The 72,089-nt window shown below is 37.6% G+C and overlaps 2 protein-coding genes across 2 annotated transcripts; one reads left to right on the top strand and one right to left on the bottom strand.

The window, feature by feature from the left end:
- Positions 1–9,417: 9,417 nt before the first annotated feature.
- LOC129280080 (uncharacterized) lies at positions 9,418–23,717 on the top strand. The gene is made up of 12 exons (XM_064111830.1): positions 9,418–9,790; positions 10,797–11,012; positions 11,564–11,737; positions 12,623–12,886; positions 13,800–13,967; positions 15,471–15,764; positions 16,744–16,890; positions 17,314–17,511; positions 17,893–18,069; positions 18,619–19,689; positions 20,392–20,479; positions 20,986–23,717. The coding sequence occupies exons 1-12, from the start codon at positions 9,715–9,717 to the stop codon at positions 21,431–21,433; spliced, it is 3,321 nt and encodes a 1,106-aa protein (XP_063967900.1). The 5' UTR covers positions 9,418–9,714; the 3' UTR covers positions 21,434–23,717.
- Positions 23,718–24,012: 295 nt separating this feature from the next.
- On the bottom strand, positions 24,013–41,767 carry LOC129280078 (uncharacterized). The gene is made up of 10 exons (XM_064111831.1): positions 41,209–41,767; positions 37,906–38,133; positions 37,252–37,329; positions 32,152–32,306; positions 31,296–31,440; positions 30,311–30,511; positions 29,228–29,677; positions 28,497–28,547; positions 27,173–27,287; positions 24,013–26,371 (listed from the first exon to the last, which is right to left on the bottom strand). The coding sequence occupies exons 1-10, from the start codon at positions 41,288–41,290 to the stop codon at positions 26,182–26,184; spliced, it is 1,695 nt and encodes a 564-aa protein (XP_063967901.1). The 5' UTR covers positions 41,291–41,767; the 3' UTR covers positions 24,013–26,181.
- Between the last annotated feature and the right edge of the window lie 30,322 nt (positions 41,768–72,089).

The following is a 72,089-nucleotide window of genomic DNA, read 5'->3' on the forward strand; positions in this document are numbered from 1 at the left end:
ACCTGAACACTTTTCAGAAACGAGGAAGAAAAAGCCCCGGGGAAAAAGCAAAGTTTGGCTAGTCTTAGAAAAAAAAGGCTTTGGAAAAAAAACATACCCTAAACACGTTTAGCTAGTCTTAGAAAAAAATACGCTAAATAGTTTGACCCCGCGATTGACCATCTTTCAAAACCACATGTTTGAAAATCGGTGTTTTTGATACCCTTAACGAGAGCGCGCGCGACTCGCGTCCAAAACTGAAAAACACCCCTTTTAACGCGTTTTTTTTTTTTTTTGGTCAGGCATGTGTACAGCAATATATTTCACTAGCCCCCCCCCCCCCCGAATGCTTCCAGTATAAGATTACAAAATGTTCTTCATTTGCCGGATTTCTGTATGCCTATTATTTCCAAAATTGAATTTCACGCTCTGCACTCGTAGTTATAATAATTGCCTTGTTAAAGAAATCCTTATCATGAATTTTATTTTCAAAATAGCCTTTTAGGTCAGTATTTATATATATATATATATATAAATATATACAATGTCACTTCTTGGTTCCCTAATCCCTAACATTGCATATTTTGTTTAAAGAGCTATAGTAATTTCGTATCATTGTTAAGTTCCTTCTGATGGACAAATTCATTTAAATGTCAAAGTGAACTTTCGTTTTAAAACCTGCATAATTCGATAATTTGTTTTCCTATTTTAGGTTTGAAAATAGGCGCTGCTATCTTAATCCTGATTCTGGTAGTATATTCCATCTCGATAACAGTTGCTTTCATCAGGTAATTACAAATATATTATGATTTTTATAGTGATGGTTAATATATTAAAGTGACACACAAAGTATCAAAAACAAAACCTATCACGATAAATCCCAAATCCCCCCGATTATATATTTATTTATCATCAACAAATAAATGAAGAATATTCCTCTTTTACTACATTATTATAATCTTCAGAAAGATTAAAGGAAACTGGTAGAACAAACTAAAAGAGGAATATTCTTCGTTTATTTTCTTAACTATTTCTATCCTTGACGGTGAACATATTTTTTTTTGTGTATATACAAATACAAATTGGACTCAACACTGGATTGGCCATCATGGTTGCCAGAGTCTGATCCAATTCCTTTCAGGAACTTGGTCACTATTGAACGAAATCTGCATATTGTTAACCCAACAGAAGGAAACCCATCAAACAGAAGTGCGAAGTAGAGGAGGGGACTATCAATCATGATTACCTCCAACCAGAGACCTGGGTAATTCCGGAAATGAGAAACGAGGCCTACCAGGAGCTCCAGACGAGAAACTTTGAAACCTTCGCATCAAACTCCCCGGTGTCGTCCAATCCACCGAACCCATCGCATTCACAAACTTTGCCCCGCGGAGCAGACGACTCATTCCAACATTCTAACAGTACAGCGCCCTCTGCGGTCGCCTATACAAATCAAAGGGTGGTGGACAAGGTCGTCCGAATGGAAGCATCCCGCAAAGATGCCGAGGACGACTATGCCGTCGTGCCAGAATAGTTACGAAAAATGTAGAAAGATGGGTGATTTTAAAATAAAGGCAAATTCTAGGCCTATAAAGAAGTACAGTCACGTTCCTTTTATTTTCATTGAGCACCTGCTTCTATCTACGCTGGCTCCATTACCGTATTGCTGTTTTATTTTTCTATGAAATTATAAAAAGACCCATCCCAATCTACGACTAATACGTCATATAGTTCCTGCTTCGGGTACCGGTTTCACTGTCCGGGTGGTGGTATAATAGACATGAAGTACTGTGTACCTTGGTCATATGCACTTCTTGCATCTATTTTTTTTTAATCTAAAGTTTCCCGCGACGATTACGACAAAAATCATTGCACTATTTTATGTTAACAGTACTAAAACGTTAACCGGCAATATCTAACTTAGCTTGGTCACTGTAGTTGACAGAATTTCATTCACAAAGTCAATACAATATGTATTTTCAGCTCAAATTAATAAATGGGTGACTATGTTCCTTTTTCGTTATAAAAGTCATTTAATTTGATGCTATTTATGGCTGGTATAATGACGGCGACGAATTTGTCTTCTTCTTCTTCTTCTCGGGTCACTACACAAGACATGTCCAGTGGAGGGTACAAGATCTGACTTCGGGGTTAAGGGAATTTGTCTGAAAATATAAAAATAAAAAGAACATAAAAATGAGAAATACAGTGCGTATAATAAAGGAAATTACACTTAGAAATAATGCTGTAAAATTATTAGAAATATCCCGAACCTTTTTTTCCAAATTTTAAACATTGGTACATATCCCTTTAAGCAAAGTTGATGATAAAACTTTCAAAAAAAAGTCCTCTTGAGTGAGAACAACTTACGTGAAAATGATTTGCGCAGAACTTGGAAATAGTTATTCGAATAATAGTAGACGTTAACCATGAAGAACACATGGACCTTAGTTGGGAAGATATCTTGTACCTTTCTAGTTTGTTTCCTTACCTAAAACATTTCATAGAGCGCAATTGCGCCCCCCCCCCCTCCCCTCTCACCGAGGCCATCGTGAAGATATTTGCTTTGCACGAAGCTGTGATTCACATGAAATGACTTAAACTTGATTTTAGGTTTGTCGATCATTGCCAAGCTTGGGAAAAGTGTGGCTCGAGGAACAAATATTGAATGAAACATGATACATGGTCCCAATTAAAATGATAAAAACATAATAGAAGAATACTGGAGATGTCAGAAATAAACTTTTTTTTACATTCAGTTGTGTCCTCAGATCCACCTGGCACAGAAAAGGTAAAGGTTCTGCTTACCAAGGGTTAAAATGTTAATGTGGGTGGCAAAGTTGTTACAAAAATATTTAAATATACCCTCTAAAAATATTGGGTAAACATGCTCCATGAGGGTAATGTGTCCAAGTCCAACCAACTTTGGGCATTTCTTTTGGGCAATGTTATTCATCCAGTGTGATGAAAATTTGCCCATTCTAAAGCCATTGCTGCTTATTTTACTGGACAATATGATATTGGGTAAAATACTGCCCAAAATTGGTTGGACACATAATTACCCTCGATGTGGTTAAAATTGTACCAAATACCTTTTTTACAGTGTATCTGTTTTATTCAAATCCGCTAAATAAATTATATGAGAAATGTACCACACGGTCAGAATGTTTTCGCCTTTTTCCTTGACACAGCGTGAAAATGAGCATTTCTGCGCAAACCGATTTCTGGGAGCTTTACTAAAATGGACAGTGCTCACTCAAGGGTATAAACATTCTGTCAAAATTGTTACTTTCTTTTGATAAATGAGACCCAAGCCCAAGAATATATGTAAAAAAATATCCCCATATTGTACATTTTTCAATTCCCAGGACTTTATATTGATACGCACTGTAGAATTCATACTATCTCAGACTTGTGTTAACCAATATACTGGTATGGTAAACATAAAAACCTATCAACTGTTGGTTAACAAAAACAAAGTCCATTATTTTTTTAATACAAGTTTAATTGTAAACCAACCTAATATTCCTTTCTGAGTGCAAAGATCGCCAATAAAGACAGTCTTCTGGATCTAAACTACCCCCCCCCCCGCCCCTTCTTAATCATTGTACAGAATCCTCCCAGTTTCAAGCCCAAAAGTTTAATTGATATTAACATTATATCTCAATATTTCTCACGTCCAACACCCCCCCCCCCCCTTTGCCATCTTTTTTCTCGATTATGTTACAATAAATAAAAGTTGAACTTTAGGTTCGTTAACGCAGAATAAGCTAATTATATTTATATGAACAATCACGTTAAAGGCTTGTGGTTTTGGTGATTTCTTATCAACATTCAATTTGCAGTACACCAATAAACAAGGTCGAACAACTTGTCATCAGAGATGGCGATTTGTAAACAGATAGGGTACACGTATCTGTATAATCCTGTTATATATGAGTTTATCTGGCCAGGCGCATATTCCGCGGGGGCACAGGGGGAGGTGTCCCCTCCCTTTGCAGAAAGTTGCCTCTCTTGTGGACGGAAATTTCAACGGTTTTGGGAATGATACGGTTCCCCTTTTATATTATTTATTTATTTTTGTTATTTTTACGATTTTCATTTTTCCGTTTGTTAAAGGCGATACAGCATACATGGCATAACCAATAGGTTTTTAGTGCCCTCGCCCGATTTCAGATTTCACTCTTGTATCTAATCTGTTAACGACATGAACTCTCCGTTATACAGTGCGTATCAAAAAAAAAAGTTTACACTTTGAAAAAGCCCTGGGAATTAAAAAATATACAACATGAGGGTAATTTGTTCACATATAATCTTGGGTTTGGGTCTCATCCATCCAATGAAAGTAAATTTTTTGACAGAATGTTACACTTGAGTGAGCACTGTCCATTATTGTAAAGCTCGCAGAAATCTGTTTGCGCAGAAATGCTCGTTTTCACGCTGTGTAAAGGGGAAAGGGCGAAATTAAACTTACCCTGCGAAACATTTCTCATACATTTCCCTTGCACTTTTGGTCAATTGAAATAAAACGGATACATTCAAGCATTTTGTTACAATTTTGCCACCCAAATTGAAATTTCAACACTTAGTAAGCACAACCTTTGCCCTTTTTGTGCCAGCTGGATCTGAGGACATAACTGAATGTGAACAAAAGTTTATATCAGACATCTCCAGCATTTTTTTCACTAAGTTTGGGTTTACATTTCATATTTCATTAATACTTGTTTCTCCACACTTTTCCCAAGCTTTACAATGATTAACAAAATGAAAGTGAAGACTAAGCCATTTTATGTAAATCACAGCTCAGTGTAAAGCAAAATCGTCACGATGGCCTCGGTGTGTGGGGGAGTGGGGTGGGGCGCAATGCACTCTTCGAAGTGTTTTGGGCAAAGTAACAAGTTAAAAAAGGTAAAAGATGTCTTCAAATCAATTTTACAAGCTAAATCCAACACGTTTTTCATGATTAAGGTCTACTTTTGTTCGCATAACTATTTCAAAGTTTTGCGCAAATCATTTTTTCACTAACTTTTCAAAAGTAAGTGGTGCTCACTCAAGTGGAAATATTTTTCGACAGTTATATCGTCATTTGCTTAAATGGATCTGTACCAATGTAAAAATGTGGAAAAATCTTTAGGATATTAGAAATGTATAATTTTACAGGATTTTTTCTAGGTGTAAACTTTTTTTTGATACGCACTGTATATAGGTAGTACAGTAAGTGGGCGTTCCGTATTAAACGTCGCCTTTACGAACAAGTTTGTTTAAGTACCCCCCCCCCTCCATATCGTATCGTTCTACAATGACCTTACGGGAAAATTCTGGTTTAACAGGGTTTAGGAGTAATTAAGGTCGTTCATACAACAAGAATTGTTAATTTTTTTCGTAAATTGAAAATGCATTAGTCCTGATGTTAATTAATTATATTGTGCTATTGTTCCAAATCGTGTAATACAATTCTCCTTATCACTGTGTGAATTAATATACTTTTAGTCCAAGGTATAAGAACAAACGTAAAAGTATCTTTAAAAGCAACATATCTGAAATGATTTTTTTTTTAATGAAGTCTAACCTTGGCTTATGAAATATCACTTCATCGTGCTAATTAGGAGTTCCCGTTGTAAAATGAATAAATAAATTAATTAATTAATAAATAAGTTAATAGATAAACATGTAAGTAAATTAATGAATAAATGAAGAGATAAATGAATAAATAAATAAATAAAGGAATAAATAGGTTAATGAATAAACAAGGAAATAAATGAATAAATAAATAAATGAAAGTAACTAAAAGGGTATTAATAAGGATAATGATGTCATTGCTAATATTAAAAATGATAATAATAGTAATAATGATTAAATATTAATAGCAATAATAATAATGATAACAATAAATAATGATAAGAATAATAATGATGATAATAATAATAATAATGACTGATAATCGCAACATCATTTCTTATCGGGTATTCATTTCTTCTGATTTTATTCGTACCACTTTGATTAAAAGGTATAGATGGCATCATGCATCTATTTTAGAATTACAGCTCCATGTAGTACTTAAAAATCCCTTGATGGTCCTCCCTGCAGCAACCCCTGTTATCAGTCCTTAAAGGGGACGTTCACCCTGACAAAAAGTTTATTTTAAAAATAGCAGAAAAATTAATAGCCCATCAAAGAAAAAAAAAGTTAATAAAATTTTAATTATTTGATTTGTAACGTCATATACGAGCAGCTTTTTTCCAAAAATCAATGAAATGTCATGTTCTCACACACAAAAAAGTAACAATCGTTAGTAAATATGGCTAATATGTCCATATTATATGAGCAAATAAAGTATGAAGAGAGTTGACTGGAAAATGAAAATAAGTAATTGATCTTTGGTGTCCCTTTTCAGCATTTCTCCCAATCTTAAATAGTCAAAATTGTCATAAAGCGCTGCACAAGCACAACTCCATGTTTGGGCTACTAAAATAATTATTCAACAGAATCATCAACATAGTCCATGCATGTATAGGTCCATGGTAGTCTGCAGGTTGACCTGATTGAAAATTAGGTCAACAGATGTGTCTCCAAGCAAAGACTAGCACATACAAAACTTGCCTGAGCGAGGGGGCCTTCAGTACACAAGGCATGGGTAAGCTGCAAATTTAGACCCTTAACTCGAGTGAAGGGTTTGCAGAAAAGACTAGGTCCATGGTCAATGCAATCCACTGTCCTTGAAATCGAGACATGTAATCTGTATATCATGTAAATAATAAGGTGACCGTGTCCAGAAAGCTATGAAATACATATAGGCCCTATGTTAAAAGGCGCATGACTAGACACGTGATCGTCCCGGTTCAATCCCAGGGGTGGTATGTACGCCTTTGACCTTGTTGCCCGGCGTGCATTTATAGTGGTCTGCAATGTCATTTTACTAATTTTAATACGAGTGAAAATGATAGATGCATCATTTGTGCTATTTATTTGATGTAACGTTTTATCATGCATTTATAACATTCTTATATTACATTTTTTGTCATAAGAAAACATAATATATTGGTTACTATAATTGCATGAATCATAGATACAAGAAATGGACTATGATTCCAAACAAATGTGGGAAATCAAGTTTGTGTGCTAAAAGACTATGAATAGACAAATTCACCTTAATCTAACGAAACCTTTTTTTTTCTTGTCGTTTTTTTTTCTTGCCATCATTTCAAATTTTCCGAGTAACAAGCGTTAATTTCTCTTTTTTTATTTATCTATTTATTCTTTGATTGTCGATTTATTTCCAGACTAATATCATCTCAATTTTATGTTGCAACCCATCCTATACCCTTTATTTCTTCCTTGCCATTTCTGTTTCGAACCAGAACCCTCTCTTCAAAAATTGCTCCTAGGCCCAGGTGGTCCGGTTTCCGTTTGTCGAAATATTAATTTTCATTTCGTGAAATTAAAATTTGTTTCCTAAACAGATCATGCAATAATTTATATTGAGAAGTGAAGGCCAAGCGAATACAATATATATAGGCCCTTCATAATAATAGATGGATGAGGAAATGACAGGTCGAAGAAATTATTTTGGCAGACGAACTAGGATCAGTACACGAAGAAGGTGAAGGCCGAGTCGCACTTTACCGGAGGCTCTTTTTCGGGAGGGGGGGGGTCACGTTGTCACGAATGAATCAGTACCCTAAAATTACCAGGGGCCGATTGCACGAAAGGGTCTTTCCAAGGACCGTCTTTCGTGTCGCCCATCTTTTATGATACGCCATGTGAAACGCATTTCAAATAAATTATCTGCAAATATATTTTATTTGTCCGTTAAAATAAACAAAATATTTGTTTATAAAATGATGTGATATCTCATAAAATTGTATAAAATTTGATTTAAAAGCACGCTTACGAATTTTATTTGTTTATCATAAATTTCAGAAACACCCCGCTTATAGCGCATCATAAAAGATGGGCGACACGAAAGACGGTCCTTGGAAAGACCCTTTCGTGCAATTGGCCCCAGTACTCTTACATCGGCCTTAGATCTATATCTAGTTCAAATTCTTAAACACTTATCAAGTTGTCATTAATGACAAGACAAAATGCTACACTGTTAGAAAAGTTATCCTTCAAATAAAAGAAGTTCCTGCAGCAGAGTCTCGAGAACACATGTAATCTTAATTTGTTAACAAATTTTCGGCATTACTCCTATTTGTTTAAGATCAGTATGCTCGATCTGTAAATGAAAATCATAAGATCAGTATGCTCGATCTGTAATGAAAATCATATGATCATAAGTCAGAAAAAATTGGAACCAGTGGGATTCGAACCTGCCATCTACTGCTTTCCGGGCAGCGACTCAACCAAAATTATAATTTCCTCCTATAAAAAGCCTCTTAATTTACTATCTATTGTCCACGGCGGACGGTATTTGAATATTAATGAGTCAGAAAGAAGAGGATCGAGGGTATTTGAATTCCAGTTCATCGTGGCTTAGCCGTGAACCAGAATAGCCTGGTGGTTGAGTCGCTGCCCGGAAAGCAGTAGATGGCAGGTTCGAATCCCACTGGTTCCAATTTTTTCTGACTTATGATCATATGATTTTCATTACAGATCGAGCATACTGATCTTATGATTTTCATTTACAGATCGAGCATACTGATCTTAAACAAATAGGAGTAATGCCGAAAATTTGTTAACAAATTATAATTTCCTCCTATAAAAAAGCCTCTTAATTTACTACATGTAATCTTACAAGATTGCGTAATCTTACATTATATCATGTAAAATTACAGGAAATTGGTATTTGGTGTATGGAACATTACAAATTTCCTTAAATAAAACATTCTTTTCCCCTTTTTAAACAGACCTGTTCTGTTAAATTGCAGAAATATTCCTGTTTTATGAATTTACAGAATGATTCCATTATTGCTTTCTGCAAAATCTTGTTTTTTTCTGTAAAATCAGGTTTTTTTTAACAGTGTAGGCTAGGAAAAGTTTAGCCTAGGCTAGCGCATTGATTTTATCTGAAAATTCTATTTATTGTGTGTTTAAAAAGATTGACGAAGCGTGATACCCCTTTTGCCTCTTGGAATATGGCGAATTGACCTTTTAACTGTTATTCATGACAAAACAAGACAAAGTCTAATTCTAATTGACTCTAATTAACACACCTCCCATATGTAAACACAATTAACAAGAAAAATGCATCATCTAGTTGGCGTTCTATTACTTAATTGGTCAACGCACACACATACTCACACACACCCACATACACACCCACACACCCTCACGCAGATATTCCAGTCACACCTTCAACTCAAACCGTGATATCGATCACCTCATTGCTATTTCACATTAATGCATATTGCATCGATCACTGTTTTGCCAGTGGGTCAGTCTCACCTCAGTGAGACTGTGGTATCCCAGGTATACATCTGACTGTTTCGTAATTCTGATTGTTGTTTTTACTGACAGAGTAAAGCCAACCTCAAATCATATGTCATTTGAAACAACATCGGACATTACTTTGATTGTTTGATGAGTCAATTTTAATGGGCTTTGGTGGATATTTTCGTTTGTCTTCACAATAAAAATTAGATTGCAAGGTTATTAACAGTCCTACATTTCTCAGAGTGTATAGGGGTTCTTTAAAATCCAGTTTGAGACTTTTCGCGCACGTCCAGGAGCAGAGATCGGGAAATACATTTCACAGATTTGTCGATAATTTTCTTCATTGGCACGATTAGAGCAATGAAGGCCCTATCATGGATACCCATTATGTACATTCTTTGCTTTTTCCCGATGGATGCATCTACAAATGAAAACGGTTCGTACATATATAAATCATATCTTTGACATTGTTTAACATATCTGCCACACCGTTAAAAAAAACATGATTTTACAGAAAAAAGAGAAGATTTTGCAGAAAGCAATAACAGAATCATTCTGAAAATTCATAAAACAGGAATTTTCTAGAATTTAACAGAACAGGTCTGTTTAAAAGGGGGAAAGGGTGTCTTATTTAAAAAAAGTTGTTAGATTCCATACACCAAATACCAATTTCCTGTAAGATTACGCAATCTGGTAAGATTACAGGTGTTCTCGAGATTCTGTTGCAGGAACTTCTTTTATATTAAGAATAAATTTTCTAACAGTGCACTCTCTTTTTATTCACCATATTCAATGAGAATGTTTATTAATTTGGCTATAATAGGTATTGTGTGTAGTTTAACTCTAAGAGGTTACTGATTATTCAAGGAAGGTCGGACAAGATAACCCTGATATACCACAGACTGAATCCAGTGAAAGTATGCCGAGGTGGATTCATACGTAAACGCGTATGTATACGCGTATATAAATCGTTCAACGATTTATAAGGGTTAGAGCAACGTCTACCTGGCGGCGCTGCTCAGTGGCCGTCGGGCCCACGACCAATTGGGCAAATTGATTTTCGGATGATATAAATCTCTGATTTCTGTTTCGAACGATAAAACATGGATTTTCTTTCTTTTCTTTTCTTCATATAACATAAATATAATGAATTACGTGGGAATAGAGAATATATTTTTTTAACATTAAAAACGAGTTGCATTATGAAATTTAAAAAAGGGATAAGTAAGGACATAATGACGCCAATTTGTATGCAAAACTTGTCCAGCAAATTAACATTATTGTAATATTAGTTGTTATAACAAATTGCAGTGATTCCTGATTGCGTTTACCTTTCATTCAAATTGTATTATTCCTAGACTAGGGTACCCTTTTCATGATCTATAATAATGAATTTGATGAATGAATATAATCGACACATTCGATTTGATCCATACATTTAGGATCAAGTCGTATATTATCAAACAGCGGCTGTAATGAGACGACAGCGGTCTACCCCAACACTCTCATCAACGAAACGGTGGTTGAAGGGTACGCTATATTCACATGCGACATCGGGTTCGAAATGGACCTGCCTGACCACGGCGACGCGGTTTTAGCTGTGTGCAACGGAACGTCTGGAGAATGGGATTTCATAGATCAAAGCCCGAAATGCGAAAGTAAGTCGCCCCCCCCCCCCCTTCCTGCAGAGTGAAGTAATGTGGGGAGAAAAAGTAATTTACTTTAAGAGCTGAAGATGTAGTCATTCATGAAGATCATAATGATAGAAACGTCATGAAATGGTATTGCCAAATGTATACCGTAATGTTATAAGTCATACGTATTATAGGATAAAGGATAGGAGTATATTTTCTTAGTCAATTAAGATGCATGCAAAGTCCTAAACATGATAACGGAAGGGACGTATTATCATGAAACTGCGAATCCAACCTGAGATATGTAGAATAACACGGACATTATTCAATAATCGAATCTTGAACCGTTTGAATCAATTTTTTTATGTATTATTCAAAACAACATTATTTCACACACTAATGTGAGCAAAGTGTTTCAAGTACACCTAATTTTCAGTAAAACAAATACTCCTTTTTTCAATCCTTGTACCAATATTGGTCAATTCGTCTCGGCAAAAACAAATTACAAATTAAAAAAAGGAGAAAAATATTATTTGATATATATTGTATCCATGTTTTCTTACATCTCGAAATAGTGATATCCTGTCAGTTTCCTCCGTTACCCGCCTATGGGTACTTTGAAGAGGTCAGTCTGGGTTTCGGGGAATCGGGCAACTACACGTGCGAACAGGAGTTCATCGTCGACGGCGAAGCTACCGCCACCTGCCAAGCCGATGGGACGTGGAGCTCGGAACCACCGCTGTGCCGAGGTATTAAAGTAAACGATGCCCTTACGGGGTGGGGGAGGGGAAGGGGGAGGGGGGAGGGGGTTCTGCAGGCATAGACCCTGATTGAAACTCTGATCGACAGGTGCTGTGGGTCTTCACATAAGACTTCAACATATAAAACTTGCTGTTTCAAGGTTTCATCCATATGACAGTTTCAAATTACATGATCATTAACAACTATTTAACTGCTCTCACGAATGTATTGTATTGTTATATTTAATGAAATTTAAATAATATGTTTTTCCATAATACTTTGCTGTTATTGTTGGGGGGGTTACCATGATGTTTCAGTATTAAGAAAAGGAAACACAGGATGGTGCCAGAGGCGGGGAAAGTGGAGGACCCCCCCCCCCCCCCATCACCACCACCTTCCCCTCATGGTCTTTCAAGTTTTATACCGGGAATGACAAAGGGGGGGGGTGGATAAAGGATTAAGGAAAAACAGAAAGATAGTTTGCGGATGTTCAACTATAAATACCTTATAAATTATAAAACTATAAATAATTAAACTATATATATATATATATATCATATAATGTACGTATAAACAACTATATAATTATGCATCAATAACTGGAACAATATAAATAACTATAAATAATAAATATAATAATTTTAATTCATTTCAATTAATAATAATGATTTTATAAATGGCGTCACACTCGGATCGCCTTGACTATACCTTATAAAAGATAGCATGGGGAAAGTTGAGAATTGGATAAAACGAGGGAGAAAAAGGGAATTAGATGAAAAGCTAGACCCTTTCAAGAAGCCATGATGTTTATTTCAGACAACATAAGTAGAATAGTCGTCCTTGTTAATGTAATATTGATTTTCAAATACTTTTCATTTTTTTCTTGTTCAAAGTAAGCTGCCCAACTTCGGAGGATTCTCTAGCCAACGCCTACTTGAGTGACGCGGAGTGTGTTGATGTGAGATCAGACTCAAAGACTTGGAACGAGGCTAATGAGACCTGCGTCGTTCAAGGTGGATCTCTGGTCGTTATTCCAACAAATAGAACCCTAGAAATTATACAGGGCGCCCTCAGAAATGTGAGCGATGGTTACACGGCTGGATACTGGATTGGAGGGTACGAGGCACCAAAGAATTCCTCCTGGAAGTGGGATAAAAGTAAGTGATCTAATGGTGTACAAAGCCATGCAGACCATCTGATGCTTGTCTACTGTTACCGCGGTCATTTTCGCGATAACCTTGCAAAATGTATGAAGTGCACTACCTTGGCCATTTTTAGGTCTACCTAAAAATTCAGCACTGATCTTAACGATTGACTCATTGGCTACCGGAAATCGACAAAGATTACATTTTGAAATCAATTCCCGGCTTAGTGATAGGTATCATACAAAATTTTAAAATGTGCACATAAATCTCATTATGTAATTCTATAACTTGATTCCATAACCTGCTTTAGGGCTTACATATTCATCTAATTATTAGAATAGTAATTCACTCTTTGGGGATAACAGCATATTTTAAGGCTTTAATCGCTGGTTATTTCGTTTTGTTAATTCGTACGATACACGGCATTTACTGGAAATCGGGGAATCGTTTCATAAAGAGATGACTAGGATATTATATCCGGCAAAGACTGTTTTATCTTATACCTCGTTCTCACTGGTGTACGATCCTTTACGAGAGCCACGATTGGCCTTTCGTACTGATCTCGAAAAATTGTGAACCATTCAATTTCTCTCTACGATCAATACGAATGCCACGACTGAAGTGATATGATCTTATATCTGATAAGTTCACTACGATTACACCACGATTAAGGTCGCCGTTTGAATGGTGTCGCAAATCATGACAGTGAGAACTGGGTATGAAACTAACCAAAGTAACATAGGCCATGTGTGCGGTCGGACAGTTGTGTCAGTTTTCATGGTTCTGACAACTTGTTGGTTAAAATATTGAAGAAAAGCTCCCAGAGCAAGTAATGACCTGAGCGGTAAAAGGGACTTTTTACCTTTGATGCTCCTCAGTTTGTAATTTTATCCATCTTATTCATGATCACGTGTCATGGCTCCAGGTGGTGACGTCATCACTGACTTCTTTTGGGCCAATGGAGAGCCAACAAACGGAGAGAAAGACACTCGCATAATCTTAAGTAAGATGTCGAATTGGCAATGGGCGGCGCACCGGTTTGATGATAATCAAGATGAAAATAATGAAGCAATTGGCTACCTGTGTCAGTTTGGTGAGTCTTTGTTCCTTTTTTTTTGGGGGGGGGGTGTTTTCCCCTTGATTTTACTCCTTTAAAGTTTGCTAATCACAGTAGATATTTCTATTGGAAAGAACAGTGTCCATCAGTGTATGCCAGAGCGTTCAAAGTGTCGAACACAATGCAATATGAAATCAGCTACACACTGTCAAATTTAGATTAGATTGATTTTTTTTTTTTTCCGTTCAACAAAGTAAACAAAATACAATCGAAGAAAAAATACATATTTAACATAACACAGAAAATTTGAGCATTTCATTATTGAAAGATTAAACAAAAATTGAGCATCTCAACAGTGTGAATTATACATTCACATCGTCGACCATATGAACACGCTATGAACAGTCACACTTTCGAGGTGTCCACAGTGTGAAAATATCTTCACACAGTCCAATTTGTGAATACACTGTGTGACTCGTTGTTCTTTCCAGCTGGGATTAGTGTGTGTGCGTGTGTGTGTGTGTGTGTGTGAGTTTTGTCGGACGTGTAACAATCAGATATGATTATTTACGTCTGGGACCAACCTTTAACGTCACCATCCGAAAGACGTGACCAGGGCTCGAACCTCTGCATTTCATTTTCAAAAATCTATTTCACTAATTTGATTAGTTTAGAAGGGTTTATCGGACAAAGGCCGTGTCACACCGTTGATCCGTTCAAGGCTAGCGTGTGACTTGCGGGTAACCATTTTTGCTGCCCGCAGGTTTATACCCCAATGACAGTATCTCGCACGAATCTCACACGAAGTTGCCCACAGAAGCGCACGCAAGTCTGGTTTGCACGCAGAAAAGTTTTGAAACATGCTCAAATCTTTGTTGCGCGTGAGTTTCTGGGAATCATGGAACGATGTGACAGGGCCTTTCCAATAAACGAATAATGATTTAAAGCTTATTGACACGGCTTTATAAGACATCAACATGTTTTGGGTTTATTTTTACACCATAGATTACATTGAAGGGTTTCCTATGAATTAAAGGATGCGTTGCTTTATTATCTAGTGAGTAAAGTAAAATAAAAATCGCCTTAAAAATGCCAATTTTTAATAAAAAATAACAATAACATGAATAATCCTATGTTCAAACATTTTTGTCGTATTTCTTTCAAACTGTCTCCGTTCTGTTCATCTGCTCTGTTTCTCCTCCAAAACGCTTGCGTAGGGATCGGGGCCTTTGGGCCAGGGACTCCGCCCTCCCCACCCCCCCCCCCCCAAAAAAAAATATATATGATCATTTTTAAAGGATCAACATTTTTGGTTGCTCGTCCCTTTTTTTTTCTTACAAAGGCATTTCCCACCTCCCATGATTTTTGTTTTTGCATTTCTTTTTTTTCTTCTTTTTTTTTGCTCATTACATCACTGATTCCAATACAGCAAGATTGGATACCCCTTTTATTGACCTGAATAAAATGTTGATCTATTTGTTTGTCTGAGACACAGAACGAGACTCTAGTATTCTGTTTAATTTTCCATGAATTCAACAGATTCAATATGCGCCTCCGCAGGTTTAAGTATATCGGACGACGGGGTATTCCCATACGATGGCAAGTGCTACTTCTTTCAGAATGTTGGTTTCTTCAAATGGGATGACGCGAATAGCGTTGATGGTGATGCAGGAATACCCGGATGCCTTGGCATTGGAGACACGAGTGGTTTCCTGGCCGAAATACGAGATGAGGACACCCAGAATTTATTGATACAACTCGGGGTAAGGAGTTACTGGATAGGAGCGGTTCTTGAAGAATCAAGTTCTGGCAGATCATGGCTTTGGGTTGACGGTAAGTACATGTGAGGATCAAGATTGTAACTATATATATATATATATATATATATATATATATATATATATATATATATATATATATATATATATATATATATATATATATAATATATTCATACCTTGATCAGTTCCGTCCACTACCGTCGGTTTCACGCTTTCGGCGATCTTCAGGCAGACTGATGGTTTGACGACTTGGTTGTGTCTGCATGCTGCGATGGGTCATCACACCTGATTGGTTTTCTGGGGGGTCTTGGCCGGTGTCTGTGACGGCACTTTGATATTCATTTTGATACTCTCTAAGTATGTGTGGAAACTAAAGGAAGCAATCTCCACATTTGATTTAACGTGGGGGATAGAAAAGAAGTCTAACACTGATCTAAGAAAGAGTGGGCTCTGCAATCTCTGCCTAGAAGAGAAGTACGTCATTATCACTAATAGCAAAAAGCGCCTTAACAAAAGATCAGATATTATATCAAAGTGCCGCCACAGACACCGGCCAAGACTCCCCCCCCCCCCAGAAAACCAATCAGGTGTGACGACCCATCGCAGCATGAAGACACAACCAAGTCGTCAAACCATCAGTTTGCCTGAAGATCGCCAAAAGCGTGAAACCGATGGTAGTGGACAGAACTGACCAAGGTATGAATATATAATTGCTCTGCCCCGGCATTGAGCACTTTTTGGAAACCTCAACCAATCAAAGGGGCTTTACGAACGCCATGATAACTGATCGTAACTGATATCGAAAATCGTTGAACCATTCAAAAAATTGTATACGCTAAATATGATTGCCACGTCGGAGCTGATACGATCCGATACGATGTGATACGATCATTATGATTACTCCACGATTAAGACCACGTTCTCAATCGTGACATGGGTCGTAATAATATGAACTAGGTCTATAGCAAGTTTTTTACCTTTTGAACGACGGAGATTGCCAAATCCATTCCTGTTTGCTACTGTCACTAAAGGTTCTTCGATAGCTTCACCGTGTTGGGGTCCAGAGGAGCCCAGTGATAGCAACGAGAACTGCATTGACCTTTACCCGTTCCAAAATGGAGGTTACTTGATGAACGACGAGGCTTGCTCAAGCACTCTTCGCTATGTTTGCGAATTCAGTAAGAACTTTGTGTTGTCATTATATCACTTTCAGATTTCTGTTTCTTTATTTTTCGTTTACTTTAAATCATTATTACATTACTGATGTCGAAGTAGCGCAATCTTTCTCCGTCTTGCCACTATGAAAAAGAGTATTGTTTTCATTATTAAATTGAGCTCAACTGGAAAAATGTTTTACCCCCCCCCATTCAATCCCACAACACACAAATTGGCACTTAGCAACTAATAGCAGCCCAACTGTTGCAAATCACGCCAACCCTACATTTTTATTGGCTATTCTCATTTTGTTTTGTTCTTGTCCATAAATCTGTAGCTCCAGCTAAATAAGGGGTTGTTATATATATTTGAACCTTGTTTCCTCTGTTCAAAAGCATTGTGAATCCAGCTGTTCTTCTCTATGAGATCTAAAATTTCAATTTCAGGTGTCACCAATTCTACAACGGTATGTGGCGACCCGGGCACACCTTACCGCGGGTACCGTGCTGACGAAATATCGGCCTCTTTCCTCCCTGGAGAGAGCATCGAATTTTCGTGCAACGAAGGATACGAAATAGCGGGAGCATCAAAAGTCGTATGCCAGCCGGATGGGACGTGGAATGAAACGATCCCAACCTGTAATGGTACGAATGCTTATTTTATTATATTAGCATGATTAGAGCTTACCCGGGAGCTGACACTGGCTATCGAATAAACAACCTTTCGTGCTATTTTCATTCAAGTATATATATGATTTCGCATGGTTTCTACATAAATGTTACATGCTCCAATTCCGCGACAAAAAATAACTTCTAATCAAACGGAGTTTTAAAAAGAGCTTAGTCGAGGATCCTTGTAATTGAAATATCGATGTAATTATTACGAAAATTGGATTCGGCTTTTCTACAGGCTACATATCCTCCACTTTCATTACTGTTTTTATTTCATCTCAGTCTGCCCCTGTTTTCCTTTATATTTCCTGGCCACCTAATAACTACTTTCCTGCATTTCACCTTTACTTACAGCCATCGAATGTGGCCCTACCCCATCCGTCCACAACGCCAGTCTTTCGCACCTGACCTCTAGCACGTACCGTGGTACCGCAGTGTATAGCTGCAACGAAGGATATGAGTTGGTGGGTAACCCATCCGTCTACTGCATGTCCAATGGTGACTGGAGCGCTGCCGATTTTACCTGTCAAGGTTCGTCTAACCAGAGAGTTCTCCCTGGTCTAACGTTGCTGATGTTAAAGGGATCCCATACTGTGATATTTGTCGGCATTCAGCGTATCTCATAAAAAAATTGTCGACATCCCTTCCCATACGATAATTTCAATAAAAGGCGAATTAACGATACGTACATGTATATGCAGTTCGTCGTGTTCGGTTTGTTCTTAAGTACAAAATGTGGAATAGTGAGGAGGGAAAAAATACTAGGAAACGACAAAGAAAGGAAGATGGGAGAAACAAAGGAAAGATTCAGCAGGGAAGGGCATTGAATGTACAATATTGACAGAGTGACTTCGAGAACTTAGAGAACAATTGTGCACAAGAGTTGACAGTTCTTACGTGAGTGTGTGAGGCAATCCTTCATTTTTGTTTTACTAAGTTACTGTTTTTTATTGAACTGTATAGCAATCAATGACTATACAGCTAACGTGCTCACAACCTGTTGCATTAGTAGATCCCTACATGGTCGAGAGATATTGCCTTCATAAAATGCTTTCGAATGTTTCCTTTTTTATCTTTCAGAGATACAGAGCACGACTGTACTGGAAGAAACTACCTTGATAATCACCACTGCATTTGATGAGGACACCACCATTGTTGATTTCACCACCGTGCAGGATTTTACTACTATTGCACAGACAACGACATTACTAGATACCACAGTACAGGAACTAACTACAGCAGTTGGCCAGACTACACTGAAGAAGACAACAGTAGAAGATGGTACGACATACCATCTAGGTACCACAACTGCCCCTGCAGTTTCCACGATACCCACCGATGCGCCATCTACAAATGCAATGTTTACAACCTACTTGTATTCAACTGAAAAGATATCCACTCCTGATGACTCAACAACCGAAGTTGATAGTACGACAATTTCCCAAACCACTGGTTTTGAAACGACATATGTTGATGCTTCCACGAAAGATTTTCCATCTACATTAGCTGGTAATACCATGCCAATTGTTTCTACTGTTGGCACAACCTTTCCAACGGATTCAGATGTGACTGACATGCCAACGGTGTCGACTGGAACATTTGGGGCAGAAACGTCAATGATGATGTCAGAAATAACATCTGTGCCGACATCCAGCGACATAACATCTGGTCATACGTCACCTAGTCCTACAACATTCGATCATTCCACTGTCGGCTTTACAACATCACTTCCCACAACAGTTGAACCTCCAACCACGGAGCGTCTTTCAACCTCAGATCCAACACCAACTGAGCATCCAACATCGATTCCTACATCAGTTATCCCCACAACAACTGGTTCCATTTCAACTGTTGCTCTTACCTCGGGTCAACCCTCATCATTGCTTACAACCTCCAAACCGACGACACCAACAAGCAATCCCACAGTTTTACCGCCTACAACAAACAAGCGTACAAGAACTCCGACATCACAAATACCTACAACATCGAATTCAGGTAAAATATCCTCAACCAGCAGTAGAATTACAGCTTCCCAAACCAGTTCAACAGAAAGTATTGCATCTACTTCTTCAGAGGCACTCCGGACCATGTCAACCCAGACCACAGAAGCGTCTGGGAAGAATGAAAACCCTTTTCCTGTTGCTCTTATTGGTAGGTGCAATTCAGTTTATTAATTCCAATTTCAAATGTCTGCTGCTTACGAAGTTTCGTTTAGTACTGGATTAGGAAATGGTTCACCAGACACACTTCTTATTCTGTCGATGCCACATTCATAATGTGTTCGTGTAGAAATTTATCGGAAGACCGGGACGGGGAGGATTGCTTTGAAAGGCCTTGGTTTGTGAAAAGAATTAGTGTACTTTTGTTCAGAATTATTTGAGAAAAGGGGCCAATTCGATTTTAGCCAAGTATTAAAGTTTGGATTGATGAGTGACTTGGTTTGATGGTGCAAACTTTGCAATATCTAATTTCCAATGGTGGGCTAAAACCTTTAATCAAACTTTTGTGCTGGATTCACGCCGCAGTACAATGGCCTGGCAAAATAAAAGCTCGTTTGAATCACCCTGTGCATGCTCTACGTGATTAAGGGAATTCATTTTGTTCTGCGAGATTATCTGGATCGAAATGGATTTGTAATTCTAAATGTATTCTTATGTTAATTGAATCGTTGGCGGATAAACGCAATTTTTACTCATTACAAAATCTAGAAACTAATAAATTTGAAATTAAAAGGGGGATATTTGAAGCTTTCAGTTTCTACAAGGTTTCATTACTGTGAATAACTTTTAGCGTCGTAATGTATACAATATTTTTAAAGCCTTGTAATTACGTAATTTATCTTTTTTTCTTTAGCTACGATATCAGCAATATTCGGACTTCTCCTCATCGTCATCGTACTCATCTTTATTATAGCATTGATGACGTCGTCCAAGAAAAGAAAGTAAGCAGACGAGTGATAATCATGTTTGTATTATCTCGAATAGGAATAGTGTGTTGAACTATAAACTTTATTTTATTAGTGCGGTTAATAATAACAAGTACGCATGCTATAAAATATTATGACAGAAAAGGCAAAGCGGAAGTCGAAGCAAAGAGGGTGCTAAAGAAGAAGTAGAAAGGGAAGACGAGAAGGAAGGAGAAACAAATTAAATAGAAAATGAAAAACGAAGAATATGGATCTAATAAGGTAGGGAAAATGAGAAAAAAGTATGAATTGTATGCACACTGTAAAAGGATGATAAACAAAAAGTTACAATGCTATTTTAACATTTTCTGAAGCATGACGTGGAACCAGTTGTGACTGTTACCTACTTCATAACCATGGTAACGTCATATATTCCTATCAAATTTGAAGGTGGAAAGCATGTGGATTAATATATGTATATTGTTGCATACATATTCCGCCCAATATTGCCATTTGTCTCATGTATACGTGTTCTCTTGCAGAAGCACTTCGCACAATCTTCTCATGACCGATTTCGGCCCGACGCCAACTTCCGAGGACAAACCTTCAAATGACTACGTCTCTGCGAGTGAGATGATGGTCAACAGCGTCTTTGCCGACGAGGAATATAGAAAAAGCATCTTAAACTATAGACCCTTAATGCCCCGAATATCATCTACATCTAGCAGTAACCACAGTCAAAATGGGTGGGGGTTCTCGAGGACGAACTCAGAGGGCGTTCCCGGTGCTGCTGCAGGGAATGGCCAAAGACAACCGATTTACGAAAACGTTTCCAGGAGCAATCCGTCGAGCGTTGTCAGGTTTCCGTCAACGTTTGATGATAAACTGGCAGAGAAGGGACTGGTTTCCTTTGACCCAACAAAGAGAAAGGACCTTATACCATCCGATATGATGGTCAATGGAGACATTGTCTTTGAGGGCACCGAATAGCATTAAGCCCATTCTTATGACCATGTCTTGTCCAGTTTGGGGTTCTAATACTTACACTATCCACTCAACATTTTCGCAAAGGTGAATGGCTATTTTCATTCGAGTGTTATTTATGTTTGGCAAGTTTGAGATCGAATAAGTAACGGATGACTTCGAAGTTTGAAGGGTAATGCATAATTTCTGTACATTATGTCAGACCGAAATTGCTCAATGCTTTGGTCTCCGTTCACTCAAACTCAGTTCACAAATAAGCAAATTTCATGTATCCCTTAGTGGAATATACATGTACTTTACATTAAAAACGAATGTTGAAACTGCATTTTTTGTACATATTTTTTAAAGAATAAGCGAATAAAAGTCAGCAGGTTAGAATGCCTTTTGAGTAAGCATGATCATGAGAATGATACTAACATCATCAACATGCATCCAAAGACAGTATATTTTTCCGGGATTCAAAATGACAACATGATAATAAAAATCAAATGCTAGTTTTATCATGATTGTTATCCGTTAGGTCCCCAAGTAATGAAGGGTCAGAGTGGAGGAGCCGTGGTGTAGTGGTTCTGACTATCGCCTTGTAAACAGAGGGTTGTGTGTTCGAATCCCAACACGGTCTGTCATTCTTTGGCAAGGCGTCAATCAACACTTTGCCACTCTCCACCCAGATGATAAATGGGTACCCGGTAGGATGTGAAAGCCATTGTAGCGTGTCCAGTACTGTGTGCGCCTCACCGGCGACTGACTGGAATACTACCCAGGGAGTGGAAGATGTGCACACATTATGTGCGGGAACGACTGATTGAATCCGATGACCGGGATAATAATATATCTGTAAAGCGCTTAGACACGTCGTTCCGATGTATTAAGTGCTATATAAAAGCGGATTATTATTATTATTATTTGTAAACCAAGGGGTCAGTTACTCTTATCAAGATATTATGTAAGATTTCCTACCGTGTCTTTAGGAAATTGTTCTGTAACAACTTTCCGCGTGCCGCGTAGGACTGTGATGGGTCACTAACGCTGACTACCTACTTGGTGCTCTAAGCATGTGTCACTTTTTAGGTAATTAATGTATCATATATATTAGTTTTGATGTGATCACGTATATCGATAACCTATACCCTATAGGAAGGGGCGTGCCATACCTCTCAATTATTTCGTCAGAATCATATTTTTGTTACTTTGGACAAAGTTACAAACTTGCTCCATTTAAAGTACAGGCTATACTAACTACAAGCAGACAAGTGTAAAATTAACCACGCTGATATTCACAAGAAATTTCCAGCTGTAGTCTCGCATGAGTGTCTTTTTACTCAACATTTATTTGAAGGACAAGTTAACTGCCAACAAAAAGTTGATACGAATAAAAGAGAAAAATTTAAAAAGCATAACACTGAAAATTTTATCAAAATCGGATATAATATAAGAAAGTTATGACATTCCAAATGTTTGCTTAATTTCACAAAACAGTTATATGCACATCCTGGTCGGTATGCAAATGAGGAGACTGATGACGTCACCCATTCACTATTTCATTTGTACTTTTATATACGATATATGAAATATTCTAATTTTCTCCTCAATGTCAAATGAAACAACGATTAATTCCTTCCTAAACATGTGGAAGTAGCATTGTTTAATAATATTTGGTTCAGTCAAGCTGCTCCTTAATGTCACATCTGTAAAAGTGAAATATTGTATGATTCAAACAATAAAAAACAAAAGAAATAGTGAGTAAATGACATCATCATTGCATGCCACTAGATTGGAATATCTTTCAGTGTTTTGTGAAAATAAGCGAAACTTTAAACTTTCTTATCTTTCTTATTTTACATCCGATTAGATGAAATTTTCAGCGTTATGCCAGTTTGATTTTTCGCTATTTATTCAACTCAACACTTTTCTGGGGTGGACTTGACCTTTAAAAACAAAGTGCTGCAGTTACGGAAATAATGAAAATGGTAAAGCATTATCTACACCTAATTCATTTGCTCTGGCATAAACATACGATCAGTGAGTCGAGTGTGGTATATTTATGTTTTTTTATAGTATATACTCGATAATTTAATTCTTAGTCTCCTTCTATAAAATCATTTTCTAAGCAAAGTATAAATACAGATAATCAAATGAGAAAAAAATCAATAACTGATAGGGAAATACTCACAAAATAAATACAAAGTTATCAAAAATATACAGTTAGATAAAGGACAAAACAACCCGTCCTAAAAATATCCACCCTTCCCCACCCCACCCCCCCCCCCCCCCAGAAAAAGAGAAGGGGAAAAAAAAAAAAAAAAAAAAAAAAGTCGGCGAGTAGAGATGATGAGTAGTAGAGAGTCTCTCTACTACTCATCATCTCTACTCGCCGACTCAAGCCAGCATCTCCTCACTAGCTCTACTACTCAAGCTGTTCTCAACTCATCAATCTTTCCTGGTTTACAGTCCTTTTCAGGACTACTTTCAAGAAAGAATACTCTACTCTCAAATCTCCACTTTCTCGCCTATCCATTTCTTCTCTTCTCCTATCCACTGTTTCTACAACACTTCACATGGTGTACCGTAAACCACATCAGCGATTGGAATTTCATCTTGTTTATTTAATATAGCTGGACCCCTCGGCCGAACAGTTGTGTTGTAATGTCTCAGCTGAGTAGGACGATCCATCCAATGTTATTTTATCATGTATCATATTATGTTGTAATTTTATATGCATTGTTTTTATATTGGTAAATAAAAATAAAATAACATCAATATCAACAATTAAAATAATAATTAAAAAGTCGAAGAACACGAAGAAAATCGGAAAAGAAATAGCAAGCACAACTGCAAGAAAACGAATGAGAATTGGGAGAGAAGAGGAAGGAAATGGGAAAAAAAAGAATGACTGTGATGTTGATCAATGACAAGAATAACAGTATGTAGGAGATTTAGGAGAATACATGGTAGAAGGAGAAGAAAGTAGCAGAAAAAGGAAGAAGAAGAAGAAGAAAAGAATAGAAGAAATATAAGAAGAAGAAAAAGAAAAAGAAGAAGAAAAAAAAAGAAGAAGAATGAGGTGGAGGGGGATAAGAAGATAATAACAAGGATGATAATCGATGATTTATGATGATGATAATGATGATGATGATGATGATGATGATGATGATGACGATGATGACGATGATGATGATAAAAGGGTGATGATGTAGAAATGGGAAAGAGGACAAAGACTAGTGGCACGTATAAAAGTAAGAGGTCATGGAATGACTTCAAAAAAAACATCCATGACACAAATCATTGTAATACAAGGTTACATAACATTTTATCAAATATGTTACACGGGATTCCATACATACTATACATAATAATTTACTATATGATACTATTTTATAGGCCTACTAATCGTTTGTAAAACAGCATAAGATGCCAAGCACCTAATTCTAACCCCCCCCCCCCTTAAAAAAAGAGAGGGAGGCCGTGGTCATTGCACTGAAATAATATATTTAGAACAATTTGTATAAACATTTCTGGACAGTATGTGCATTATTTTTACAAGACGTAACAATCTACTTGTGTGAAATGGTAATTACAATGACTGTATAGTTCGTTTGGTACACAGGCCAATTAATAGCAGGGATTTTCATTTAACATATAATTAGACGAAAACGATATAGATTTGCAATTATTTGTATATATCTACAATCCGAAATATTCGCATTACATTTTTTTCTTGCACAACCAAATGCTGAATACTGACATCATCACCTTCACCATGACTCCAAAGATCTAAGACGGGTATTCTACTGTCAGGTGTTTCATCAAGTTACGCGAGACTTTTCGAGCGACTGTTGCCCCTCTCTTGGGCGCTAAAATAAGATCCTCTGTCATTTTTATTACCACCAATTGCATCAGCTCTGTCAACTACTCTTGAAATCCAACGTTCTTACCTTGCAGTTATAATTGTAGCAATGAGATCAGTGGTAATTTTTAAGAAACTTCAGGTCTGATAAGGGCTATAAGAAAAACACTTAAATTTCTATTAAAATAGGGGGAAAATGTCCTCATGAATCATTCACCAGTCTTTCGTAAAAGTACACTTAACTTCAGAACATGTTCATTATTTTATGTTATGAATAGGAGACCAGGTTCTAGCTTGGATAATTCTTCAACACCGCTGATTGAAGAGCGTGAAAAGGTCAATTGACACAAAAGTGCTAGTTATCATGGTTATCCAATCTAATTATGTAGGACAATGTTCCCACTTCAGTCAAACCGCAGCCATGGAGACACTCGTCTCAGTTTTAATACATACTTCTCTGTAGATGGACGATATAGAGTACATGTAACTTTACAAGTAAATCAGTAAGTCTCCATTAATTATGTGGGATAAATTGACTGGTGCTTAAACAGCTAGTCTAAAAATGTACATTTCAGATTATTATTGATAATTCAGATAATAAATTAGCCTAGAAACTAAAATTTATCTAGGTAACATTCTTTATAGCTACTTGGTAACAAAATCTTAGCGGTATGAATAGTGGCCTACCACTCAGGTTGGTTTATATTACAAGACTACAGTGCTGAAAATGATACATTTTGGGTAGGGAGCTTGGACAAAAATGAGTAATTGAGGACTTGAAGTGGCTCCTTTAAATCGATGACGTCGAAAGCAAGCCGTTATCATGATCATCATTACACGCAGTTCTCGGGAGAAAATTATTAGTTTTATTGCAAGTCTTGTTTAGAAAGAAAGACTTCTTTTGCTTTTACAGTTCCTCGTCACTGCTGTCTTCCTCCCGGTCGGACCAGGGCCGTTTCGAAAACCGCTTGAAGCCTCTCCTAAACGACTGGTACCGAGGTCGGGATTGCGGCTGGGGTTCGTACGTAAACCCGGTGGTTTCACTGCCGAGCTGATATTCCATGTTCCGTTCGATCTGGATCTTGGAAGGAGACTTTCTGCAATGATGAATTCGAAAGGAGAGACTTCGGATTATACTCAAAAAATGATGTTGGCATATATAACATGTATAAGCTACGCGGATGCAGCGATTGTTGCTGTTAGGAATCTGATTCAGGAACCACAAAACGTAATCGATGAGTCTGATGAGGCGAGACTACAAACAGTGGGTGTACGCAGTAGTCTCGCCGCATCAGACCAGTGTGTTGGCTCAGTTGGCAGAGCGTCCGCCAAAGATGGGAGCTGCTGCTACCATTTTATGGCGATCAACAATTCAAGGGATAGGCCTATAGAGCTACGTCGAAATGTCGGTGCACAATTGCTGTGCCGGGTCCACGATCAATTGGGCAAAAAGAAATTTCGGAGTACTTCTCTTTCAGATTTCATTTCGAACAATAAAATATGAATTTTCATTTTTTCTTTCATTTTCATCAGACGTACGGCTGATGTTTACAGAAATAATGGAAATATAGCTGTAAATTCCACATCCGTTTTAGCCAGTGTATATAGGTCGATGTATGTAAGGAGGGTGCTTATTCGTGTTCCTCCATATCAATAGTTTAACTCTTAATAATAATTAATCGAATTCTGTTTTATAAAAAGAATAATTGCTGATGCCAAGAAAATATACCTTTTTTTTGGGGGGGGGGTTAACGATCCTGTTTCTACGAAATTGAAATATGAATTTAAGTTATGTATTTTTTCTAAAGAGTAAGCCAGTTGCAATTGCGTTTGATCTTTTTAGGTTGTTTTGTGTTGCAACTCTTACTCTTATTCGTAACGGAATCGATATCACTTACTTTCTCCTGCAGGCCTTCTTGAAAATGACTATGACGATGATCGGAATTAACAAAATTAAGAAAGTTCCTCCGAGAGCGATGAGAATGGAATGTTCTCTGATCATTGTGAATAAATCTATGAAGAATAAGAAAAACAATAGCCAGTTTTTTTTTCAATTAGGATGCTTTGTTTGATTAATAATGATAATAGAATAATATAGGATTTGTAAAGAGCACGTATCCACCTTGCTAGGTGCTCAAGGCGTTCGTATATTACCCCTATATTAATATTATTATTAATATTAATATTACTAATATTATTATTATTATTATTATTATCATCATTATTATCTTATTATTCTTATTATTATTAATATCGTTATTATTATTATTGTTATCATTAGTATTACTATTATTATCATCTTTGTCATTCTTCTTCTTATTATTATTATTAGTAGTAGTAGTAGTAGTAGTAGTAGTAGTAGTAGTAGTAGTAGTAGTAGTTGTAGTAGTAGTAGTAGTAGTAGTAGTAGTAGTAGAAGTAGTAGTAGTAGTAGTAGTAGTAGTAGTAGTAGTAGTAGTAGTAGTAGTAGTAGTAGTAGTAGTAGTAGTAGTAGTATTAGTAGTAGTAGTAGTAGTATTATTAGTATTATTTATACTATTATTAATACTATTATCATCATTATTATTACTCATATATCAGCAAAGATGATATTTCGTGGACTGTCAATACGTAAATTGCCACTTGGTCCAAACTAGCTTTGTTTTTCTCTTAGTTCATCAACAACCACAACTTCATCTACTAACCATTCGGCATGATTCGCATCATGATTAGATAAACTGTTTATGAATCACCTTTTCCTTTGCCAAAATGCAGAATTATCAGCAGAAATTAGTGGAAACTAGACCTGGGTCATAGCGATTAATCGTACGCTAGATTTCCACGATTAATTGCACATAATTATTGTAGTCAGTGCCATCAACCGTTTAGGAATGTTATTATGCGATGATTTGCTAATCTTTTTGTTACGGCCCCCAGATGTGCAGTCGACTGTAAATTTTAATGATAACCATGATGAAAAGGTTTAGACTCGGAGCGTTTTAAAACAAGATGCATCCAGAATTATGTGAAATACAGTAATACAAAATTAGACTACTTGTTAATGGTATTGTTCAAATCATTCCATATTGATTTATCAACTAATAATTCCACATTGCATCTGTTCTATGTTTTATTTAGAAGTATTTCTCTAATATTAAAACATAGCTGAACTCAAATATCGTCTATCTCCCTCTCGACACCCTTCCCTCAAACTGAACCATTGGAATTTAGAGTAATACTTACTGAACGCTTTTTGTGCGCCTGCGTCATTGTCCCCCGTTTTGTTTCCTGGAGCTGAGAAACCAAAAGAAAGAAAATATGCAGAGATGGGAAAAAGAATTAAGTATAATAATTCAGACTAAACCCATGAGGTAAGTATTATTCACCAGTTCCAAAGTTGCCACACGTCCCCCCCCCCCCCCCCTACGAACCAGTTGTCCAATTCTATTCCATCTTTCTCGGCTACATAGAGTTGCAGCCTGCTGTCATAAAAAAAAAAAAAGTCTGAACGGTATCTTCTACGGTCACCGTTGCCAGTGTAGTGGTGACGCGCCAGCGTCGGTTCACATCGTGGTGGCGTTAGGTTATTCTCGACCTCTCTAAAACCATTCTTCTTGCTCCTATTAAAGTCCACATATCGTATTAAAAGGCCAGCATAGCTTTTCTTATACGTCAGGTTGTACGAAAAAAGATGACAAACTGCGATATATGGGGTAAATATTCAACTTAAGATTTATTATCGTAAAAATGTGACGCAGTTGCTGGGCAGTAATAATTTAATGAGACGGCCAAGAATATTTAACCCTTGTTGGCTGTTTTGAACAAAAGTTCGTAAAACATCATTATGTAGAATATCGGTGCCCCTTTGGGGTATCGCCTTATTTACAATGAATCTACGATACATTTATTATATACTTGTAATAATAATAATAATAATCATCATCATCATAATGATAATAATAATAAAGACTTACCTGTTGTTGGTTTTGTAATGTAATCGGTATAATTCGTAACGTCATTAACTCTCTCTTCCACTGCCATTGTCGTCTTTGTGCTCTCATCAGACGTCATTTCTTCGGTCGACTGCCTTTCTGAAGTCATTCTCTTGGTCATAGATTCCGATGTCGACGATGACGGTTCATCAGAGGGCATCGTCGTCTTCGGTGTCGTGACAACTGGAACCCTGATTTCCTCCGTGGTCGTTCGCTCTTCCGTCAGCATCATCTTGCTGCTTTCTGCGGTGGTCGTTTCACGCGCAGTGGTTCTTCGTTCCGTCGTCGTTGGCGACGTCGTTTTCACAGGTTCTTGCGTTGTCGTGGTTTTCATTGTCGTAGTCGTTTCTCTCATCGTTGTAGTGGGTGTAGTAGTCATTTTTGTGGTGGTTGGTTCGGTGGTTGGTGCAGGCGGGCTGGTCATTTTGATTACTGTAAAAAATAATATTTAGTTTTCAGGTCGTTACAAAGCATGAGTATATTTCCGCGGACGACTTTTCAGACATGACGGAGGAATGAATGGATTCAACCTCCATGGCAAATGAGGATAATAACAATAAAGACGATAATAGTCAAAGAAATACAACGAGCCAGGCTTGTAAGATACATGTAGAGCCTATAAAACATTTATATGACACAGCGTTAGCACCCCCTCCCCTCAAAAAATAGATACACATAACAATAATTTGTACTTAAGACAAATATGATTCAAATATCCTTTTTTTCTTCTTTTTTCTTTTTTCTCTTCTTTTTTTTTCAAGTAAGGGTAGTGAAAATGGTATAGATTATCTCTGATAAGCTGATCAAAATTGTGATTGCTCATTAGAATTGATTGATACGCTTTTGCAATTTCCTCCCCCCCCCCCCCCTCCGATAAAAAGCCAAATATTGCCATGAATGCACATCCAAAGATCAAATACCCCCCCCCCCTTCCCCTTTGCTGCCTCACCAGTGTCCCGTTGTATAAAATCCATTTGACGATGAGGTCACTATGCAATGGGAATTCCCAGTAAATTTCCAGTAGATAGTATATTTCAAGCAACGTGGCCAACGAGATTTACTTACGGGCACAGTAAGGAAGAGGGGTACTCCACATGACCCCCATGCCGGGTCCTCCGGGGGCGAGAACACATTGAATGGCGTCTATCCCGAGAAGCTCGTAACCGGGCATGCATGCAAACCTTACGATGTCTCCAAACATGAAGCGAGATTCGAGCTGGACACCGTTCTCCGGGGTTCCTGGGTTTTCGCATTCTCCCATGTTCACTAAACAAGGACAAAAAGTGGTCAGATTACCTGACTGCTAAGAGATATGACTGTTTTTTTAGTTAGGAAATCAAAGGGCCGACGATAGCCATATGTCCCCGGCAAAAAGGGGGAGGGCTCCACTGAATTAAAAAAATCTACGCGTCGAGTAACTATATTATCCTTGAGAGCTGTACATCTGTGAACATGGTGAATATCTCATGAAACAAAAAGTCGCTGATTTTCACTGATAACTGCTATAAGCTACTAAAATCCTTGTATCTGATTGGCCCAGAATAAATTAGCCTGTGAAAAACACCGACAAGATGTTTCATGAAACATTCATATTAAAGATAAATCATAGGCGAATGAAAGGATTGTGTTTGTTGTCATTAAACAGCATTACAGGTTCAAGAGCGACGTTGTTTCTCGTGAGTACAGAAACTATTATTGGCAAATTCAAACTGTTGTTGTTGTGATTTTGAAGAGATCGTTATAAACATAAAATTGCATTCAGGTAATTTATTTTCCTCATTCAATGTTCATATCCATAACCCTACTTCGCCCACTATTCCAACGGGTGACACGACACTTGCTCCGGCGACAATTGCTCCGGGCTATCATGATACATCGTCTAAGATATAGGATAAGGGTTGCAATGGGGTTTTCTGTTATGTTCAGGGTTAGGTTTAGGATGGGGTATAGTGTTATATCCAGGGTTAACGTTGGTCATTCCAATATAGTGTGGACTGATTGTCGCCGGAGCAAATGTCATGGACCGTTGCAACATATTTCATGAATTTACCATCGAAGACGGAGAGTTTGTCCGTGTCCGTTCGGTTTCCTCCACAGACCTGCCCGAAATCACCGGGACACGGTGTCTGGCACTGCGCGTCAGAAAGCTTGGTATGGTCTCCAATCTCGGATTCTACTAAACCACAATAACACTCCTATAATATGTCAAAGAAAATGGGATTGATCTTAATTTAGTGATAAAATTGTACACAAAGATCCTGGTATTTTTTTTCAATTGCCCAAATAACCTCATTTTATTTTCTCCTGCATTCCACACGTTATATTCATTTTTATTCACGAATGGCAATATAAAAACTTAATAGATGCTTGTGAAACCCAAAAAGGAATTTCATTTCAAGAAACTGGACGGAAGAAGAATTAAAATAAAATTGACTTATGAATAAAGGGATCCACATGTTTCCCCTTAAATAAAAACTTTATACAATGGGTAATAATCACATCCACTATGCATGTACAGACCAGACCGGTAATTTACCGAGTTATGAATGTTCAAGATCAGTTCATTCTGACATAATCCATATTCGAACGTATAGCTTGCATTGTTGCGAAAACCGATCTCTTGGTAATGATATATGATATGAATGGCCATAGAGGAAAGTAGCTTATTAAAGCAGGAGGATAATAATGTTATACCTAAGCGGTAAGCTAATCAGTATTCTAAGAGACACAGGGTGAAATGAATAAACAACCAACGAAAAAAGACCGGGATAATGATTCATGATCATGATGACCCACCCCACCCCCTACACATGTCTTTCCAAAGGTTTTTAGAAATAGTTTGCGTCTATGCTTAACTATCTTAAACATCAGTCCAAACAAGGAAAGTGTGTGAACTCGAAACTCACGTTTCCATTTTTCAGACCATATAATCGGTAATGACGGAACATACAGAACTGGCGACATCGGTCCACTGTCATGTCGGGTTCTACGATGACGTTGTCGACGAGTGTCGAGGTCAGGGCTCCAAACGTATCTTGGAAACATCCGAGGTAGCCCGGTTCTTCAATGAAATAAAAACAAATCGCATCAACATATGGTTAGGGTTACATACCATAGAAAAAGAGCAAGCGGCAAAAAAGTATCACTGCATATTGAAAAAAGGGAAAATGTACTTGATTACTTATACTGGGTTCAGGAAATTGGTATAGCCTAAAACTCATCTTAGACAAATAAATGTTGATTTCAAATTATTTCACCGAGGTGATAATAAAAATAAATATATATATAAATTACAATTCATTGTGGTTTATACTGGTAGACTTCATTTTACCCTTCTAGCAAAACAAATGAGAATTTCGAATTTTGAGGGGAAATGTCTCCATTTTGCATGTATGGGTTCAGTAAGGTGAGATAGACGGGCAATTTAAAAATATTTTAAAGTTATTACAATGATGGTGAACGAAATGATGGTTGACGAGAAATGACTGAGACGATGATGAATGAATGGATTAGATAATGGTGGACGAGGAGATGGTTGATGACTTGATGGTTGACGAGATGAAGGGAGATAAGATCGGGGGTGACGAGATGAGTTACTGGTTGATGAAGTTAGGCTTGGAAAAATATCAGTTGACGAGATGGTGGTTGACGACATGATGTTTGAAAAGATGATGGTTGTTGGGATTATTGTTGACAACATACAGGTTGATAAGATTAAGGATGATAAGATAATGGATGACGAAGAGATGGTTGGCAACATAATGGAAGAAGAGGTGGTGGTTGATGTGGTGACGTTTGACGATATGATGGTTGACGATATGCTGGATGACGTGATGACGGTTGACGATATTAAGGTTGACGAAATGATGGTTGACGACTTGATGGTGATGAGGTGATGGTAGATGAGATAACGGTTTGTGAAATTATGGTCAACTGGACAGTAGTTGACGAGATAATGGCTGACGAGACTACTGTTGACAAGACGGGATGATGGTTAAAGACATATTTGTTTGACGAGAAAATGGTTTACGAGACGATGGTTGATAGGATGATGGTTAATGAGATGTTTGATTAGATGAAGTTGGTAATATGATGATTAATGAGACGATACTTTGAAAAATTGTGGTTGACGAAATCATTGATGAGATAAAATTAATGTTGGTTTACAAGATGATGGATAACGACATGATGGTTGACGAGATGATGGTTGGCGAGTGAGTGGTTGACGAGTTTATGGTTAAGGAGATGATTGTTGACGAGTTGATGGTTGACGAGATGATGATTGAGATGACGATGGGCAGAAAAATGGTAGACAAAATGCTTTTTTATATGATGGGTGATGATAGGATGCTTGATGAAACGATTGTTGGCGGAATGGTGGTTGACAAGACAGTGGTTGACGAGATGATGGTTGACGAGATAGTGGCTGACGAGATAGTGTTTGACGAGATAGTAGTTGACGGCTTAGCGGTTGACGAGATAGTGGTTGACGAGATGATGGTTGACAGGATTGTGAATGATGAGATGATGCGATTGTGGTTGACGACATTATTAAAGAGACGGTTGACGAGTCGAAGGTTGATGAGATGATTATTGAGACGACGGTTGGCAAAATGATGATAGACGAGATGCTTGACTAGATGATGGTTGATGATATGGTGATTAATTAGACGATTGTTGGCAGAATGGTGGGTGACGAGAAAGTTGACAAGATGAAGTTTAATGTAATCTTAGTTGCCAAGATGATGGTTGACGAGATGACTGTTGGAAGATTGGTGTTGACGACATAGTGGTTGACGAGATGATGGTTGGCGACATAGGGATTGATGGGAGATGATGGTAATAACATGATGGTTGACGAGATAGTGGTTGAGGAGGTGGCGGTTTACGACAAAGTGGTTGACGAGATGATGGTTGATGAGAGAATGCTTAACGAGATGACGGTTGGCAGAATGATGGTATACAAGATTCTTGATTAGATGATGGTTGGTGATATGATGATTAATCAGGCTATTGTTGGCAGAATGGTGGTTGACGAGATTGTTGATCAGATGACGGTAAGTGAAATGATGGCTAACGGAATGATGGTTGACGAGATAATGGTTATCCAGATGATGGCTGACGATTTAGTGATAGACGAGATGATGGTCGATGACATGAAGATTATTGATATAATGGTTAGCAGGATGGTGGTTGACGAGATTGTTAATGAGATGTTGACTGGTGAGATGATACTTAATGAGATAATTTCTGGCAGAATGGTGTTGACAAAATTTTTGATAAGATGATGGTTAATAAAATGATGGTTGACGATACGATGGATCAAGAGATAATGATTGACGTGATGATGGTTGACGATAAAGTGGTTAGTGATGTGATGGTTGACAAGATGATGGTTGACAGGACGATGGTTGACGAGAGGATGGTTGAAGAGGTTATTGATGACTAGTTTATGGTAGATAAAATAATGGATGTAAAGATTATGGTAGACGAAATATTGGTTGAAGAGATTGTTGACAACATAATGGATAAAGAGGTGATGTTGACGCTATGATGGTTGACGATATGGTGGATGGCGAGATGATGGGTGACAACCTGATGGTGATGAGATGATCTTTGATGTGATAACATTTTCTGAGATGAGGGTTAACTAGATAGTGGTTGACGAGATGATGGCTGTCGAGATGATGATTGAGATGACGGTTGGCAAAATGATGGTAGACGGGATGCTTTATTAGATGATGGTTGATGATATGATGATTAATGAGACTATAGATGGCAGAAGGTGATGAAGAGATAATGGTTGACGAGTCAAAATTTGATGAGATAATGATTAATAAGATGACGATTAGCAGAATGATAATATACAAGATTCTTGATTATATGATGGTTGGTGATATGATGATATTGTTGGCAGAATGGTGGTTGACGAAACTGTTGATCAGATGATGGTTAGTAAAATGACGGTTGGCGAGATGAGGGTTGACGAGGTGATGGTTGACGATATAATGGTCATCGAGATGCTGGCTGACATGATTAGTAGTTGACGCATTGATGGTCGATGACATGAAGATTATTGATATAATGGTTAGCAGATGGTGGTTGACGAATTGTTAATGAGATGTTGACTGGTGAGATGATACTTAATGAGATAATTTCTGGCAGAATGGTGGTTGACGAGATTTTAGATAAGATGATGGTTAATAAAATGATGGTTGACGATACGATGAATCAAGAGAGAATGCTTAACGAGATGACGGTTGGTAGAATGATGGTATACAAGATTCTTGATTAGATGATGGTTGGTGATTGATGATTAATCAAGCTATTGTTGGCCGAATGGTGGTTGACGAGATTGTTGATCAGATGACGGTACGTAAAATGATGGCTAACGGAATGATGGTTGACGAGATAATGGTTATCCAGATGATGGCTGACGATTTAGTGATAGACGAGATGATGGTCGATGACATGAAGATTATTGATATAATGGTTAGCAGATGGTGGTTGACGAGATTGTTAATGAGATGTTGACTAGTGAGATGATACTTAATGAGATAATTTCTGGCAGAATGGTGGTTGACGAGATTTTAGATAAGATGATGGTTGATAAAATGATGGTTGACGATACGATGGATCAAGAGATAATGATTGACGTGATGATGGTTGACGATATAGTGGTTAGCGATGTGATGGTTGACAAGATGATGGTTGACAGGACGATGGTTGACGAGAGGATGGTTGAAGAGGTTATTGATGACTAGTTTATGGTAGATAAGATAATAGATGTAAAGATTATGGTTGACGAAATATTGGTCGAAGAGATTGTTGACAACATAATGGATAAAGAGGTGATGTTGACGCTATGATGGTTGACGATATGGTGGATGGCGAGATGATGGGTGACAACATGATGGTGATTAGATGATCTTTGATGTGATAACAGTTTCTGAGATGAGGGTTAACTAGATAGTGGTTGACGAGATGATGGCTGTCGAGATGATGATTGAGGTGACGGTTGGCATAATGATGGTAGACGGGATGCTTTATTAGATGATCGTTGATGATATGATGATTAATTAGACTATTGATGGCAGAAGGTGATGACGAGATAATGGTTGACGAGTCAAAATTTGATGAGATAATGATTAATAAGATGACGATTAGCAGAATGATACTATACAAGATTCTTGATTAGATGATGGTTGGTGATATGATGATATTGTTGGCAGAATGGTGGTTGACGAAACTGTTGATCAGATGATGGTTAGTAAAATGACGGTTGGCGAGATGAGGGTTGACGAGGTGATGGTTGACGATATAATGGTCATCGAGATGCTGGCTGACATGATTAGTGGTTGACGCATTGACGGTTGATGAGATGAATATTATTGATATAATGGTTAGCAGATGGTGGTTGACGAGATTGTTAATGAGATGTTGACTGGTGAAATTATACTTAATGAGATAATTTCTGGCAGAATGGTGGTTGACGAGATTTTAGATAAGATGATGGTTAATAAAATGATGGTTGACGATACGATGAATCAAGAGAGAATGCTTAACGAGATGACGGTTGGTAGAATGATGGTATACAAGATTCTTGATTAGATGATGGTTGGTGATTGATGATTAATCAGGCTATTGTTGGCAGAATGGTGGTTGACGAGATTGTTGATCAGATGACGGTACGTAAAATGATGGCTAACGGAATGATGGTTGATGACAAGATGATTATTGATATAATGGTTAGCAGATGGTGGTTGACGAGATTGTTAATGAGATGTTGACTGGTGAGATGATACTTAATGAGATAATTTCTGGTAGAATGGTGATTGACGAGATTTTTTATAAGATGATGGTTGACGATGTGATGGATCAAAAGATTATGCTTGACGATATAATGACTGATGAGACGGTGGTTGACGAAGCAGATTGTTGATGAATAAAGGTTGGGATATTTGTGGTTGACGAAATGGTTGTTGTTCACTACTTTATTATCTTACCGTGACACTTGACTCCTGCGAACTGGTAGCAAGGATATGTAGGATGGTAGTTAATGCAATCATATAAAGCGTTTTCGGCTGCAACAGAGAATAAAAAAATGAAAGCTTTAAGACCCCAAAAATGAGCCATTGGCTGTGTTCGGAGAGGAACTGCACACTAAAGATCCCCTCCTTTATTTGTATGGGTCGGGAGAAGAGATGAGAAAAAAAATAACGACAAAAGCACGTAACATGGAATCAAGACATATCTTAATGAACAAATAATATGTTAATATTTCGTTGGACACTGGCCGAAGTGCAGTTTAATACGATAATAGGCATACATGCATGAGCGTCTTGTGGACTTACACCCAGAGTTCTATAAGTAATTATATGCACCCCCCCCCCTCATTATCGATTTTAAATGGAAATGTTTCATGTTGGCATCTTCAAGTAAAACCTGAGTTGCAATATCTTTATCACATTCTTGTGCGTTTATGTGTGTTTGGTTTTGTTTAATGATGAATAATTTCCATTGTTATTATCTCTAAAAATGTGACTGTCTTTTAAGCAGGACTTCATTCGAGAACGACATGAATAAATGCAACGGTATCACTTTTTTTATAATTATTAGGAACACTGCGCAAAAGAGTAGAAAATGAAATCACAACTTACTCCCAGAGCATCTCCACTCGCGGGAGAGCAGAAGCGAACCTCCAGCTTGCATCACGTTTGGGAATCCCCCGATGGCTCCCGGGAATCCCAGCTGTCTGCAGACGACTATGGCTTCGTTTATCCCCCATTCTTTGTCGCAGGTACCGAACCAGCCCTTGCTCCCGAGATATATCTCCACTATACCGTCGCTCCTGGGAGGGGACATGGGGTTACCCCACAGTCGCACATCTGTGTGATCAGGGAAAGGTGATAATCATGAGAGGGAGGAAACGCAACCATTGCTTTAAATGCTTGAAATAACAGGGGACCGTTTCATGAAAGTTGTCAGCACTGACAAGTTGTCTTTTTCCAACAGTTACCATAGTAAGTCAGAGGCCGGTGCCTCTCAGCCAATAAAAACCAAGGATTTCACTTTAAGATGTCAGCACTGACAATTTAGTCAGTGCTAACAACTTTCGTGATACACCCCCCTGGTCACGTTCGTGGATATGTTTCATATTAGAGATTTTTCGCTATTACTACCCAGCCGCCCTCTACAACGCTCCAATTCCCCTGGAAATCCAAGTCAAATAACAATGGAGAGCTGGGAGGCTTTTGTCAAAAATTGGTGGACCGAGACAACAGATTTCGACCGGACGAACAGTTGCAAAAATGTCGTTGTCCAGAATCACGAGACAACGCAGCTGTTCCGGTCCACCAACCTTTCGACAAAAGCCTCTCAAACAGCTCTCCATTGTGATTTGACTTGCATATTTAAAAGAAATTGGTGCGTTGTACAGAGCGGCCGCGTCGCGAGTGCGAAGTCTGTCTATTTTTTCTCTCCCAAGCGTGTATTCGTTTCAAAACGATTCCCCTTAATGGCTTAGGCTAACTATGACGAATATCTTCATGGGCTAACATTAAAAAGGTCGTATTTAAAAACAAAATGCTGAACTTTAATTCGCGTTGTGTTTCATATTGTTCATGTTAATGACAAAATCCCCAGAAAAATGAAAAGGAATTCGTGCAGAAACTTTCGATGTATCTGTGATTGAAAAATCATAATTTACTGAATCATCTGATGGGATTGATGGAACACCAGTTAGTGTATGATATAACATTGGGTTGGTGTATCCAATCATTACCTTCTTTTAGCACTAAATAATGATTTATGGGTACTTTTTGGGGCTCCATCAAAAATGAAAAACAATGCAGACTTAAGTGACAAGTGGGGTCTTGCAGTTTAGGTGGGAAGATCTGTAATTAACCGTTTATATCAATCAACTGGATGAGAAAAAAAATATATGACAGAATACTAACGAATAAAAAAAGTTAAAATAACAACCGAAACTCTTATTTCATTCATTTGACTCAGAAGGATATTTTGGCTCATATGACTGTTATCAAAAGTAGACAGGAATATGGGGTTTAGAAAAGATTGCATCATCATCATCTAACTTCATCACTGAATTTGTCACATTTCCTTGCATTCTTAAGTTGATTCTGCAAAAAGAACATATATTATGAAACGTAATAATATGAATATATAACTTAGAGAATTCCAACAACTTCCTATATACAATTTATTATTAGATGTGATTTTGTGTGTGTGTATGTGTGAGTGTTTTTGTCGGGGGAAGGTCGGAGTAACTCTGTCAAGACGTACACTTCTCCCACCTTTCCTCCGACTGGGCTTCCTCCGACCAAAACGCCGGAGTCTGGGTTGTGATAAGATAATGTCTTTGCAATTTTAATCCGTTCATAATAGAATTTCACGTCAGATCGAGGCTATTATTATACAAACAATACTGAATAGCGCCATCTTTTGTTCAGATTGGGAAACATGATAAAATCTCGGGATATTGGAACAATTGACTTTCATTAATCCAACTCGAAAAGATTGCAACACGAGGTTGCCTGAATTTGACTTTATTTTTTTTAAGAATGCCTAAAGATCTGCAATCATGAAGGAATTGATGCAATGTCTTTCCCAATCGTGACACCTCTTTCCAAATCTCACTAAAAAGTGGAGCCAACAGGCGGCCAGGGTTGGGATCGGGATAGCTTTCCCAAATATCCAGATACGAGTATAGAGCGTAATAATGAAGCAATCCCATAAGTCTTACAGCAATGCTACGGTCACATCGGCGAAACCTACTCAGATCGACCAAATCTATAACGTTATTTCCAATAAAAAAAAACATCCATCGGTTTTGGTGTGACTGGTGGCATTAAAGTTCTGTGCTGACAATACATTTTGGAGTTTTCACTCCATAAAACACGACGGATTCAAGAACAAAGAAAATATATTGACAAATTTCTTTCAAGAAAAATAGAAACCAAGATGGCTTTGTCGAAAAGTGGCGACTCAAAAAAGCAGTTTCGTTTCGTTCCAGACTCTGGACAAACGGAATATTTGCAATTTTGCAATTTTTCGTCAGCTCCGAAACTTAGGACGAAACTATCGTTCAGGCTCACCAATTTTCGGCAAAGACCTCCCAGCTGTCTGTTGTCGTCGTTTTTGTTGTTGTTGTTGTTGTTGTTGTTGTTTTTATTGTTTTTATTGACGGACATTGTCTTGCCGACGCGTCGATAGTTTCCATGTACACTGCTATGCAGCAGCAAGTAATGAACATAAATGGCAAAAGTTTTGAAAATATAATTGATGCAAAGATAAAATGAGAGAGGGATCATAAAGGGGTGAGATAGGTTTCAGTTGGCATTGTATGCCCTTTTTACGATCATCACAAGATGGATTGGTTTACGGTGTATATGTGGCGTCGTATAGGTGGATAAGGAATTCGGATTCTGCGTTTACACTTGTTAAGACTATCGTACGATTTCTTGTGTTAGACACCGTAGAGGGAAAAACACAGAACCATACAGAGGCACGACAGAGATCCTACGATGTATTTGTGCTGATTGTACGATATCCCTGTTCTGATCGTAGGGCGTTCGTACAATGATGCCCTTTTTACTTAACGTATGAAGCCCGTATATGCGATTCCCTGGGGCAGATCGCACGATGTTCCCGCGATTATGTATTAAAGTGCGAAAAGGGCTACGACTCTATGATTTTTTTTTAGACTTGTAAGGCTCTGCCCTAAAATAAAAAAAAAAGTGGGCCTTACGATAATCGTGAATCCGTATAAAAATCGTACGATCACCGTACGTCATCCTAAGTGGATCACACGAATAACAGGATATTATCAACTTACGATCACAGCATGACGATCGCAGATCAAAATGTAAGAGGGGCTTAGGACTAACCCAGATGCACTTTTGAAAAGAGAAATAATTTAAATGTCAAGCTTTGAAACTTACCCCATACTTGTCTTGAAGAGCATTCCAAAATGCAGATTCCTAACCAAAGAGCACAAGTGGTTAAGAACCTCAAAATGTTCATTGTCACTTTATCCTTTTCTACAAGGAAAAACAAATATTTATCACCATAGAATCTGAGAAGTGAAGACAAAAATGATGATCCAATCGTCCCTAATATCCAGACCGATACTATTAATCTTACAAAATAAAATCAAGTTCTTTCTATTTTTCTTTCCTTTTGGTAATCTTGTAATCGGTCTCCAAAATGCTTCGGTGATGACTTATGTGGACTGGTAGACAACTAAAAGCTAGTATGAATGATTATCCAGCTGCTCTGCATATTCATCTTGATGATTATAAACAGGTTCATGTACTCCATCGAGTGAGAGAGGTGAAAAGGAGGAGTAAAGGGATACCCCCCCCCCCCCCATAATCTGCCATGAGAATTCTGCGTACCCAGTTTCTGGTTCCGGGTTGCTTCCGTTGCAACTCACTTTCCATCATTCAAAAAATGGTCAATTAGAGATAAACCTCATTTTAATTACTAAGTTAAATATGTGAACTAAGAGCAAGTGGTCCCCCCCCCCCCATCATTTTGCAAAGAAAGTCATGAAATCGCCATCTTGATACCAATGCGTAATCTCAATGCTAGTATTGTTATGCGTCACTTATACGAACGCAATTCCGGCATACATGGTAGTTCGTGGTGAGTTATCGAGGTGACTTTATATTCTAGACTTCCACGTTATTGTTTTAATAAGCCCCATTGATAGGTTTTTATATGCGTCATTTTATATATAGACACACTGTTTTCTCAAATAAGCAAAAACAGTAAGCAATAATCATATCGCTATTAAAGTATTAATAGTGTGTGAATCATCTTTCAGTGATTTTTTTCGCTAATGAAAATGATTGTTCAATTTGACTATTTATTGGAAACCTCAATAGTGAATTAGTATAACTTGTATTATTTAATATCCGCTTGGTCGCTTTGCTCCCCCGCACGTTTGCTAATATGAGAAAGGGTGACAGCCACATTTTTTGCCCGGGCACTGCTCGGTCTGCAGATGAGGGTAGGGGTGACGGCGGCAGATCTGCCACTGTCAACAAATCATAATTTACCGAGGTCTTGAAATTAAAACCTCAATATTTCTTTCATTAAACTTAGATTTCTCTTTATTTTCCTTTATGAAAAATGCATCTTTCTAGTTTGGATGAGATTTAGCTTATCTTAGAAGAATTAAAACTGTATCTCATTTTCTTTTTATCTACATTTTTATGCTAAATAAATCATTCAGAGAAAGGCACTATAAAGGCGAATATTATGTTTAATTCCAAAGGGTATTTTGATCATTTTAACTAAAGTAGCTGATACACATAAAGTACATTTTAATATTTCGATGGAATAACTTTTAAGCAACAGTTATGGAAGCAAGAGTTTTATCATCTGATCATTACACTTACAAAGCAAACAATTTAACAGAAAATACGAATTTCTAAATAAATTCCAATCTTTAATTCCAAAATTCATTTGCCGCTAATCTGCGTCCAATAAGATCAATTACAATCATTTTAAAGCTTATTTCAACATACTGACATTAAAAAAAAAGGCTTTGTTGTACACTAACATATTTGGGAAGTTTTTGCGAACATCATGTGTAATTTGTTTTGATTTTGGTATACCTGATGTTGCATGTCATAATTAACATGTGACGTCAGTCACATGAGTGAGTCCAACTCCAAACCGATCAACTGTGCACGGTTCGATTAAACGCAGTAGCTTTGACCAATCCGGATCCGATTGTGTTGGTCTGACTGCGACGTGACAACCGGTGAGTCAGATAGTGCGTGACCTCACTTCCGCTTCCGGTTCGAAAGCAAGAACGGCCCAAATTTATCATTTGATCGGTATTTTGTTTTATATAGATGAACCTGACATAGGATGTATTTGAGAGGCTCCCATGTCAATACAGATTATAAGAATTAAAATTGAGTGAATTGTAACACACCTACTTCATGTGCTTTTAATGGCACAGTTATGATTCTTAACATGACAGAAAATAAGTCTTTTCCAAGATAGCAGTAGAGTATTGAAAATGCATTAGGGTAATATATTTTGAATTATATAGCGCTTAACAATAACGTTATTAGAATTCCATTATTGCTCTAAAGTAATGCAGCATAATTACATGGATTTTTTTTTTTCACAGTCAGACGATTGAAATGGATGACACTAATGTGTACTGCTCTGTGCAAATAAACATAATTTCAAAATGCAGCTGCGTTCTAAATACACATTTAATTTCGGTGAAAATGCAGTACTTCGAAGTTGCGGATCTACGGGGGTTAAAGGGATTTACCCCCTCCCCCGTAGATCAACTACTGCCAAGAAAATAATAATAATAAAGATTAATGTGCATTAAACATTAATAAAATAGGTTGCCGCTTCGCGGCTCGCGGGGGATGGGCCTTCTGGTCAACCCCCTCCCTCCACCTTGGAAAAAACTAGATCCGCCCATGTTTGGTTGATTTGTATGTTTTTTCAAAACAACTTTTGTTGTTAGATTGATTTGACCTATTAACAAAATTATAAAAATAATTTTTATATCGCACATGCCCCCTTCCTTTTACAGCCTCTCTCTCCCCCTCTCCTCCTCTTCCCCCACCTCATCCTCCTCTCCCTCCCTCTCCCATTATCTCTCTCTCTCTCTCTCTCGCTCTCTCTTAGTCCATCCCTCTTATCTCCAGCAGCGATCCCGAACATATACCAACCGTTATCGTACTACATCTCATTCAAATTCATATTCAGCATAGTCCGACATGATTGTCTCCATGTGGGACTACTTCACATATCTTCTAGCGTTCATGACAACCACTCGGCATGGACCACCTAATAACCTTCCTCCCATAATTATCATTCTGAACTGAAGTACCATTTTCGTCAAACTCATTACGAGATATAAAAATATTGCATTCTCCATTAATCTTCACTTCTACGCTTATTGAGAATGGTCAGGATTGCTAATTGAATTTTAAAGCGGGAAACGAAAAAAAGGCCCAAACAAAGATAAAATGATGTTTTCTACTTTTCTTGGCTTTCTTTCTTTATCTTTTATTACTTTATTGGGGGGGGTTGTTTGTTGTTTTATTTGCTTGTTTCGGAAAGGAGTGGGAAACTATAGCAGTCAGCGTTGAATGACATTTAATGACAAAATAAATCGTCATCTTCTTGTTCATTTTGCTTTTAATTATGTTCACACGTATTTTCTTTATCTGTTGTATATGACTTATGCATCAACGATAGTTGTTTTGTGTGGTATTTTGTTCCATGATTTTACTTATTGTGCCTTGGCGGGACAATTTCAGTATTGTATACAATATTACCCTTTTGTCTCGAGTTTTGCCTAATATGCTGATTGCCAATTATAATCATAATAATATTCCGCATTTATATAGCACTTAATACATCGGAACGACGTCTCTAAGCGCTTTACAGACATATTATTACCCCGGTCATCGGATCCTTGCATGCCCGCATACAATGTATGCACCTTTTCCACTCCCTGGGGAGCATTCCAACAAGAGTTCCAAGACTCAATTGCTAGGCATACTACATATAGGCTTTCACATCCTACCGGGTACCCATTTAACACCTGGGTGGAGAGTGGCAAAGTGTGGATTAACGCCTTGCCAAAGGACGCTAGGCCATGGTGGGATTCGAACACACGACCCTCTGATTACAAGGCGAGAGTCAGAACCGCTACACTACGACGCTTCCACTTGCAGACAGAATAGAAGTGCTTGTCTTGAGGTCTGACCAGAGGCCCTATGCCGTTAATAATTTAGAATTTTGTGTTGTTGTTGATGTTATTTTGGGTTTTGTATTATATATCATATATATTCCAATCTTTTAAAAGTGTATCGACTTTTACATCATTCTTTTCAAAAATGTTCATTTCCTAGGCCGCACGGGTTTATTAACAACGTGAAGGCAAAAGATATTCGTTCGAGCGATTCTCATTTTTTGGGGGGGATGTGGCTGGTCGACAAAGTGTATGAATATAATTTTCCATCTAACACTGATCTAATCGAATCTAATATATACTGAACTTCCTTTTCCCATATTGAGAAGAAATAACACCAACTTTGGAACTTTATTTGACTGGTGGAAGGATTAGGGCTATTTGGGGTTTTCAGGTGATGAATTTGATCCCTCAGGAGATGACTTCAGAAATAAATTTTAATTAATTTGTAAAATGAGCCAGTCGAGGGACCCGATTTTGGTCAGGTATAGATTGTCAGATATATCCGATCCACTGGTAATAAACATTCGACCCCCGAATTTCATCATTTTTCATGATTTGCTTTTAAGTGTCATTTTAACACACGAGACTATGGGAAATGTTTTCGGCCCGTGATACCATCAATAAGAACTGCCGCCCTCTCTTGGTAATGTTTTTCTCCTAAATAAATGCAAACACTATTGGTTATATGTATCAGAAGGCTATATACAAAGACTGTATTCTGTACTTGTATGAAAAGCGCTTTGTTAGAGTTAACACGAACGGTCTTGTCACCATTTTGGTATGAAATTAAACTTCAGACATTTTATTTGAAAATTTTCCTCGTAGATATCACATTTAGATATAAATCTTAGTACACATTAATTGCAGTACTATGAAACAATTAAAAGTAATAAAATTATCTCAATTAAAGTTGGAATATATCAATTTTGCCAATCCCATAAAGTGAAGAATCACTTGAGAAGTAACAGTTGCATGATTTTGCTTTTTCTTTTCTATTTTTCGCACAGTTCTTGTAAATGAGGCGGTGCAGGATTCATACTTTGGTTTAATGTTAAAGATTTGATACTCAGAATTTTTAGCGCTTTTATTTCGTAGATGAACTCTTTGTAGTCTGAATCAATTTTGAGGGACAATTTTATCATGATATCCGTTTGTTAAAAAAACAGTGCTCCGATCACTAAACGTGTAACATGTTGATTCTTTTATGTTTTCATTACTTCCTCTCATAAATCAGATATACAAATCATTCACCAAAAACGGACAAATTATGTATGACACTGCCTACAGAGTCACAAAGGAAAAAAAGAATCATGCAAGTGTTAGTACAAATTCAGTTACAGAACATTAATTATCCTCATGTCAATGATTTGCCAACAATACGGGTCGTGTGGTCTAGTGGTTAGAAATTTGAATTCACAATCGTAAGGTTGTGAGTTCGAATCACCACTCTATCATTGTCTCCACTTTGATGAAAAGACCTTATAACATGTATAAGGTCCGCCACTATGCCTGATCAACTTAGACGTAAAATGTTCTTATGTAATGGGTTATTATATACCGGCTTGGCGTTTACCAGCGAAAAGGTTGCCTTGCCGAGTTCCGATAATGGTAAAAGTTCCGATGCATACAAGTGGGTTATTACGGGTAATTGTAAAATACTATTTGAAAAATTCCAAACGGCCAATCTAAATCATAGACACTACGAAAGATACCATTGGATAGCAAAGTTACTATAATGGTGAAAATTACGATAATGGTAAAAGTTACGAAAAGTAAAAAAAAAAAACAGTGGCGCCCCCCCCCCCCCACACACACACACTCCGCCCACCGACGCGTTGCAAAAGGCCAAGTGCCAATTATCACCAATACTTTCGAATCCTAAACTTGGTACTGATCACACCGCTCCCTCGCCAAATGAATGCATCGATTTACAATGTAATCATTCCATCTCGAATGAGTGAAAGAGATTGCGAGGCATCCAAGAAGCGGCTTCCTAACGACATGTCCGAGTCGTGCGTCGGCTGCCGAATATCCCATACAAGCCTGCGTCACTACGAGCCGATGGACGCGTCCTCGTAGCTCTGCAGCAACCGTAAACATCTCGCAACCATCTTAGTGCCTTCAGTCCGTCTTTGCCAACAAACTGTTCCTTCGTCTTTATTCAACAGAAAGTGTGATTACGGATTCACCTCAAATTACATTCTCAAGCCTTTGGATTAGATGTGACATTGTTTTATTGAGAAAAATAACTCCCATAAGCTACGCCTACCTGTAGAGAAAACGAGAGAGAAAAAGACTCGCCTAGGTACACGTGGAAATGATCCGCCGTTCTGTTTGGAAGCAGACGACACCGTGACGTACAACATTTGGCGGGAATGTCCATTTCTGTTATTTTTGGTCCATACGTACTGGATGCCATTACGAGCTTTAAAATATTTGCAAAACTGTAACGTCTTGTTTGTGTGTGTCTAAGAATGCGCGAACTGGAACTTGATTGCTACATTTCCCGTCAGCTTATAAAGGATTTGTAAAATACTTTGTTTTAAAAAACCCGACTGTTTTGGATGAAGGAGATCCGCCCGAAAGCTGGCAAGAAAGGGCATCATTTGGCAAATCGGACATGACATATTATTATTATAGCAGTTAAGAGCATCTTCTTTTTCGTGTTAAAAAGCTGTCTCTTTTATCTGCCTTGGTTGTTTTTAATACATCGTCTTATAAAGTCAAATTAGGATTTTATTATGGTTGGAAACATTCATGAACAACGGAGTTTTAACGCTCCTGAGTCGATTAATATCAACAGTGGATAACCTTTTAATGACGGATCTACTTCTTGCTCAAGAAAGGAGGTTTGACAGTATGATTTCACTTGGTGTTGGTGTCCCGTACTACTTGAATGTTGGCAACTATATCGTTCGATTCCAGTCATTTATCAAAGACATATCAACAGAATAAATGGACAACTTGACGACCGAACCACGACACAGGATAAATTCATGAACTACGCACTGGTGTCAATTTACATTCACATTTCATGGGAAAATTTAATCCATCTTGTTTTATGTTTAATATCAATATTTTCACAAGCCGTGCCTCTGGGAAGGAGCATTTGCATTTTATCGTAGCAATTGAATAGATATCGACGCCAATTTCAGTTTGGGTTAGAAGCCCTGAGCGATTGGATATTCTGTCTTGCAGCCTGTCCCATAGCAACTATTGGCAGAGAGCAAAAGGTGTTTGTACGCCCTTCTTTGCACACAGCAACAAAATACACTTCTTATTCACCCCACACCTTTTTCTCTCGACTAATGAAATACTTAAACACTAACATACAGTAAGCTTCAACGGGAGCAGTGCCTTTTCCAATTTAGCATCCAGCCTTCATCATCAACCAGCTTCATTATCGCGTGCCTCGACCAAAATCGTGTGTGATTTTCTCTTTTCTTTTTTAAAGCTTTTTTTCGACGTCTTTTTTTCGAGTCGATCTTTCGCCATCCCCGCCTGGCACTTTTCTTTTCTCCCTTGACATTCTTGATTGTGAGACAAGCAACGCTGTGTTTGTTGCCTACTCCTCCTTCATCTCCCAGTTCATTCATTTTTATTTCATTTATTCTCTCTCTCTCACTCTCTCTCTATCTCCATCTCGTCTCCGGTCGATTCATGAGAGGAAAAATCGTGGAACGGGACACAATCACAACCACTATCGCCGAGAGTAGTTGCTCGGTGCGCTGCATTGAACGTGCTTTGTAGCTCGTGAGTGACGCCTGATCGTTGCCATGGAAACGAGGTGCCACAGACACTAAACGGGACCCAGTTTAATCGCGCGATTACTTTTCAACCGAACGCGATTGTAATTCCACTTCATTTCCCCCCTCCGCGTCTTTCACAATTTTCCCCCACCCTCAGTTTTCCTGCCCAGTTCTCTTCATTTACTTCCTTTATTTTATTCCCTTATATACTATTTTGGAATCGTACAGTCGCAGAAATGAACATCGCGCCCAGACAAGATGCCTTTTCGCTGATACCAGGTGCTAATGTAACAACCAACGGCTGCCGTTCTCTGAGTGACACCAGCAAACACGATGGCGGAATAGTCATGGATTTGGGGAAGAGAGGCGAAAGTTTGAGGGACGGGGGCGGGGGAGGTGTACGCGATGGGGGCGGCGGGGATGTTGAGCTCATCCCGCCTACCCAGTACTGCAAGTGGGTGGAAAAGACGTATGGCGATAGTGGAAAGACTAAAACAGTGACCCGGAAGAAGTATAATCGCATCGTCGCCGTCTTGAAAGGAGATGAACTTCCGTCCGCCGAAAATGGCCGCTTTCGATTTTGGATTAAAGGAAAGAACTTCAAGTTGGCAGCTGCTGAGAAGGGCCAACCAGATTATGGACAGAAAGTGCTCTACGTTCCCGTCAAATCCACGGTAAGTGCCATTAATCTATCCACTCCCCATCCCATGTTCCCCCCCCCCCCCCTTTGAATTTATATATTCCTTTTTGCCCCCCCTCCCCCCCCCATCATCATGCCCCGATCATAAGAGAAAAGTTCATAAAAGTGAGTCGATGATGCAAATGCAGTAAAGTTTAAGTTATTAAAAGTGATTTAGTAAACAACCGTACGGAAAGTAATAAGATAGAGACAAAGGTATAACCGGTAAACCGGGAAATTGTTCACTAGTATTTAAAGTAAAGACATGAAGGGAAGATTAAGTAGAGTTTTAACTCTAGTAGATTATTGAGATCGTTATCGGGATGCGATTGGATTTGTATAAGTCCGACGTGGGTTGATTTTGTTTCCCGTCATTTGTTTTGATCGCGCGCATGCAACACGCGGTAGCAGTGATACAAGGGAATTTGTCAGGGGCCGCGAAACAGGCCTTGGGGGGCTGGGGCCTTTAGGCTCCCCCCCCCCCCGAACTTTCAAAACTGTTGTGCGGCCCCTGTCTATTTCAATTTCGTCACAAAATCATACTATCTTACTATTACGATTATAAAATCCATGCTATGCTAAATCACGATGAGAGCATTAAGTTGAAATTAAGAGCCTTCTTTTATCTACTTATCTGATCAATTTGATATGTAAACGAACCGTGGATTATACAAGACTATTTTTGTTTGAAAGGCGCCATCGCCCCCATCGTTTTCCCAAAGCAAAAAAATGAAACTTTTTGCATAACATAATGGGCCGAGTAATTGACCGCGTTTTCTAAGAATTTTTAGACTTGTACAAAATATTGTCTCTATACAGTAATACATATACCAAGCATTACACATTTATCCAACTGAGATATAATCAAGGATGCCTCAATCTTTTTTATCCATAACAAATTTTCTTACTTTTGCATAGGAGTGGACTTGCTAGATGCACATAAACATTGAATAACTAGCATGTCGACACTTTCTCGCGGTTTTTTTTTTCTGGTCACGCGTGTAAAATACAAAAATACAGTTTAGCCAACAATCCCCCCCCCCCCTTTTACTTGCCGCTCCAATCGGTCAAGTAAACCGGACGGCATTTAGACCAAATTTTGACTTTTGGGTTAATTTAAACTTGTCTAAAGTTGTGGAATATCTAACATTTACTGTTGTGGTTCAGCGTATCAACTCGTTAAATCATTCATACCTGAGTGGGAATGATGACTAAAAATAGCGTATCTTCATTAAACCATACTTCAAGGTCAAGTCCACTCCAGAAAATGTTGATTTGAATAAATAGAGAAAATTCGAACTAGCTTAATGCTGAAAATTTCATCAAAATCGGATGTAAAATAAGAAAGTTGTGACATTTTAAAGTTTTGCTTATTTTTCACAAAACAGTGATATGCACAATTCAGTGGCATGCAAATGAGATGGTCATTGAATGTTCTTCACTCACTATTTCGTTTGTTTTTTATTGTTTGAATTATTATAATACAATATTTCATTTTGTACATATTTGACAAGAAGGACCAACTTGCCTGAACCATATAGTTTTGATAAATGCTAATTCCACATGTTCAGGGAGGAATTAATGGTTGTTTCACTTGACAATGAGGAGAAAATTAAAATATTTCATATAATAAAATACAAAAAAGTAGTGAGTGGATGACATCATCAGTCTCCTCATTTGCTTACCTACCAGGATATACATTATAGACCTAAATTGTGAAATTAACCAAAACTTTAAAATGTCATAACGTTTTTTTGCTTTACATCCGATTTTGATCAATTTTTCAGTGTTATGCTTGTTAGATTTTTCTCTTTTTATTCAAATCAACTTTTTGTTGGGTTGGACATGTCCTTTAAAGAGCGTAGTTAAACATACTAAACATACAGTGTAAATATATTTTTTAACATTGTCCGCTTCACATAATCTTGGAACAGAGTTAGACCATGCCATAAGTTACACTGAACATCAGCATACGAGCAAGTGGATTTACGCTAACTTCATCATAATGATTTTGCGTCTTTAAAGGTCAAGTCCACCCCAGGAAAATACTGACTTGAATAAATAGAGAAAAATCAAACTAGCATAGTGCTGAAAATTTCATTAAAATCGGACGGAAAATAAGAAAGTTATGACATTTTAAAGTTTCGCTTATTTTTCACAAAACAGTGATATGCACAACTAGGTGACTCAGTCGATGATGTCCATCACTCACTATTTCTTTTGTTTTTTTATTGTTTGAATTATACAATATTTCATTTTTTTATAGATTTGACAATAAGGACCAACTTGACTGAACCATATAATATTAAACAATGCTAATTCCACATGTTCAGGGGGAATTAATCGTTGTATCACTTGACAATCAAGAGAAAATTCGAATATTTAATATTTCATATAATAAAATACAAAAGAAATAGTGAGTGGATGACGTCATAGTCTCCCCATTTGCGTACCAGCCAGGATGTGCATATAACTGTTTTGTGAAATTAAGCGAAATTTTAAAATGTCATAACTTTCTTATTTTACATCCGATTTTGATGAAATTTTCAGTGTTATGCTTGTTGGATTTTTCTCTTTTTATTCAAATCAACTTTTTGTTGGGGTGGACTTGTCCTTTAACCGTCTTGGAAAGTATAGCGGTCATGCGTGACAGTGCCTGGTCATAAGTAGAGGGAAATAACTTAACCAAAAAAAAAGTAGAGGGATAAAAGACGCTGATGTCTTGCGTGTAATCGACATTCATGAGATGCAAAATGATTTTCGTGGCAAGAAAGCAGCCTTTATTCGTCATCTACCGCCTTCCATTACGGGGCATATCCACTGTGGGACAACTAGAAGATACATGCTCTGGTCTGACATTAATATCTCTATCCCTTCAATGGGGGTCATTGTGCTCCCTCGCAAAGTGGTGTTTTGTTCCTTAAGGAGTCATTGTGGTAGCAGAGGGGGGCATTGTAAAGCCCTCTCTTTCTTTGTTGGATGCTGCCAGTGTTTTATGCTAATCTATCCCGTAATCATGATAATCATGATAATGGCCCGAATTGTTCGGGTGCAGGCTCAATTTTGCTTTAGAGTATTCCTTAAAATCGGCATCGCATGTACCAAAGTTTTAAGTCTGTAACCTCTCTTTTTCTTATTTTGTGTGTGTCTTCTATTAAAGGCATACGTAAATGAAGACTGGCACTTTGATTTGATCGGATAGGCCTTTGCACACAAAATTAATGCCCACCCCATCCTTGCAGTTAATTCATGAGTGTATATCTTTATATGTATGTATTTGTATGAATGATAATGAATTCGGAGGACAACTGGTGCAATATATTACATTTGCAAGCAACCAATGGTTGTAAAAAGTTGTAATCCCTTCATTAGCAAAATAACAACCCAAACAGATCAGACAACAGCCTTCGTCCTGGCATGTAATTTTTCTGAATTGTTTGATACAAATCACAATTTATATAAATACAATACACGCTCCTGTTCTTTAATTCATTTGCCAAGACACAGGATCTGTTCTTATCAACATAATATTCGTTTTATAGGTCAAAAAAGTGGAACAATTTACCTTATACAGACATCAGAAATGCATTAACTTTAAATAACTTTAAGACAAAACTTAAGAAAAAACTTACGTCTGGTCCCTAAATTTTGTGATTTGCTTTATATATTTAGTTGTTGGATGATCGGTTTGACGATTTATTTTCTGTTTCAAATGGCATACTAGTATTTTATATAAATTTGCCCTGCTCCCTCCCATTTCCCCCTTGTTTGTATTGTACTCTGTTTAGATAAGTTTCTTTCATGTACTATGTGTATTTATTGTTTACGTCACGGTGCACTCATCACAAGCTGTGCTTTCTGAGTTGCTACCTCCATTGTTTTGTTCAAGTTCATAAAATGTTTTGTTGCTTTTATTCGTTGGAAATAAATGTACTTCATCGTGTACAGTTCGCAAAATGATGAATGGTATGATATATCGTATAATACATCGGCTTTATTCGATATTTGAATATTGTCAAAATATTTATTCGTAGTCCCCTTGGGGTCAAAAGGTGTCCCGGTGTATGTTCCGAATCCATTGTTAACGCAGATGTTGACCGTCAAAACGGGGGGAGAGAGAAGGCTGGCGTTATGTTACTCACGGGGCACGTTTATCTCTATTCGGCGCCAACACTGATATGTATGTACGGGACCTCCTGCATCCGCACTTTGTTTGACTAAATGGGGGTCGCTTGAGTTGCGTTCCACAGTGTTTCACGGTGAATAGGTTGAATTATTTACGAACACCTCCAACGATTCGCAAACAAACGCGTCCAGTGAAGGTGAATTCCCCCCCCCCCCCCGGTCCCCCAAGCGCTATATCATGTATAAAGTGGAGATAATAAAAAGGGAAGAACAGACTTCCATCAATGAACATAAATAATCAGTGAAGTAATACTTTGTGATCTATGATGGTAATTAAAATTGACTCCTCAGTTGATTCCTACATTTGCATAAATATCATTGTTTGAATTATTTTCATTGATATTAATTCATTATATCAAATCAAAAGCTTCACCTATTGCGTTGTTCCAATATTGTAAAAGTGGAAAGGAAAAAAAATCCCTTTCGTCATCTTAATTTCGATTGCGTCAGCTGTGAATTATATGGTTTCTTCGTTTGTGTAATTATGTTGTGAATTAGGTTCTACATAATCGCGACATTAAGATGGTTTGTCGTCATCACTGTTTCATATAAAATCAAATATTGAGAGAGTTGGTCATTTTTCAATTATTATTTGAATACGACTCAGATCTTAATTACACATTTTTTGGCATGTAATAAATTTATATAGAATTAAAAAATATATATGAATATTTCACTCCCTTCATTTTTTTCCCTCTCTCTCCCTCCGATTTCTTTCATGTTTTTCATTTTCAACAAAATGAAAATCAGTACAATACAGTTTGGTCAAGTATAGTCACTGCGATAAATAAGGCTGTACCGTCATTACTCTTGGCTTGAAATAAATCAACAGTATATAATGGATATACAATCAATAGTAAATGAAGTATGAGACTCATAAAATACAATCATATATGTATACATATATATGTTTTTTTTTAGAGGGCCACCGGAAGGCAAAAGGCTTATTTGTGGGGTCCCTGTCACCATCCCCCCCCCCCCCCAACTCTCCCTCTGTTTCTCTCTCTCGTTCTTTCTCTCTCATCCAGTATCTGAGATGAAATAAATATAGTAACTCTATCGGGTGTAACAATCGCTGCTTTACAAATATTAGGGTAAACGATCCGAGCTCGTGTAACCCTCCCTGCCTATCGGGTATCCAGCGGCATTGTTGGGCGAGACGAGCCGGTGTTGTCCCCTTTTCGCCTCCATTCAAGCGGAGAGGCTAGAGAGAGAGGACGACGGCCCACGCACAGCTCGGGCTCGCCCGGTCTCTATTTCGAGGCATCCTTCCTTGCCTCAGCACTGACTCATTCGCTGATTGCGCTTCGCGAATGAACTGTGTGCCTGTTATAGGCCTGTATGTTTGCCTAGAGAAATTGTGATAATTTGGCATGTATTGACATTAGGCTAGCTAGCCACTCCTTATATAAACATACAATAAGTACTGATGATGTTCTTTTATGTTTAGCGTTTGAATAATTGACCAGATAATACAATGTCATTTCATGTAATCATTGACAATAATTTGGACATTCAAGACTATATTTTGTTACTTGCAGACTTGTTGATTGAATGGAGGCCTATCATTCTTATGATATCTGTTCCTTGAATAGGCCTGTCTATAGAGCTTGTCATGTCGCAGATTTTCTGTTATAACACATAACGAGAAAATGGGAGTGGATTTTGCACTAATTATGCAATAAACTCAAAGTGGATGCTACTTTGACCCCAAAGAAGACTCACGTCCATGCTGGAAGGAAACATAGTATGATAACAGTGTGTCCACATAAGTGGGCTATGTGAAAATAATATTATTCACACTGTTAGAATGCTCGAATTCAACAGTGTGAATATATTTTCACACTGTGGATACCTCGACAGTGTGACTGTTCAAAGGGGAATCACAGCGTTTTCACATGGTTGACTAAGTTGATGTGTGATTCACACTGTTGAAATGCTTACTTTTAACACCAACCGTGTGTGTGTGTGTGCGCATTGTGTTCCACACTGCGCACACACACACACACACACGGTTGGTCACCATAATTTATGGTCACTGTGTTCTGTGTTTTTTCCAGTAGGACGTTCCTTTCAAGGGTGCAGCATGTTGTTACACCCTGCCGCCAGAATGCATGATAATGTCCTTCCGAAGAGGTGAAGGTTTAGATGTAGATTTATTCTTTTCCGTTCAACAAAATAAATAAAATACAACCAACGTAACAGTATATAATTATGCACAAAATAACACAGACAGGTCAATAATATTACATTAAAATAACATTGAAGATAAATTAATCAGGAACTAAAGTGAGCTGTAATTATTTTGGCTATAAAAAGTATATGGAATAAAACGGAGGGACTTGCCAAGAAAAGCAAAACTTGTAAGAAAGGCAATCCCATCTAACTGAGTTTCAAAACCTGATTAACAAAACTATATACCATTATGGAGACGGACGGAAGACGAGCTTAAGACAAGTAATGTACAAAATATCAAAGTAAAGCGAATAAGCGACTATAAAAATGAGAGAAAGTAATGTAGATGACAATTACAATTATAACAACAACAACAATAATAATACGGATTTACACCCTATCCGATGTAGAAATTCACCCCTCCTTAATAAATGCGTAATGCTCTTGTGTGGTGCATATTGCCTTGGTGCTCCGGAATGAAAGCACGAAGAGGTACAATATCTGCACCCTATATCATGTATAAAAATTGACAAGTAAAAAAAATAAATAAAAAAAGTTATCAACAAAAAATTTAGGGGGGGTCCGTCCCCCTACCTAAAATTTAGGGGGGGGGGACACGTCCCCCCCCCCCCGTCCCCCCGCTTCCGCCGCCTATGTATATATTATACCTACACCATTTTACATCAGCGTTTGGAACACCAAATGGTGTATATCCTCGCATATTAGGATAATTGAAAACACAACATCTTTTCTCAAATGGATCCCAATTAAATATTGTTTTATTGTTTGAGCAAACGTTTCTTTCCAAATGAAATACAGCAAGCAGCGCTTTTTTATTTTAGATTATGGATAGAATTCATATTTTTGTCAGAGTAGTTGTCCCAAAGTGATCAGCCAAAAAAAATACATGGTAGTATGTTTTTTTAAAGATGTTTTCATTTAGTTTTAATTTAGCATTTGGGTCGCAAGATCGCATTTACTACGGTTATGATGAATAAGCCCCTATACACCCCCCCCCCCCCTCCCCCACAGCTATTTTCTAAAGTTGTAGATAATACGTAAAATATTTCTTTTCTATCTGATGTCCAACAAATTTCTGCCTCCTAAGTGATGGGGATCCAACGTAATTGTTTTCATCTTCCTCTTATTTTTTCCTGTTTAACTAGAATTATGCTGCTCCTTTCCATTTTCATGAAATTGGCTCCAATAATTATCAGCTATGACGTCTTTTCTTCACATCGGCGTGGATGATATCCGTGCCAATATCCGATTTTTTATGAAAAACGACGTAAATACAACTTGTTTCCCTCTCAAAACACTCACAGAAATAAAGACACCAAAGCAACACAAATTAACTTGCATTATATACTGTCTACGTAATTTTGCTCTTCTTGATGGAAGATTCGTTTTAATCAAAATACAAAACAAATTCTGCATGAATTATAACATTATCTGTGTATAATTGTCAAAATGCTTAAGGTAATGCAGTAGGTTTGGGAGATTTCTGTGTTTGAAATCGCAATTTTCAAGCAGAAAGCAGAGTTATTTTCCGTGCATAAAGAAACCATGTTAATAAGGCGCCATTTTGATATTCAATGCAAGGCGATTTCTTTTTTTTTCTGTCATTCTTTTTGGCCCATCTCACAAGATCAATCGCTCTTTTTTATCCTCAACCTTCCCCCTTAGTCTCCTCATCACGAATTTTGCATATTCTCTCTATTCCTACCGTTGTAGAAATGACAAAAATCCGTGGGAGTCCATTTATCCCATGATGGGCTGTTTGGCATCGGTAAAGAGACGGGAGTGCGCCTCGCCAGAGTACCCCTGCTGAGGGCCTATTCAACGCGCACGTCCCAGGCAAGGCTTCCCCGCTGCAACACCGTGTTACAGGACAATCATCCTCCCTCTACTTTTTCCCCAATACCATTACGAAACAATTACATGAAAATCCTCTCCGTCCTTTTTTTTTTCCTCCTCACTTTATCGAATATGCATCGCTGCTTGTATCTGTTGAATTCTTAATGGGACCTTCACAGCATAATTTTAAAGGCATATGGAGCTGGATGCGTGGTATTGTACGCCATGCTTCGTGTGTTGCAAGAGAGTCGACAAAAGCCATGGCCAGAATCAAAGATTTTCGCAAGGTTATACGAGACAAGTTCAATGCCGTAGAATTTGAACATTTTGTTGTTGTACTCTTGTTTATAGACTATATGCTATTCTAATACAGCACCCATACGACCATCATGATTATTGTTCATTAATTTATTCATTCAAACATATTATGTAATCGGGATTACAAGATTGGTCACAAATCTGTTGCACATCAATAATAAGAATTTGACTTTAGTGAATTCGATCATCACTAGCATCTGCCAAAACTTTGTGCGAAATAAAAATACAAACAAGTACAAAATAAATATACAATTTAAGGAATATAAGGAAAAAATAAAAAACATGAAACAACAGTATTTCGTCAAAAACTTAAGTCTACTTTTAGTAAATATGTCATGGCATAAATAATAGAAAAGACGGATACGCATGCAGGGGAGAAAGAGAGAGAGTGTGTAAGTGAGAGAGAGGTGGAGGGGAGAGAGAGAGACTTGCGAGTGAAGATAGTAATATGAAGAAATAGACGGAAACAAAGTATAGTCAATCATTATTAAAAATTACATAGAAACATGTATATTACATGTCTTATATATGAAACGCAATTACAGGTTTTACAGCCAACATAGAATGTGTATGTGTAGTGTGTATCAAAGGTTTATTTCAAAGGAGATCAAATCCAAAGTATCATTTAAAAAATGTGCCTTATAGCTACAAAATATTGAAGTTGCAATTTGTAATAAAAGAAATGCCTATTCTTTCGTTAAACCTTTGAACCAAGAAGACAATCCGGATAAAATTGCGAGTGAAGGTAGTGATATGAAGAAAATAGACGGAAACAAATTCTAGTCAATCATTATTAAATATTACATAGAAACATGCATATCTTACATGTCTTATATATAATACAATTACAGGTTTTACAGCCAACATAGAATGTGTATGTGTAGTGTGTATCAAAGGTTTATTTCAAAGGAGATCAAATCCAAAGTATCATTTTAAAAAATGTGCCTTATAGCTACAATGTAATTGAAGTTGCAATTTGTTATTATAAAAGAAATGCCTTTTCTTTCGTTAAACCTTTGAACCAAGAATACAATCCGGATTAAAAAAATACTCCCGCCCCAACCTGCAGTTGCAATATATTAATCGATTAAAATCATAAAAATAATATATTCATAATCACAATATCAATTATATGTATCATTCGAATAAATCCAGCCATTTCACTATACATTTGTTGTTGTTTTTTTTATTACGTATCTGTGTTTTATAGCTCCATGGTCTTAACATTGTGATATGGAAAATAATATATAGCAATGCCACTATCTATAGCAAAGATACATAAGAAGTGAGAAAGTAAATAAAGAGTTTTGTTTCGTTTATCAAGGGGTAATGCGTATTATGAATTGCGATAAAAAATATAACTAATATTTTCCTAAATACTAATAGCAGGCCATCCGTGCATTTTTATTTTCAGCATTGATTATGCGTCTTGTCTACCTAAATACAACACTAGACTTAACAGTACTTTCTAGGATTATGTTCTCGAGAACTTAAGCATCTCGCCTTAGTGTATCATTTAAGAGACATCTACAGACCCTGTCTTACGAAGAGTTACGATTGATCCGATCAATCACAACTATGGAAAGCCAGCCACGTCAGCATCTAAAATGCACGTGTGTTCAAAATATTTTCTAATTATTATGATGTATATTCATACATTCACTGTTTTCCTGACAATTCAGTATGCCTGATCACAACACTAGACTTAAAAGTACTTTCTAGGATTATGTTCTCGAGAACTTAAGCATCTCGCCTTAGTGTATCATTTAAAACACATCTACGCCATGTCTTACGAAGAGTTACGATTGATCCGATCAATCACAACTATGGAAAGCCAGCCACGTCAGCATCTAAAATGCACGTTTGTTCAAAATATTTTCTAGATATTATGATGTATATTCATACATTCACTGTTTTCCTGACAATTCAGTATGTTTATTTTAGTTTTCATAGGGCTTTGTGCAAATTTCCTAAAGAACAAAAATGTGACATTGTTGGATCTCCATATATATATAATAGGTTGATCGGATCAATCGTAACTCTTTGTTAGACGGGGCCCTGGTATACTTAGGACAAGGACAATACTAATCGACTCAGAATCAGACAGTGACGTCATCATGGTCATGCCAATGCAGTAGAAGCTGTCAATTCATTCATAAAACAGAATTCAAAATAAAAAAACACAAAGCTGTATAGTATTATGTAAAAGGGTCTTTTGTTTGTTTGTTTGTTTGTTTGTTTGATACGGGAAGACGATCAAAAGTTTACTTGATATCGTTTTATTTCAAATGGAATAAAAAGGTGTAATATAAACTACAGAGCGTATCAATTAAAAGTTTAAACTTAAAAAAAAATCATGGAAAATATAGGATTTACAATATGAGGATAATTTTGAGAGACTAGTGTATTCTATATATTTTACTTTGGTGTGTTTTATCAGATGGCAGTTTGATTATTGGCGGGATATTACGCTCAAATGAGCATTCCACACTTTTGTAAATTAGTTCGCGCGAAAATTGAGAATTTGATTTCTTTGCTGTGTTTAATAAGGAAGACGGCATTTATTAAATCGTATTTGCCGTGCTGTACATTTTCGCATGACTTCTTTGCATTTTAGTCGTAAACATAAAACAGATGATACATTGCAACTTGCTTGGACAACCTTTTGACTAAATTTGACTAAATATACTATTTTGACTATAGTATTTAAACGTAGTTTATAGGTTGTTTGTGCCAGCCAGAGTTGATGACATAAAATACAGAGGAAAAAATATAGAATATTATATATCACAACCTTTCATCATAGATGAAAAAATTGTATCATAATTAAAAAAGAAATGAACCAAAACGATGAAAGCGATATTTTGGGTATATTTTTAGTGTCCACATGGGGTATGCACATGACATCACATATTTTGTTCGCATTGATAATGGGACATTGGCGGCGGAAGCCAAACAATTTTTTTTGGGGGGTCCACCTGAAACTTTGATATGGACACAGGTAAACAAATTTGACAAGCAAAAAAAAAAAAAAAAAAAAAGGTTATCAACCAAAATTTTAGGTGGGACCACACAAATTTTAGGGGGGTCCACCTGAATTTAGGGGGGACGCAGGAAACAAAATTGACAAGCAAAAAAAAAAAAAAAGGTTAACAACCAAAATTTTAGGGGGGATCGTCCCCCACCTCAAATTTAGGGGGGACAGGTCCCCCGTCCCCCCTCGCTTCTGCCGCCTATGTAATGGGATGATATTGTTCTCGACATTCAAATGCAGTGGCGTATACCGTGGGCCACGACACTGACCTGAAAAAGAAACATTTTTTAGGACTGTTTGGGGGATTTCGTGAAGAGCGTATTCCAATAATCAAATTATGCGAGCGCGAAGCACGAGCTGAATTATTTGTTTGTATGTACACCTACTGACCTCGAAAGGAAACGTTCAAGCATTGAGTGACATCCCGGGGGGGCCACTTACATTGACGAGTGGATACCATGCGCGACCAAAAAAACACGTAAAAAGGATGTCTTTTTCAAGATAGGGCACGTTACGTACGTAACGTGATAAGGGTGTCTAAAACACAAAAATAATGAAAAAAGGGTATTTATTTTGCTAGCGAAGCTACCGTGTTTAGGGTCAAATTTGCGGGGATGATAAAACAAAATTAAAATGTTTTATAAAAAATGTCCTTTTTGCCCCAACACTACGTGTTTAGAGTCCGATTTGCGCGAGGTGTGGACGGTGAGGCCGTACTGTGTAAAGGTAAAACCGACGACCGACGGACCCGTGACATAACAATAAAATATCGCTGTACTTGTTTAGGGGTTCATTTCAGGGAATACTTGCCAAGAGTATCGTTTTGTTTCCAATACTTGTTAAGGGTAGGGTTTCAGACGCCAATACTTGTTAAGGGGTGCATTTTCAGAATATGGAAAATACGTGTTTAGGGTGCTTTTCGAGACCCCATGGTCGCGCATGGTATCCACTCGTCAATGGAAGTGGCCCCCCCGGGAGTGACATGCATGAATGCGACGAAAAGGATACATATCTTAACAATATTTAATGCGAGTGCGAAGCGAGAGCTGAAACTTTTTCAGATTGAGACCAAAAAACAGGACAGGTTCTAAACACTTAACAAGAATAAAAGGCGATGATAAAGACCATGCGTAATAACAATAAAAGTAATACCTTTTAGGTATCAAAACAAAACAGTAATTCACTTGTTCATGTTTTTACTTGTGTACATGATTTATCTATTTTGACTACATAATATAAGAACTTATTATAAGATTAATCGCAGCCAAGATCTTTGCTATGATATGTTATTCTCATTTGTATTTTTTTATAATCATGATAATGTATGCCCTGCCTCGGCCGTAATGCGCCAGGACCTGGACTGGCTTTACTTTCTCTATTATTTTTTGTTTGTAAATTAATGTGTAAACGTTTTATCTTTTATATCCTCTCATCCTTTATGAATATTTAAAGATTTTTTTTCAGAACTTTAACATGTTGAAAGGGACACGTTTTAAGGAATGTTTGTAGGAATTTGTGGAGAGCATAGTGTCTCACTAATCAAATATTGAAAAAAAAAACTTTGAAATTCTGATAGTCAGACCTAATTATGACGTTCAAAGCACTTTTTTATAGGAATTCATGACTAACATACTTATCTCATCATTCAACAATGGCGAGCGCGAAGCGCGCGCAGAATTTTTTTTTGAATTCAGACGTAAAAGGGAAGCTTTTTAGGCACTCACAGCCGTAATCCTGAAAAGATGCGTATGTACTAAATAAAATTACTGAAATTCGCAGCACGTTTGAAATACTTGTTATATATTGACTTAAAACTCAATGTTTTAAGCGCCATTTAATCCTCTTGGACTGTGATCATGCTGCATCTCATCAATCAGCCGTTTTTATCCGGGTTTTTATTTTTGCCAGCCGATGGGTAGGGAGCACGTGCCCCCCACCCGTAGTTACGCCACTGTTAAAATGCGTATGCAGTAACTTTCATATTGTTTGCCCAATTTTACTCAAACTTTCGTTGATCATAGTCTCGTTTTTTTTTCTTTCTTTTTTTTGCTTTCGCATAAGCTAACTTGTTCCATAGGTTTTATTCTCTTTTAAAGAGACATATAACAATAAACAGACGTGGACCATGTATCTTACATGTATTGAATCTTTTTCAAAGGGAATTTTTTTTGGATACGCACCGTAAAGTTACACAACTCAAATCTCCCTTTTACACTCTTTCCCTCCCCTTTTGCATAAGCCCCAAGCCCCCCCCCCCCTCCCCCTCTTATCCCCCTTTTACTTCTTGTCATTTCTCTGAAAACAATATTAAGCCCCCCCCCCCCTTCATCCCCGTAACACCACAGACTCCTGTCAGGGAGGGTAACTTGATCGAGGATGGGATATAATGTGGCAGAATCAATGAATGAAATTACTATAAAAATGTTGATAGATAGTTAGTTTGATACATTTTATTATTTTAGAAGAATAAAGGTCAGGAGTTTAGCAGAATAAAGGTCATCGGGATGGATATATAAAAAAGAAGCAAGGAAGCAAATTTGAAAAAAAAAGGCAAAAATATATGAATAACTTAAAATCTGAAATCCAACAAAATTTCACCTCTGAGGTCGGTAATCACACACAAAGGAACATTGAAAGCAAATTATTGTTCAAACCAGCCAAAGCTCGTAGAACGGTAAAAAAGTCGTGTTGATGTTATGTGGATTCGTTTTATTTTTATTAGTGTTATTTTTGTTATTATTACAACATATAATGCAAACAACTCTCTCATAGGTCACGTGACACGTTTCACTCTAAGGAAAAAAAAATAGGAAAGCCTTAACATAATTTCAAATGCATTCCTTTGCACAATTTTAGATACATGACATTAAAAGTCAACTGTCCATGTACACCTTTTCTATATCGGTAATAAAATACAAAATAAAGAATGCAGGTAATACACCTAAAACCGAGAGCAACGATCAACGGCTCCTATCCGAATAGGTTGCACCATTTGTCAGCCATGCCAAAGGATGTCAAATAGTGTATTGTGGAGAAAAAAATATGTATACGAGATATCGAAATATCCCATATTACACCATGTTTTGCTTCCTCTCTCTTCATATTTCCTTTACCTTTCTCCCTCTCCTTGCCCTTCTCCTCTCTTCTTTAACAAACACACGCGCACTCGCACACACCCACACACTCATATTTTTATTCCTCATCTTTCATTCTCTTTTTTTCATCTCTCTCCCTCCCCCCCCCCCCCCCCCCCTCTCTCTCTCTCTCTCTCTATCTGACGAAGTCTTTTGTTAGCGTATTGATAACATTAGATACGCCGTCCCGGCTTCGGGTATAGACGCCGGCCAAATCAAGAGGGGTTGCCATGGCAACGCGTGATTTCCGTCAGTGCATCTTGGATGGTGGGAGTTATTCACAGCAAGGAGTGATGGTGGAGGAGAGAGATACGGGATGGGGATTTGTTAGGAAGAGGGGGATGAGAGTAATAGCATGTAGTAGTAGTGGTGGTGGTGATAGTAGTAGTAGTAGTAGTAGTAGTAGTAGTAGTAGTAGTAGTAGTAGTAGTAGTAATAGTAGTAGTAGTAGTAGTAATTGTAGTAATAGGAGTAGTGGTAGTAGTAGTAGTAGTAGTAGTAGTAGTAGTAGTAGTAGTAGTAGTAGTAGTAGTAGTAGTAGAAGTAGTAGTGGTACAAGTAGTACTAGTAGTAATTGTAGTAATATGAGTAGTAGTAGTAGAAGTAGTAGTAGTAGTAGTAGTAGTAGTGGTGGTGGTGGTAGTAGTAGTAGGAGGAGTAGTAGTAGTAATTGCAGTAATAGGAGAAGTAGTAGTAGTAGTTGTAGTAGCAGTAGTAGTAGTAGTAGTAGTAGTAGCAGTAGTAGTAGTAGTAACTGTAGTAATATGAGAAGTAGTTGTAGTAGTAGTAGTAGTAGTAGTAGTAGTAGTAGTAGTAGAAGTAGTCTACTACTTCTATTACTTTTAGTCTGTTTTCATGGTACATGTAGTAACATAATAAGTACCTAAAGACTCTATTGTAGGATTTTTGCTATGTATTTCGCATAGTCAAACATATCCCAGTCCATCTTTGATAAATAGCTACGCTTATCAACTGTTGTACGGACATCCCATGAATGACATTATACCCCCCCCCCCCCTTCTTTTTCTTTCCTTCGGCTTATGTTTTCAGGGCAACAGATCGCTAATGACGACCCGCGGATTACGCGTTGAATATATTGTGAGGGCGCATCTTGCTTTTAGGCCGTTAGCAGCTGTCTAATTAAGAAAGTTCTCAAGCCTTCTAAAATTGATCCTTCTTCAAATCTTGAGGACGCAAATTAGGCTAAAAAAAAATCCGGTCCTATTTCGGATTTTAATTCGGTCCATCGTGTCGATGCGCGCGTGTGCCTGTCTGTATTATGTTGATAGCAGTAATATTTAGATGAAATGCAGGAGAAGTAAACTTTCGCATTAATAGAAATATAGATGACTTCGGTCAGGTTAAATTCGGATCTTGTGACTGTGTAAAGATAATGCTAAAGAGGGTGTTGGCGGTTGGGACAGCGGTATCTCCGATCGGGGACAATAATTGAAGGTCTGTAGGGGGACTGAGTGCCCCATCCCCCCCCCAAAAAAAAAATCACACGGGTCATTTTTTCCAGCAATTAAAATATGTATGTTTTAGCACATTGTTTCTTCGTTTGCTTTCTTTTCTCGTAAGATGTATGACTTCAGGCCTATCAAAATAAAGGGAGGAGACCTTGGCGTTGAGGTGATAGTGCTGGATGGTTGTTGTCGTTGTTGTTGCTGTTGTTCTTGTTGGCGGTGGTGGTGGTGGTTCCGATGATGATGGTTAACATGACGATGGAAAAGAAGAGGAAGAAGAAGAAGAAGAAGAATTAGAGGAAGAGGAAGAGGAAGAAGAAGAAGAAGAGGAAGAAGAATGAGATAAATGGCCCAGACCCATTTTATTTTCAGATTTCTCCTTTCTCCCCTTGCACGTTTTTGTAGTTGTTTGTTTCCTCTGCACCCCTCCCCCTTTCCCCATGGCCACGCCACTAAGTACATTGAGTGTCTTCACAAGTCATGCAAGTACCATGGTGTCCTAAAAAAAATAATTGAGATATCTCAAGCTTTGTACTTAAATTCATTGAAAAAAAAAGTTATAAAAAAACCCTTTTCTAAACAGACCAAAGATGCACACAGCATATACACTACATCGGACATATTTCCAGTAATACCGGACATATACATTTCATTACGTATCGAAACTGTGCAATCCTATTCCAGCATACTGGCGATATGACTCAACTCAAGAATAGTAAGGAGGTAATAATCGCGGTGTTTCCATGGTGACGAAAGGCCCAAGAGTTGCAAATGGGAGCATGAATTCAGATAATTATGACACTTTATTTCTTCAGGAGGATTCTTGGCGGTCGAATCGGACGAAGTGGACAGAAAGATATTAAAGGCTTTTCGCAATTGCTACGGGGACGAATTCTACAACAGTTTAAATCTATTGTGAATTCCCGTTAAAGATAAAAAGATCTAGATGGACAGCTTCGAGGTCTCTTTCGAAAATTGGTGAACCGGTATAGCAGATCGTCCTAAGATTCGGAGCTGACGAAAAATTGCCAATATGTCGTTCGTAGCCGGAGTCACGACTCTGCTGTTTTGATTCACCGGTTATCGAAGAAGACTGCTTTGTCATGAAGGGCTTTTGAAAATAGATTCTCTACGTTCTAGAAAGCGTCTGCCTAAAGGTTACGAAAACTATGTAGCTAATGCCACTGTCACACCCACGAAAGCGATTTCACTTGGATTATAAATACATACTAGTTTTGATCGCTAAGGAGACAGTTTCTTTGGTGGGGCTCACAGGGGCTGCGACTCGTAGTTTATAGGATGGACTGTATGATCAAATGTGATACATCTGCATATAGATGGGTGTTAGATTTGCCAGTATTAGTGAGATCATCTAAATCAAATCCCAAATCGATCAAAGATTGCGCTTTATACGAAAACGTATCCTTGTCCGCTCTCTCCAAATACTTTCGCTGCAACTTTTTTTTTAATAAATAAATATATGAAACTCGATGGTTTCATTTTCTTTTATATTGGAGCATTCTACACTGTAAAATGCTGGTGTTGATTCAACAACAACCTGATAAATTTGACTTCTTCCATTTTCACAAAATATCCTGTTTAGAAATGAATCATGCAAAATCATTTCGCATAAAAATTATATAAATATATAACAGATTTGGTAACAGAGGATGGTTTTCACTAAAAATTCCCTAAAAAAAGCAAAAGGTTATGACGCTACGCCTGTAACACCTGTAATACATTTGCCCACTCGTTGGTTTTTCCCGAACCAAGTCGTCATTCACCCCCCTTATCCTACTTAATGGTTCAGTCCTATACGGCAGGCTCCTGGTAAGAGGTAGAACCCATTAATTCTATCGGGGTAATTAATAATGGAGAAATCCGTGACTGATTGGAGCTCATCGTACCCCGACCTGACACGAACCTCGGTACCAGAGCGACAATGATCTCCCTCTCAATGTCCCATCAAAATAATTACCACCACATCCCAACGAGAAAAAGAGGGGAAGAGAGAGGGGGATGGATAGACAGTTACAAGTAGAGAGGGGATATTGATATATGAGTGAAAGAGACGTAGAGGGAGAGAGGGGGAGAGAGAGAGACAGAAAGAGAGTGAGAGACATTGAATAAGACAGAGATGGGAGATTAATATGAGAGTGAAACAAAAAATAATAATGTGATTATCACATTATCATAAGCAATATGCACTTTCAAACACATTACGAGAAGATAATCTGGGCGGATGGATGACTTTTAAAGGCCAAGTCCACCCCAGAAAATGATGATTTGAATAAATAGAGAAAAATCAAACTAGCAAAACGCCGAAAGTTTCATCAAAATCCGATGTAAAATAAGAAAGTTATGACATTTTATAGTTTCGCTTATTTTTCACAAAACAATTATATGCACATCTCAGTGACACGTAAATGAGACAGTAGATGATGTCCATCACTCACTATTGCTTTGGTGTTTTTTTTATTGTTTGTATTGTATAATATTTCATTTTTGACAGATTTGAGGACCAACTTGACTGAACCATACAGTATTAAACAATTCTAATTACACATGTTCAGGGAGGAATTTATCTTTGTTTCACTTGACAATGATGAAAAAATTAAGACTATTTCATATTTCCTATAATGAAAAAAAAGAAATAGTGAGTGGATGACGTCATCAGTCTCCCCATTTGCATACCGACCAGGATGTGCATACTGTTTGTTTTTTAAATTAAGCGAAATTCTAAAATGTCATAACTCTCTTCTTTTACATCCGATTTTGATGAAATCTCCAATGTTATGCTTGCTGGATTTTTCTCTTTTAATTCAAATCAACTTATGGTTGGGGTGGACTTGTCCTCTAAGGAAGAAGAAAGAAAGAACATAGAAATGCGAAAAAGAGAGGGGAGGAGAGAAAGAGATGTACGATTTTCCCTATTTTCAGCTTAAAACCTTAAATATGCATGTATCTATCGAGGATTTGTCCCAAACAGACACTTCATCCATTCGTCTATACTTCATTTTGTTGTCTTACATCTCTTCATGTGTCACTTCAGTTGGGAAAGTGGTAGGATTTTGGGAGGATTTTACCGCCATCTGTCACGTACACATACACGTTCGATATAGGATAGATCCCCCCCCCCCCTTCAAATATCCAATATGCAAAACGCAGTTCTTTTGACTTTATTATTACCACCCATTCCGACAGCCTCATCAGTAAAACAATAGAAATGTGTTAAAATACGAGTTTTGCTTTGGCCTTTTAAAGGGATACTCTAGGTTGAAAACAATGATTTGAACAAACAAAACAGTATCCGATAAACAAACGCTGAAAACTGCATCAAAATCGGACAAAGAATGATAAAGTTATGACATTTTAAAATGTTGTAATAACATAATTAACATGATTAAGAAAGTGAAAGCTGGGACATGATGACATCAGCAATCCACCTATTGTATATTCACAACGGTGTGCACATATCTATTTTCACAAAATATTGCTAAACTTCAGAATTCAATCACTTTGTAATTTCTTTTTCATCAGATTTTAATGATTTTTGTAGCGTTTTTCTCGGTGAATTCTACTCTATTAGCCCGGAGTACCCTCTTTAACAACAGGCGTGTCCAGTCAGTTTAAATAAACACTAAAAAAAAAGGTTTACCCAAAATTTGGTAAAATCGGAGCATGCATGTTTGTTTTGGGTAAAAAGATACCAAATATTTTGTAAAATTTACGCAATGTTGCGTTGAAATTTACCCTTCAAACATGCATTTTGCCAAATATTGACGGAAAAAACTACCCAGCAAACATGCATGTTCCCTTACCCAATATTGGGTAATTTTTACTCTCTGTTATTTTTTAGTGAAATGTCGGTTCGATTCCTAAACTGATCTTTGTTTCAACATTTCTCTGGCGTTTAGCGACGTATATACCGCGCTGGTGTTATACAGAATTGAAAACAAAATGAAAATTAAAAACTCTGCATTGTTTTTGTTTTTTGGTTTACTTATCGTTTGTTTGCGTTTTTTTTATATTTGTCATTCTTTTTATTGTTGATGTTGTTGTTTTTCATTGTGGGGGTTTATTTGAATCAAGGCTCGTAATCAAATTAATTAAAACAATATAAATTTAATCATTTTCTTTTTTGTATCGGGGCTGTATCATGTTACGCCCCCTGATGTCACATCTTGGGCAGGTGTCCCTCCTCCGTTTTAGTTTTTTGCAGTCCCGACCACGTTTATATGAATTAATAATAATAATAATAATAATAGTTGGATTTATAAAGCGCTTTTTCCAGAGGATACAAAGCGCTGCTATTATTACCCCGGCTTTAGCTCGAGCTACCATCACCGGCGCTCAGTGCATGCAAGGAATTACTCCTGCCGGGTACCCATTCACCTCACCTGGGTCGAGTGCAGCACAGTGTGGATAAATTTCTTGCTGAAGGAAAATACGCCATGGCTACGATTCGAACACGCGACCCTCTGTTTCAAAGGCGAGAGTCAGAACCACTAGACCACGACGCACCCACATAATTATGTAGGCTTCTTTATAAAGTCCCCCCTTTTTATATAAACATTATGTCATTGTCATGTCAAATAATAAAGTGTGAAACATTAAACACATGTCATGTAACATGACTACTCTAAGATCATGTATTTGGTGAAATACATCTTACTGTTGAAATTGTATATCCCCCAAAGTTGGGACTCCATTTTATTTCTTTTTCATGGATCCACTGTCGACAACCTAAGTTAAGTCACATCTGATCAACTGATAGATATCCATTACGCAGAGACATTCCTCTCTTCTTTTTTTTCATCCTTAAACCGGCCACTTTGTTCGAGCCTCTCGAATCTCGAATCAGAAGGAGATATCGTTGGCATGAAGTAAGAAGCGAGTGGTAACATCGATCACTATGCGGATTTTCTATCCTTATTATCCTTCACCATCCCTTTATTTTGCATATTATCTGCACCATTGCCGCATGGCCCAGATTGAGTCGGCGATAAGGACTCTTTGTATGGTTTCTGCCGAGATTCTCTTGTATCCCGAAGTGAAAATTTGACTTGATTCTTGGGTTTTTTTTACGACCGAACCATAAATATCCTAGATACATATCTTGGACCATAGCACCCACGCCTGGGCGTATAGACATTTACTACAGTAATCATAAAGGGCATTTTTCTTTCATGAATCGACTCACTCCGCCCGCGCCGGCTCCGATGAAATCTAAACTGGATATGAACGTTCTGGCAGGATCTTGATGCCGGCCCTTCGTCCCGACCCCCCCCCCCCTCTTTATTTCTCTCTCGCTCTCTCTCTCCCTCTCTCCCTTACATATAAACACCCACATTCGCAGTATCTCCCTCTTTCTCTCCACATTCAACCCCCCCCCACACACACACACACTCGCGTGCGCGCGCTCTTTTTATACCCCTCTCCCCCCCCCCTCCATCTCTCTTTCCAAATCAAGGTCCGTCCGTCTTGTTTGTTTCATTTAACGAAATGAAATTTTACATATTGTATTAGCATGATCAAGATAATACATTTATATCAAAATTGTAAATTTGTACGAAACAACACATGCATCTAAATGAGCATGATGAGGCGGGGGGGGGGGGGCACGATTTGATATTTTTTGTAAAACAAATATGTATATTGAGGCAGAATGTGCATTATTTACATTAAAATCTTATAGGCCTGATACAAAATAAGTGTAGTGGCGTAATGAATCAAACAAGATGTAGACTTTCCCATAATACATTTCGGGTTCACCGTGGGCCGCCAACAAGCGGAGCAGACACAGGGCTACTTATCATGCAAACGTTATTCACGACCGATATGTATCTTTCTGGGACGTATCATCACACTCGTCGGTAGTATCGTTAGCTATCGCTCCTGATCGGTAGAGTTATATAAAAAAAAAATAGTACCCTTATCCCATCCATCTCCCTTAAAGAGAAAATACGATTATCGCTAACGGTTTTCGGGCATTTTTGTTGTTGTTGTTGTTCTTTTTAGTTATATGGAGCGCATGGAATCCGTCAAAGTAACAAACTACGAGGACTAACTTTGTCAAAAATTAATAATCAAACTTATCCCCTTCCCCCCAAAAAAAAAAATAATAATAAATAATAATAATTCCAAATCATTGCATATTATTTGCATTTGATAGTACAGATATACATTAGCAAATATTGAAATATGCATTTTGGTGAAACCTACATTCGTTTTCAAAATATTCATTTTTTTTCATTGAAATAATTTTGAGACTGTTCCTCAGTGGCGGATCTACGGGAGGGGGAGGGTTAGGGGGTTACCCCTCCCTTTAGACTGCCAAGTTAAAAAAAATGTAATGACCTACATTTTGGAGCCAACCCCAAATGGTAACAAAATGACCTTCATTTGGTAGGGAAACCCTTTTTTTTTTGCTTGTCACATTTCTCGGTCAACCCCCCCCCCCCCTTGGAATAAAGGT

This window comes from Lytechinus pictus, chromosome 17, assembly GCF_037042905.1.
Source record: "Lytechinus pictus isolate F3 Inbred chromosome 17, Lp3.0, whole genome shotgun sequence".
NCBI lineage: Eukaryota > Metazoa > Echinodermata > Echinoidea > Temnopleuroida > Toxopneustidae > Lytechinus > Lytechinus pictus.

Bases quoted from the DNA above. Each gene is read 5' to 3' on its own strand.
- LOC129280080 (XM_064111830.1), top strand. From the start codon at position 9,715: ATGAAGGCCCTATCATGGATACCCATTATGTACATTCTTTGCTTTTTC. The intron at 9,791-10,796 runs GTTCGTACATAT...CCATACATTTAG, and splicing joins TGCATCTACAAATGAAAACG to GATCAAGTCGTATATTATCA. The intron at 17,512-17,892 runs GTACGAATGCTT...CTTTACTTACAG, and splicing joins AACGATCCCAACCTGTAATG to CCATCGAATGTGGCCCTACC.
- LOC129280078 (XM_064111831.1), bottom strand. From the start codon at position 41,290: ATGAACATTTTGAGGTTCTTAACCACTTGTGCTCTTTGGTTAGGAATC. The intron at 27,288-28,496 runs GTAAGTATTACT...TATTCTTCATAG, and splicing joins AGGCGCACAAAAAGCGTTCA to ATTTATTCACAATGATCAGA. The intron at 26,372-27,172 runs GTAAGTGATATC...TCATCATTGCAG, and splicing joins AAGAAGGCCTGCAGGAGAAA to AAAGTCTCCTTCCAAGATCC.